The sequence below is a fragment of the Aegilops tauschii genome, chromosome 1 (genome assembly GCF_002575655.3).
Source record: "Aegilops tauschii subsp. strangulata cultivar AL8/78 chromosome 1, Aet v6.0, whole genome shotgun sequence".
In the NCBI taxonomy this organism is placed as follows: Eukaryota; Viridiplantae; Streptophyta; class Magnoliopsida; order Poales; family Poaceae; genus Aegilops; species Aegilops tauschii.
This window is the reverse complement of record NC_053035.3, coordinates 138144323-138216411: the sequence shown is the minus strand read 5'-3', so window position 1 is coordinate 138216411 and position 72089 is coordinate 138144323.

Genomic DNA, 72089 nt, shown 5'->3' with positions numbered 1-72089 from the left:
AACTCCAACGCGCCGACCCAAACTGACAGCAACATGTCCGACTTTTGTTCATTTGGATCGATCACGGACATCGAAGTTTGATTTTAACCACCGACCCGTAGATGCGCCCAACAAGGATAAACGCATTCGACATTTATAACGAATTTTAAAATTTAAATACTAAAAACCATTACATAAAAATATAACAACCAATGCTGGAGAGCGTCGCCATCCTCCTCTTTGATAGATTTAGGGTAGGGGGCCCGAACTATGCATTGGTGTCAAAACCCTAGCTCGGGCTTGGGCCGGTGGCTGTCAGTGTCAAAACCGGCCGATCTCGGGTAGGGGGCCCGAACTGTGCGTCTGAGGATCGAAGGTAACAGGAGACAAGGGGGACACGATGTTTACCCAGGTTCGGCCCCTCTTAATGGAGGTAATACCCTACTTCCTGCTTGATTGACTTTGATGAGTATAGGGGTTACAAGAGTCGATCTACCTCGAGATCGTAATGGCTAAACCCTACCTGTCTAGCCTATGTAAATTCTGATAGCCTCTATGGACCAAACCCTCCGGTTTATATAGACACCAGAGGAGCCTAGGGTTGTACAGAGTTGGTTTACAGAGGAAGGAAACTACACATCCGGACGTCAAACTTGCCATCCACGTAAAGGAGAGTCCCATCCGGACACGGGGGAAGGCCTCCTGCCTTGTATCTTCACGGCCCACCAGTCCGGCCCATGTTACATAGCCCGGATACTCGAGGACCCCTTCTCCCTCAGTAGCCCCTGAACCAGTCTTCAATGGCGATGTATTCGGCACGCATATTTGTCTTCGGCATTGCAAGGCAGGTTCCTCCTCCGAATAATTTAAAGCAGTCTTCTGAGTAAGAGATCTGTATCCGGCTCTGTATAACCGTTACAACCCTCGACCGCAAGGGCACAATACTAAATCAAAATAAGGCATGTCCACTGACAGCTTTTTCGGCGAAACGTTATGTCTGACCTTTTTATTATTTCGAACTGTTTTTTGACCTCCCGCTTTCGCGCTTCGAGGCGCAGCCTCTATTGACACGTCTTGTCAAAGCAGAGATCGTGTCCCCTTATCGCGGGATTCTCATCAATACAGGTTTGGGTAATCCAACCGTGCCGTTCGCACGACCCCTTGGGAATAGGCGAGTTTTAAGGCTAGTGGGGCGGGCGCTTGGTATTCACGGCCTATATAAGCGGATAAAGATCCATCTTTTTTACCCCACGCCTTCTTCCTTCCTCAACCTTCCCATCCTCGAGCTCCAGCACCCAAGCTTCGATCTTCCCCACCGCCACCAACCTCTCCAGCCATGTCCGAATCCGGCTCTCAGGGCAAGTGGGTGGCCTCCTCCGTGATGGAGTAGGACCTCAAGGAGGTCCAGGAGGCGGGGTACCTGAGTGCGGACGTTGTGCACAGGATCCCTGCCAAGAAGCAGGTCATCCCCACTCCGGAGCCCGGCGAAAGGGTGGTATTTATCCCCCACTTCCTCCGCGGACTAGGGTTTCCACTTCACCCTTTTGTCCGCGGCCTCATGTTCTATTACGGGCTAGATTTCCACGATCTAGCCCCAAACTTCTTCCTCCACATCTCGGCGTTTATTGTCATGTGCGAGGCGCTTCTCCGCATCCCCCCTCCCACTTTGGCCTATGGCTCAAAGTCTTCAACGTGAAGCCGAAGGTGGTTGACAGGCAGCACACAGACTGCGGAGGTGCTATGGTGAGCAAGCTCCCCAACGTCACCTGGCCCAAAGGGGCCTTCGTGGAAACTGTCAAGATATGGCAGCAGGAGTGGTTCTACATCACCGAACCCCGCGGCGCCAACTAGGCGGCCACTCCTGAGTTTAGATCCGGACCCCCGATGCGGCTCGCGTCGTGGACCAACAAGGGTCTGGACTGGGGGTCGACCGACAAGGTGTTGATGCTGCAAAAGCGCATCAAAAACATTATAGAAAAGAACACCAGCCTCACTGACGTGATCCAGGTGATGCTATTTCACCGGACCCTTCCCTGCTAGCGCCGGCCTCTCCACATGTGGGAGTTCAATCCGTAAGGGCCGTGGACCTTGCAGCGATTATTCGGCATGACGCACGAAGAGATCTAGAAGCTGCTTTTCAAGGCCCAGAAGTCGCGGACGGAGACGACCGACGACATCCGCCTCGACTGCGCTCACCCGGCCACCCCGGTAAGTTTTTTAGTTTCCAAACATAACTTAGTTCACAAATCAATGGGGTATGCTGAGACTTCCATCCTTTAATCAGGGCTAGACGAAAATGGCAGAGTGGATCAAGTGTCCGGCTCCGCTGCCCGAAAACCCAGCTGATCCTCTGCTAATGGGGATGCTGGTCCCGATGCCGTACTAGGCGCCGGAGAAGAAGGCCAAGAAGAAGGGCAAGGAGGCCAAAGGTGGCCTCCGCCGTAAAGGTACTTCGGACGCTATGTCCAGAGATACCAAAGCTCTCTCCTCCCACGAGGGAGATGAAGACGAAGAGGAGGAGGAGGAAGAGAGAAATTCTCCCCTTAAGGGGAGGAAGAAGAAAAGGGCGGCCTCCGTAGACCCAGAGGCGGAGGCGTACAAGAGGGGGAAGACATCCCTCTCGGACGGCTTGGATTCGGATGCCGAAGGCATCCCCGAGTGGCGCCCCAGGTCGAAGCCCCTGGCCGATTCGTAAGTATCCAAGGATGCCTTACATATATCCGGTATTTATGATTGTAGTTTTAACACATTATATTGTGTGCTCCAGCCCGGCCCGCAATCTCCCCCAACTATCATCATCTTTGGGGAACTCGTTGGAGCCGGGGATGGTGGAGAGCGAGACGCCTCCGCGAGCCTCTCCGCCAACCGCTATGGACGACACCGAAGTGTTGTCCCGAAGAGCCTCTCCGGGCCATGGAGAGGTGTGGGAGGCCGCCAAGATGGCGCCAGAGGGTAACGCCTCGGCTGCCGAGAACATGGGGGAACCAACCCCCATGAAGACTGATGACGGGGGCCATGACCAATCCGGCCCCCAGCCGAACACCATTCCGGAGACCCACACGGCTCCAAAATCAAGCAAGCAACCCCCTTTGAAGGAGGGGGGAGCGTCGACTCCACCGGCGACCTCCATCAATCCGGAGGCGCCGGACACTTTGGTGGAAGCACTTCGACGTGCTTCCGTCATGGAGGAGCACCGTACCCTGATGGGTACGGTGGTTGAGAAGGTTCAGTTTGCCAAAAACGGGCTGAACGAAGCCTTCACCAGCCCATTAACAGGCTTTGAGGTATGCGATGTAATACTCTTAGCCGCTTTGCATATGCAAAAAATATGCCTGTGTATAGACGTAGCCCCTGAGACTCTGTTCGGCTTTTGAAAAAAGGCCGAACAGAGGATCAAGTAATATTTGCAGGAGATAACATACTTGTCTATTTTGATAAACAGGCTTCACTGTTAACGGCGACCGCCCAGGCCGCCGAAGTATCCGAACTCAAGCGGAAGCTGGAGCTGGCCGATGAGGATCTCGTCCGTATCAACAAACGGCTTGATGAAGCGCAGGGTATGGTTTGAAAAAGTGTTTTACACACCTGAAGTAAATGCCAATGCGGAGTCTAATCTCCTATGTTGTCCTGATCATATTTGCAGGTAGTGCGGCCGCGGTCGAGACCCTAAAGAGCACCCTTGCCCAAGCCAAGGAGCAGGTGCGGGTGAGCCAAGCGGCCGCTGACAAAGCGGCTGCGGATTTAGAGGCCGAGCAGGTCACCCGCCGCAAGTATGAGGAGCAGGTGACCGAAGTGGAGCAGGAGCTCAAGGATGCCGCCAGCAAGTGCGAGGCCTTGGAGGAGAAGAATAAAACCCAAGCGGTCAATCTCTCCAAGGCTCTTCAGGAGGCCAAGGAGGCGCGGACCGAGTCCCGAGCGGCTCGCGAGGAAATCAAGCAGGCTGAACAGATAGCGGCTGGTAAGCCCTTTCTTTTACAGAGTATATTTGGCGGTCGGAGATATTCCTTGCTTAATCGACTATGGAGTTCTCCAGACGCCTTTGCGGATCTTCTGAGGAGTGCGGCCGACGCCGTGCAATTCTTCCGGGCCCAGGAGGGAAACACCATGGAGAAGCTCTTCTGGTCATAGTACCTGGCGCCAGAAAGGCCAGCGCTGCTGCACAACCAGATGATGCAGCTGGCGGAGCTGCATAGGATGTCCGGTTTGGCAATGAAGGACATCATAGTCCAGTTGTGGCCAGCCGGACCCATTCCTAGCAGCTGCTTCGGCCTAGTCAAGCGACTCGGTGATGCCCTGCCCCGAGTTGAAGCTGTGAAGCGCTCGACGTGCATAGAGGGTGCTCGGATGGCCTTTGCCCGTGTCAAGATGCACTGGGCAAAGATGAAGGCCGCCGTCGTGGTAGTAGAGGGGCCACCCGAAGGCAAGGACCACCGCAAGCCGGAGCGATATTTCGAAGACGTCCTAGAGGGTGCCCGTTTAATAGAGGGTCAATGCTCGAAAGATGTTATGTTTGAATGAATGTATCCGGGCTCCCCGGACTTTGTTTTATGAACCAAGGCTTTGTAATGTATTTATGCCTGTTATCTGAAATTATTTTCCTCCTGTGCGACCGTTTTTATTTCTGAAAGTTTACCAGTCGCCGGCTTCAGCCCCCATGTAGATACTACGGGGGTGTTCGGAATAGCACATGACCAGACTTGACCCAATGTCTTGGTCTGTAAAGGAAGTGTCTGTGCAGTGAACTAGACAATCAGACTATGCGGCTTTATCACTCTCACTTAGCCATAGGAGTTTAACAATAGGACTATAAGCTAGCCCCTGGTGCGTGTGCGGCTATCCGAGCTTGGATGCCTTAGGCGCATTACTGGGTGCAGGCCAGTCCTTCGTATAATACGGGAAAAAATCGCAAAAGATTTAGTAAGTCGCCGAAACGCTGACCAGCTCTCGCTATATCATGACAGTCAGTTTTCGGCTTTCTCTACTGAGGTGTTTGACCGGACGAACCAGAAACACAATCGCAGTAGTTCTCCCTTTACTACCTTAGCCGAACAAGCGGAACGTAAGGTGGTAACCACAAGAGCCGGGCTACCCAACTATTCACCAAAGACATGATTCGGAGCCGATGCTTATAATGCAATATTCAGGATGCCGAAGTATACTATAAAAGTGTTCGGACTTTTTGTTTCTGAAAAATATATGTGGCCGGATAGAGCCCCTAGCAATTTATGCTGAGGTGTATATGTCAATCTGACGTGAAGAGGGAATACAGATTATGAAATAAGCCAATACCGAATAGGGTTGGACAAAACTGTTTCCACTATAGTCTGGTTGATACGTCAAAACGTGCTCTTACAGAGAATGCCATAAGCATCAAGGCTATTTTACATGCCAATAATTTGTGAGCAAGGGAAAGTTGTATATAGGTCCTGAAAAAGGTGGTCTTGAAGATCCTTTGGACACCCTGCCGCACGTCTGCGCCGCTTTTCACCTTGGTGAAGGATCCTTTGAGAGGATCAACGATCGTGTATATAGAAGGGGCCTGGGAAAGGGCCCTTGTACCACCGAAAAGTGATTTAGGTTTTAAAGAACCTGAAATAAGAGAGAAAAGAGAAAACTGGAGAAGAAAAAGAAGAAGATTAAGGTCCGAATAGGGTCGAGCCGTATTGTGAACCTTGTCCTTAGTGTGCCTCCGTCCTTGCCCACGGTATTTTTAGTGCGTAGTTATGCACGCACGGTACGTGTGCCGTGATTAGGTGGGGGTTTTGACGGAGGCCAAATTGCTAGTCCAGCTAGACGAACCGAACTGTCGTTCTACAGGGTAGACCGGACTCGTTTGACAGTGTCCGGGGGTTTGATGGCCGATGAAGTATTCGGCTTGATAAGGCCACCCTGTACCTCAGCTGCGAGGGCCGCGGTATGCTACTCGGTACGGAGGGAGCGCTCCATATTTCCATTGACTGTTATAACACCGCGTGGTCCAGGCATCTTGAGCTTTAGATAAGCATAGTGCGGGACTGCATTAAAACGGGCAAAAGCGGTTCGTCCGAGCAGTGTGAGGGAGTCCTGGACTAAGGGGTCCTCGGGCGTCCGGCCTGTTATCCATGGGCTGGACTGATGTGCTGTGAAGACATGAAGGCCGAAGACTGTACCCGTGTCCGGATTGGACTCTCCTTGGCGACCGATTATGAAGATTCCTTCTTATGTAACCGACTCTATGTAAACCCTAGATCCCCCCGATGCCTATATAAACCGGAGGGGGTAGTCCGAAAAGGAGACATTCATTACCATAGTCATACAGGCTAGGCTTCTAGGGTTTAGCCATTACGATCTTGTGGTAGATCAACTCTTGTAATACTCATATTCATCAAGATCAATCAAGCAGGAAGTATGGTATTACCTCCATAGAGAGGGCCTGAACCTGGGTAAACATCATGTCCCCCGTCTCCTGTTACCATCGATCCTAGACGCACAGTTCGGGACCCCCTACCCGAGATCCGCCGGTTTTGACACCGACATTGGTGCTTTCATTAAGAGTCCCACTGTGCCGTCGACAAAAGGTTTGATGGCCCCTCCAATCGTCGATAATGACGCTGTCCAAGGAGGAACCTTCCTCCCCGGACAGATTTTTGTGTTCGGCGGCTTTGTACTTCGGGCCAACTCGCTTGGCCATCTGGAGCAGGTCGATAGCTACGCCCCTGGCCATCAGGTCATATTTGGAAGCTTGAACTACATCGTGGATATCCGTGGAGACTTGATCTTCAATGGATTTGAGACCGCAGCGATCGCTCCCCTCCGCTCCGACGAACATGACTTAAATCTGTCATCGGATCACATCCAGGAGATGGTTCCTGTTGCTGCAACGGCCTTAGAACTAGAGAAGATCGTGCCATCCAAAGCCATAGAGTCCGCGGCGTTGGATCCACACACTGACTCAACACCCTGCAATATTTGCGTCAACGGAACTTCGGACTCGTCTCCGGCTATAAGTTCCAGACCGTGTACGCCTGCGGACACCGAGCTAGATCGGTTATCGATCTTCGAATTCAGCACCGCAGACGTTTTCCATCACTCACCTTTGGGAGATGTGCTGAACTCTTTAAAGAATTTGTCCTTGGAGAAGGACTCGCAGCCGAACTATGTACGGTTCGAGTTAGAGGCTGATGATGGGGAATTTTGCTTCCCACCCGCCACCCACTTCATAGCTACCGTCGAGGACTTAACCGACGAGCTCGATTATGGCTCCGAAGACATCGACGGTATGGACAACGATGCTGACAAGGAGCAAGGCCAAGACCCGCCATTTACTGGACGTTGGACGGCCACCTCTTCGTACGACGTTTACATGGTTGATACACCTAAAGGATCTGGCAACGACAAAGAAGAGCCAGATGCGAATAAACCCTCTGAGACGCAGTCCAGGCGCTGGCGCCCTAAACGCCGCTCTAAGTCACGTCGCTCAAAAGACAGCAACACCGGAACCGGAGAAAATAGTACTCCTGACGACGCCGAAAACAATGAAGACCCTGTTGGAGCAACATCCGAACAGGAGGAACAAGACAACGAGCAAGTTAACCCTGATAAACAGGCCACGCCCAATAACCCGGATGATGATAGTTATCGTCCACCCTCCGAGGATGATGAGAGCCTTGGCAATGAGGACTTCATCGTGCCTGAGGCACCCCTCGAGCAGGAGCGCTTTAAGCGCCAGCTCATAGCTACTGCAAGAAGCCTAAAGAAAAAGTAGCAGCAGCTCCAAGCAGATCAAGACCTACTCATCGATAGATGGACCGATGTCCTGGCAGCCGAAGAATACGGCCTCAAGTGCCCAGCCAAGAGTTACCCAAAACGCAGACTGCTACCTCAGTTTGATGAGGAGGCACCAGATCCCATACCTCCCTCGCGCAATGCGGACCGACCACCCCGCGGTCGGGATAAAACGACAACTCAGGCCGAACAACAGCCCGCCCCACCGCCTCGCAAAAACAGGGACAGAACAGCTCGGGACCATACATACGACCTTCGGTAGGAATTGGACAGTAGAGCAGGACACACCAGATCAATCTACGGATCGTGAGGACGCTTCCCTACTCGGGATGACAGCTACCTATTCGGACGTGACAAACTTAATCACACCTGGGCCGATAACCGCAGACGGACTTCATCGGAGGTGCGCCGTGACGAGGCCCGCTATAGAGGCGCCACACACCCTCTCTGCTTCACAGATGAGGTGCTGGATCACGAATTCCCCGAGGGTTCAAGCCCGTCAATATTGAATCATACGACGGAACAACCGATCCCGCAGTGTGGATTGAAGATTTTATTCTCCACATCCACATGGCCCGAGGAGATGACCTCCACGCCATCAAATACCTCCCATTAAAGCTCAAAGGACCAGCTCGACACTGGCTAAATAGTCTGCCTGAGAATTCCATCGGCAGCTGGGAGCACTTGGAAGAGGCTTTCCTTGATAACTTCCAAGGAACTTATGTCCGGCCACCAGATGCCGATGACTTAAGCCACATAGTTCAACAACCCGGAGAATCAGCCAGAAAATTCTGGACCAGGTTCCTAACCAAAAAGAACCAGATCATTGACTATCCGGATGCCGAGGCCCTAGCGGCCTTCAAACACAGCATCCGTGACGAATGGCTAGCGCGCCACATCGGCCAACAAAAGCCGAAGTCTATGGCAGCCCTTACGGCACTCATGACCCGCTTTTGCGCGGGTGAGGACAGCTAGCTGGCTCGTAGCAAAAACACAGCCAGCGAGGCAGGCCCCTCCGAGGCCAAGAACAGCACCGGCAAGCTCCGGCGCAATAGATACAAACGCCGAAGCAATGGCGACAACACCGATGACACCACAGTTAACGCCGGATTCAGCGGCTCCAAGTCCAGCCAACGGAAGAAGCCCTACAAAAGAAACAATGAAGGACCTTCCAGCCTAGACCGCATACTAGACCGCCTGTGCCAGATACATGGTACCCCGGATAAACAAGCCAATCATACCAACAGGGATTGTTGGGTTTTCAAACAGGCTGGCAAGTTAAATGCCGAAAACAAGGAAAAGGGATCACAAAGTGAGGACGAGGACGAAGAGCCCCGGCAGCCGAACACCGGGGGGCAGAAGAAATTTCCCCCTCAAGTCAAAACGGTGAATATGATATATGCTACACACATCCCCAAAAGGGAGCGTAAGCGAGCACTTAGGGACGTCTACGCGGTAGAGCCAGTCGCCCCAAAATTCAATCCATGGTCGTCATTCCCGATCACCTTCGATCGTCGAGATCACCCAACTAGTATCCGACAAGGCGGTTCAGCCGCACTGGTCCTCGACCCAATCATCGACGGATTTCACCTAATACGAGTCCTAATGGACGGTGGTAGCAGCCTCAACCTGCTCTATCAGGATACAGTGCGGAAGATGGGCATCAATCCCTTACGAATCAAACCCACAAAGACTACCTTTAAAGGAGTCATACCAGGCGTAGAGGCCCGCTGTACAGGCTCAATCATGCTGGAGGTCGTCTTCGGTTCTTCGGACAACTTCCTAAGCGAAGAGTTAATCTTCGATATCGTCCCCTTCCGCAACGGCTACCATGCACTGGTCGGACGAACCGCGTTTGCTAGATTCAACGCAGTGCCACACTATGCTTATCTCAAGCTCAAGATGCCCGGTCCATGCAGCGTCATAGCAGTCAATGGCGATACTGAATGCTCCCTCCGAATAGAGGAGCACACCGCCGCCCTAGCAGCAGAGGTACAGAGCGGCCTTCTCAAGCAGCACCATAGTATGGCTGCCGAGCCCCTGGACATCATTAAGAGGTTCTGGACTACACTGCAACAGGACAGCGCGGCTCATCAAGAGCTCGATTAGCAATTCAGCCTCCGTCCCAGTCCCGATGAAGTAGTGGCATTCGTACCACACGTACATAATTACGCACTCAAAATTCCATGGACATCGACGGAGGCACAAGCTAGCCCGGGATCTACAGTTCGGCTAGACTGATCCCGGACACACATATAACTTTACTATTTCCTTTTTCCCTTTTTCGCAGGTTTCTCTTATGCGGGCCTCTTTTGACGCCCTGATTTATGATCCTGTCAAAGGACTAATACACCGGATCGACATGGAGCCCAGGCGTACAGGGCAGCCCTAGAGGCCAATCCAACGATTACTCTATCTGTTTTCAGGACCCACACGCAGCTCGCCTTTAGTTGTGGCATGTCACGTAGCCGGTTGCTTATGGCATTATTTTGTACCAATGCGCTTTGACGCATTAATCCAACTATAATGGAAACAGTTCATGGTCCAAGTTCAAGGGCCCCAAATACCATCTCTGTTCTCCTTCTGTTTTCCTTTCAATTACTTATTTCCTAGCAACCGTACACTCTGGTACGTTTCATATTTGCCAGGGGCTCCTCATCGCCCCATAACACGGCAACAGAGTCCAAACACTTCTTATAGAGAAGTTCGGCACCCCAAATTTAGCATTATATGCATTGGCTCCGAATCATGTCTTTGGTAAATAGTTGGGTTGCCCGGCTCCTGTGCTTGCTACCCTATGTTCCGCTAAATCGGCTAGGGTAGTAAAGGGAGAACTACTGCGATTGTGCCCTGGCCTCGACCAAATGAGCGCCTCAGTAGAGAAAGCCGAAAACTAACTGTCATGATACGGCGAGAGCCGATCAGCTGTTCGAGGGTTACAAATCGTTGGAGAGTTTTTTCGCATTATGCGAAAGATCGGCACTTCCCGATCAGATGCTGACAGCACTCTGGTTTGAACCAGGGACTGCGCCCACGCTTTATTATAAAACTCCTATGGCTAAGTGAGGGCGTTTAAGCCGTTTAGTCTGATTGCCTTGTTCGTTGCGCTAAACAACTCCTTCAAGGACCATACAATTGGATCAAGATTGTTTAGATTCCATCCCGAACACCTCCGTACTACCTACGTGAGGGCAGAAGCCGACGACTGGCCAACCCTCAGATTACATACAACACGGCCGCACATGAGGAAACAATTAAAAGCATAACAAAATTACATTACAAAACATGCTTTGTTTTCGTAATACAAGGCAAAGGCAACATGAATACATTTATTCAAATACAATGTCCTGCGAACATTGTGCTGCCGCAAGGCGAGACCCCTCCAGGACATCCGCAAAGTACCGTTCGGGTGTGCGGTGCTCTTTGCCCTCCGGTGGCCCTCTGGTCACCTCGACGACGTCCATCTTCGCCCACCACATCTTGCAACGGGCGAAGGCCATGCACGCACCTTCAATGCAGGCCGAGCGCTTGATGACATCCAGCCGAGGACAGGCATTCACCATCTGCCTCACGAGTCCGAAGTAGCCGCCTGGCATAGCTTCGGCTGGCCATAGCCGGATTATCAAATCCTTAATGGCTAGTTCGGCCACCCTATGCAGCTCCACCAGCTGTTTCAGCTGATCGGTGAAGGACACGGGATGCTCTCGCGCCGCATACTGAGACCAGAATAGCTTCTCCGTAGAACCCCCTCCTTCGGCTCGATAGAACTCTGCGGCGTCTGATACACTGTGTGGCAAATCCGCAAAAGCCCCTGGGGAACTCCGAACCCGGGTTAGTAAAAGGTACTGCTTCTCCGCATACTTGCTTTGCATCTTAAATGCCTTACCCGCCATGATCTTCTTGGCCTCCTGGATCTCCTGGAGGGCGGCCTGGGCCTCATTCCGTGCGGCCTCCATGCTCTGTCGAGCCTTGGCGAGTTCGGACCCTTGAGCCGACGCATCATGCTCCAAGGCCTCGCATTTTTTCACCGCATCCTGGAGCTCCTGCTGGACTTCTTTGACCCGGGCCTTAAGCTTCTTACAGGCGGCTTGCTGCTGGACAGCTTTCTCCTCGGCCTCGCCCAGGGCCTTCCTCAGGGCCTCGACCTCGGTCGCGGCTCCTGCACATATTATGACACCGCGGTCAATATACAGTGTTTATTCTTCCCGAACACATAGCAAGTCGTCATTCGCCTTGCTTCTCCTGGAGCCGAATTTTAACCTCGCCGAGCTCGTTCTTGGTCCGCTCCAGCCTCTGCTTCAGTTCAGAGACTTCGGCAGCATGCGAGGTTGTGGCCAACAATGACGCTTGCTTATTGATACATATTAAGTTAGTCTCCTATAACAAAGGATTGATCCTCTGTCCGGTTCTTCTCGCCGAACACCGGACAGTGTCTCAGGGGCTACTGGTTACACGGGGGTTTTCTCTTTCTTGCCTCGAAACCTGTCAACAGGTTGCTGCAGGCTTCATTCAGTCCACTCTTGGCGGACTGAACCTTCTCGATCACCGCACCCATAAGGACACGGTGCTCGTCCATGATGAAGGCGCCTCGTAGCGCCTCCATCAGGTTATCCGGCGCCCCTGGATAGACTGGGGCCACCGGTGGAAGCGACGCACCCCCCTCCTTCAAAGGGGGCTGCTCGCCCGACTCCGGAGCCATATGAGTCTCCGGAATCGTATTCGGCTGAGGGCCGAACTGGATGCGGCCCTCTTCGCCAGTCTCCATGGGGATCGGCTCCCCCATGTGTCCGGCAGTGGAGGTCTCGCCTTGCTGCGCCTCCCGGACAGCGTCCTGGGCTCCTCCCCGGTTCGGAGCGATCCTTCGGGACAACACTTCGATGTCGTCCCTGGCCCCGGGGGAATAAGCAGGCGGTGGCGACATGCTCGCCATCTCCGACGGAGCCAACGAACCTCCAGATGAGGATCGCTGGATCAGGTCACGGGCCGGACTGCAATAGTACAGTTAACTATGTCAATATAATGAAGAGAAAGGGCCGGATGTGCGCATGAGCAAGACATGTCACTTACGATGCGGCCTGGGGCTTAGTGCGGGGGCGTCGTTCTGGACTGTTGTCAACGTCCCACACGGTGTTGACCGTTGGGACGCCCTTCCCCTTCTTGGGCGTTTCTGCCTCTAGATGCGCTGAAGCCGCCCTCTTCTTCTTCCTCTCCTCAGGGGGAGGGTTCTCCTCCTCCTCCTCCTCCTCCTCCTCCTCCTCTTCCTCTTCGTTGTCCTCGGGGACAGAGGAATGGGCCTCGTCGTCTTCGGACGTCATGTCCGAAGTGCCCTTGCGACGGGGGCCACTTTTGGCCCCCTTGGCCTTCTTCTTGGCCTTCTTCTCCGGTGCCTTATATGGCGCCGGCACTAGCATCTTCGCTAGACGCGGGATGACCGGTTCTTCAGGCACCAGAGCCGGACACTGGATCCGCTTCGCCCTCTCCATCCAGTCCTGAAAAAGCAATAATAAAAGCTCAGACATCATCCCAAACAATTAAGTTGGGGATACATAAAAAATAACATACCTCGCTGGCGGGGTGTTTACAATCGTGACCACGGTCTGAATCCGTGGCCGGCGGTTTCTCGTTGCCCTTAAAGAGCAACTTCCAGGCATCTTCGTGGGTGGTCTCGAAGAGCCTCACCAGGGTCTGATGCTTCTTCGGATTAAAATCCCACAGAGGGCGACTTCTGCGCTGGCATGGGAGAATCCGGCAAACTAGCATCACCCGGATCACATCGACGAGCTTGACGTCCTTGGCTATCATGCTCTGGACGCGCATCTGCAACACTATCAGCTCATCGGCGAACACCAGTCCGGACTCTTCTCGATCCAGGAGGTGAGTCGCATGGGAGCACCAGAGCGGAATTCGGCAGCCGTGGCCCAGGTAGTGCCGCGGGGTTCTGTGATGTAGAACCATTGTCTCTGCCACTCCTTTACTGTCTCCACGAAAGTACCTTTCGGCCAGGAGACGTTGGGTAACTTGCTCACCATGGCTCCTCCGCACTCTGCGTGCTGGCTATCCACCACCTTCGTCTTCACGTTGAAGACTTTGAGCCACAGCCCGAAGTGGGGTTGGATGCGGAGGAAGGCCTCACACACGACGATATACGCTGAGATGTTGAGGAAGGAATTCAGGGACAGATCATGAAAATCTATCCCGTAATAATACATCAGCCCGCGGACGAAAGGGTGGAGTGGAAACCCTAGCCCGCGGAAGAAATGGGGGATGAAAACTACCCTCTCGGTGGGCTTCGGCGCAGGGACGACTTGTCCCTCGGCCGGCAGACGGTGGGCGATCTCCTTCGCCAAATATCCGGCCGCCCGAAGCTCAGTAATGTCCTCCTCCTTGACGGAGGAGACCATCCACTTGCCTTGACCTTTGAATCCAGACATGGTTGCTTGAGTGGAAAGGAGATGAGAACTTGGGTGCTGGAGCTCGAGATTGGAAAGGCGGAGACAGAGAGAAGGCGTGAGAGAGGAAGGGGGAATCCTTATCCCCTTATAAAGGCAGCAAATATTAAATGCCTCCTCACTCGCCCTAAGATTCGCCTATTCCCAAGGGCTGTATAAACGGCACGGTTGGGTTACCCATGCCCGCATTGATGAGAATCCCGCGATAAGGGGACACGATCTCTGCTTTGACAAGACGTGCCAATGGCAACCGCGTCTCGGGACGTGGGGCGTCGAACATAAAAGCGGTTTGGAATTATGGCCGGTTAGATGTAATGTCGTGCTGTAAAAAGTTGTCAGCGGATAGAACTCGTGTAAAAATATATTCTCTCTGCGGTTGTGTATGGTGTGTGTGACATGTCCGGATTCTATCACCGCATCCCAAGACTATCTTGGAGTTCGGAAGGGGGAACCCGCCTTGCAATGCCGAAGACAATCTGTGCGCCGGACTCCTCGTCATTGAAGCCAGGTTCAGGGGCTACTGAGGGAGTCCTGGACTAAGGGGTCCTTGTCGGTGTCAAAACCGACGGATCTCGGGTAGGGGGTCCCGAACTGTGCGTCTAAGGCGGATGGTAACAGGAGGCGGGGGACACAATGTTTACCCAGGTTCGGGCCCTCTCGATGGAGGTAATACCCTACTTCCTACTTGATTGATCTTGATGATATGAGTATTACAAGAGTTGATCTACCACGAGATCGTGTAGGCTAAACCCTAGAAGCTAGCCTATGATTATGATTGTTGTTGTCCTACGGACTAAACCCTCCGGTTTATATAGACATCGGAGGGGGCTAGGGTTACACAGAGTTGGTTACAAGGGAGGAGATCTACATATCCGAATTGCCAAGCTTGCCTTCCACGCCAAGGAGAGTCCCATCCGGACACGGGACGAAGTCTTCAATATTGTATCTTCATAGTCCAAAAGTCCGGCCAAAGGATATAGTCCGGCTGTCCGAGGACCCCCTAATCCAGGACTCCCTCAGTAGCCCCCGAACCAGGCTTCAATGACGATGAGTCCGGCGCGCAGATTGTCTTCGGCATTGCAAGGCGGATTCTTCTCCAAATTCCGCGTACCTGTCGAGTAGTGTCCGACTTCCCATGAATGTTGCACTCCTTGGCTTCTGCGCCTAATAATGGCTATCCTCCATGTGTCGAGCGAATGCGAGAAGTCGGGGCATTTTTACACTTGCCACCCTAACCATGTAAGTAAATCGTCTATTTAAAGAGGCGGGGATCCTCAGATCCAGATCACACCATCCTCCCACAGCGAGTATCCATCAGAGCGCGCCCGGAAAAGTCCATCCCATCATGGCCGGCCATCGCAGCTCCTCCTCTCACTCCCGTAGCCCTAAGCCAGGTAATTGGAAGAAGTGTTTCGTCCCTCACAGCCAATTAGTAGAGTTACAGACCCAGGGATTCCTCCCTCCAGCGTATATGGTCCCCGTTCGAGCCGGACTCGCCACCTACAATGGCGGGGAGCAAGCGGAGAGCTTTCCCAACCCATCCATGGGGGAGTGGGTATGCCTTGTCCCTTCCTTACCAAGGGGGCTTGGATTTCCAATCCATCCGTTCCTCCGCGGGCTCCTGGAGTTCTACGGCCTCCAGCTGCATAATTTTACTCCCGCCTCCATATTACACATCGCTGGCTATGTCGCCCTTTGCGAACTGTTTTTGGGCTGCGAAGCTCATTTCGAGCTATGGAAGAGGCTATTCTGCCTTGTACCCCGTACACATGAGGGGTCAATATATCAAGTGGGTGGAGCCGAAATATGGCACATCGCCGGGACCGGATACCTGTCCGGTACTCCGAAGAAGACATCCGAGGACTGGCCTTCGGAGTGGTTTTATATGGAGGACGTCCCCCTTCCGGGCCCTATTCGGATGGGCCTTCCTGAGTTCGACAACGCTCCCTTGAAGAAACGCCGCAGCTGGCGTCCTCGGAGCCCCCAGGAGGAAGATAACAGAGAAGTCCTTTACCTGATGGGCCGGATAAAGACGCTGGCCAGATCAGGATTGACAATAATCGAGGTTATGTCAATATGTATAATGCGGGGGGTGCAGCCACTTCAATATCGGGGACAACCCATGTGGCACTTTAATGGAGAAGACGATGCCACCCGCTGCGGTCGTAAAGGTCCGGACTCCGTCGCTGCTCTAGCGAAAATGCTACCCAATTTGTATAAAGGAGAGGAAGAGGAGTTCATCCGCATCAAGCCACGGGATGGATTTTCCATGTACAACCCCCCAAACTGGGTGAGCTTCTACCTTCTACTCCAGACCTTTCCCGCGTTCTTTGTCATAAATATTTACTTGGCTATTTCATAGCAGGAACTGCGAAAAGCTGTGAGGGAGGTCCACAGCCCGCCTCCACAACCAGAGGACCCTGACCGGGCCCTCGATCCCGGACTCGAAGAAGATCCGGACACATTTGTGGAGCTTATTGACAGGACATTCTATCAATTGAGCTGTGACGATGCCATGGTGGCCATCATAGCCGATTATCCTGGACTACTCCCTGCATCGCATGTAAGTAAAACCGGAGTCCCAACTTCCGAGAAGGATCCCTTTTTCTGCACTTCACCTACCGCACACATATGGTGTCTTACAGGGAAGGCCCTCGGGATGCCATGCCGAACCCGCAATGACTCACTAACAAGGGGCACCGAAGCCGGGTAGGCTTAAAAGGAAGGCGGTCAGGACTGAGATACCATCGTAGAGGTATGAAAAGGAACCCCGCTCCGTGGTTGTCGTCTTTTTAAAATATAATAACACCCATGTTTCCTAGTAGGAAAAACGCTCGCCGGACAATATCCGGAGAGGTTGCCGGCCGCGCCTCCACCAGTCGGGCTCCAGAGCCGGACTTGACGCTAACATGGGGCCAACACCAGATGTTCCTCCTACAGAGGATGCGGATAGGCTGTCCGCTACGAATTCCGAAGTGGAGAGCGCCATGAATCACAGGCGTCGTCGGGCCGTACTCTGCGATGCTTGTTTCTCCCAAGAGGCGTTCGATGCCTTCAACTCAGGAGATGCGTACATCCGAGCTGCTCAAAATGGTCTTGCCAGAGCCACGGACCAGTATGTAAAGGATATACGGGTAAGAAAATCTAATAATTATATATATCAGTAGCCCCTGAGACTTGAAACAGTTGGCACAACTGATTTAAGGATCATTCTTTTGCATAGGTTCTTATGGAGAAGAATACCCAGTTGTCTCAAGAGCTGGAGCAGTGCAAAGCCCAGCTTCAGGCCGCAGTTGCCGCAGTGAAGGAGTCCGAGAAGGCCCCATCTGGTAAAACTTGTTTCTATGACATGTACCAGGTAGTATCCGGCATGCCTGCAAATATAACAATAGATTCTGCAGATGATCCCGAAATGAATCCGGAGGTCGTGCGAGGGGATGAGCAACATGCTCAACGACAGTTAAAGGCTGGCAAGCGCGTGCTTAAGAAGGTTAGGCAGGAGAAAAACGATCTCCAAGATGCCAATATCCGGCTGAGTGTTGAACTGAAAGATGTTCGGGCCCAGCTCGCTGACTCCGTAAAGGAGAATAAGAGGCTTCGACGCGGCATTTTTAGTAAGTGCTTAAGCGAACTTTTATAGAGTTCGGCGAAGAAACCGGCTAACAGAGTTATATCTGTAGGTATGCTGACGGGTCGTCCCGCGGAGGAAATGCCCGGGTCTGCAGGTGATCTTCTACCAGAGCTCTCACAACTGCACGAACAAGTTCGGCAGGTGATGCAGGGCATTGCCCAAGCCTTGTGGCCATCCGCCTCCCTGCCAGGAGGCATGGGAGAGCTTGTAGAAAAGCTTAAGGGAGCGCGGCGATGCTTCCGAGTATGGAAGATATCAGCCTGCCGACAAGGTGCAAGGGAAGCCTGGGCCATGTTGAAGACGCGATATACCAAGGCTGACCCGAACCACATGGCCGAGGTCGGACCTGTGGGGTCTGATGGGAAAGAGATCCCCGTTAGTTTGGTGTATGACTAGGTAGAATTAGATGCAAAGTATTCCCAACTGGATTGTAGGCTAGACAGCCTGTTGGATGGTATAGAAGAAGAATTTAGTCAGTCTAAGTGACTGTGTACTTCAAGTGACATATATTGTCCCTAGCCGGATTGTAAATCATTTGTCATGGCGGACCTTTTTGCTTCGACCTCTGGACCCGACAGTCCGGAGTGTATCTGAATACCCGCTCAGTTATGTAAAAACCGGGGTACGCATGGAAACCAGGCGTAGGGGTCATTAGTGCTTGAACAGACAAGTACCCAACTAGCTATGTTATATTACATGGATAGTAAGAAACATCTTCCAGGGAGAATAGTTCCGTTAAGGGTTCCTTTCCCTGGGTACGCATGCATTAATGTGCATGTCCAAACTGCGAAAAGAGACGCAGGATATAAACATCTGGGGGCATGTATTACAATAAATAAAGGTCATCTTTTTTTTCACCGACCGAATATTCCCTTAAGAACGCTAGCTTTCGGCTTCACCCAGTCTGAGGTACACATCTGGCTGACCCGGCAGTAACAATCGTAGAGGTGCTCCCCTTATGCCCTAGCCGAATTAACGGGAACGTAGGGCATAAACACAAGAGCCAGGCAACCCAGCTTGGCCAAAACTTAAGTCATATCGATGCATATAATGGCGAAAAAAGGTACATGTGGAAAAGTAACACATGTGTGGGGCATAGAGCTCGGAAAATAGTTATATTAAGCTTCTGTATAAGAAGCCCCCAGGTATAATGAGCACAGCTAGCGCGTCAAGATTGTGTAGTCATGACACGTTTTAACCCTTTAAGGTTGTGAAGAAAAAAGGGGAAGAAAGAAAGAGAGAAAAGGACAGATAACGGATATATAAAAAATTGACGGAGGTAAGGAGAAGAACACGTAGTCCGGCACTAGGCGTAGAACCTTCGGAGTCTGGCTGCGTTCCATGGGTTTGGCTCGAGTCGATTGTCCGATGCATCCCGCAGACGGTACGCTCCACCGGTCAGAACTTGGTCAATAACAAAGGGACCTTCCCATTTGGGCTTGAGCTTGTTCTTTTTCTTCTCGGTAGGCGTAGAACGAGTTCGCCAACGTTATAAGTTTTGGCCCATACTTCTCTTCTTTGATACCTTCGAGCCTGTTGCTGATAGAATGCGGAACGGGCTTTTGCCACGTCACGCTCCTCCTCCAGGGCGTCCAAACTGTCCTCCCGATCAAGCTCGGCCTCTTTCTCTTCGTACATACGCACTCAAGGTGAGCCATGAATTATGTCGCAGGGCAGTACCGCCTCTGCGCCGTACACCATAAATAACGGTGTGTATCCGGTAGTGTGATTCGGCGTGGTCCGCAGCCCCCATAGTACGGAGTCGAGCTGCTCTACCCAGTGCGTATCAGATTCCTTCAAGGATCGCACTAATCTGGGTTTAATGCCGCTCATGATAAGACCATTTGCTCGCTCGACTTGACCATTAGTTTGTGGGTGATAAACAGAAGCATAATCGAGCTTAATGCCCATATTGCTGCACCAAAGTTTTACCTCGTCGGCTATAAAGTTTGAGCCGTTATCGGTGATGATGCTGTGGGGAACGCCATAACGGTGTACAACCCCGGATACGAAGTCTATCACTGGTCTGGATTCGGCCGTTTTAACTGGTTTGGCTTCTATCCATTTGGTGAATTTATCCACCATGACCAATAGGTATTTTTTCTTATGGCTTCCCCCTTTAAGGGGTCCGACCATATCAAGCCCCCAGACCGCAAAGGGCCAAGTGATGGGGATTGTTTGGAGAGCGGTAGGTGGCATATGGCTTTGGTTTGCGAAAAGCTGGCAACTGACGCAACGTTGAACGAGGTCCTGTGCGTCTGCTCGGGCCGTCGGCCAGTAAAAACCTGTATGGAAGGCCTTGCTTACAAGGGCCCGAGCTGCGGCGTGGTGGCCGCCAAGTCCAGCATGAATTTCTACCAAAAGTTGCCGTCCTTCCTCTTCGGAGACGCACCTTTGAAGGACTCTGGTAGCGCTTTTCTTATAAAGCTCTCCCTCGTGGACCTTGTAGGCTTTAGACCACCGCACAATGCAACGTGCCTCGTTTGGGTCCTCAGGTAGTTCCTGCCTAGTTAAGTAGGCCAAAAAGGGTTCTGTCCACGGGGCAATGACAACCATGATCTCGTGGGCGGAAGGTGTTATTTCGGTGGCAAATCCTCCGATTACGTCAGAGTGTTCGGTATCTGATGTTGTGGCCAAGTCCAGACTGTTGTTGCCGGTCTCTCCTTCCCATACCACGGATGGCTTAAACAACCTTTCCAAGAAGATATTGGGTGGGACAGGGTCGCGCTTAGCGCCGATGCGAGCGAGGATATCCGCCGCTTGATTGTTTTCCCGGACCACATGGTGGAATTCGAGCCACTCGAACCGAGCTGACATTTTGAGGACGGCGTTGCGATAAGCCGCCATTTTTGGGTCCTTGGCATCAAAGTCTCCATTTATTTGAGATATTGCAAGGTTAGAATCGCCCCGCACCTCTAGGCGTTGAATGCCCATGGAGACCGCCATCCGGAGACCATGCAACAAGGCCTCATATTCTGCTGCATTGTTGGAGTCTGTGTATAATATTTGGAGTACGTATTGGACCATATCTCCTATGGGGGATGTCAAGACGACGCCTGCCCCCAGACCAGCCAGCATCTTAGAGCCGTCAAAGTGCATGATCCAATTGGAGTACGCGCTGTACTCTTTAGGGAGTTCGGCTTCTGTCCATTCGGCGACGAAATCCGCCAGTACTTGTGACTTAATGGCTCACCGTGGTATGTATATTATGTCGAACGGGAGGAGCTCGATGGCCCATTTAGCAATCCGGCCCGTGGCATCGCGGTTGTTTATTATGTCGTTGAGTGGTATTTCAGAGGCCACCGTGATTGAACACTCTTGAAAGTAGTGTCGTAGTTTCCGGGATGCCATGAAGACCGCGTATGCTATCTTTTAATAATGTGGGTACCGTGTTTTGCATGGAGTGAGGACAGTGGATACGTAGTATACCGGCTTTTGAAGTGGGAACTTATGTCCGTCCGTCTCTCGTTCGACAACGAGCACTGCGCTTACAACTTGGTGTGTTGCCGCTATATATAACAGCATTGGTTCGTCGACATTTGGTGTGGCCAAGATTGGGTTGGTGGCCAACACAGTTTTTATTTCTTCCAATCAGGCCGTGGCCGCATCCGTCCACTCGAAGTGTTCGGTGCGTCGAAGAAGGCGATAAAGAGGTAGTGCCTTTTCAACTAATCGGGAGATAAAGCGGCTTAAGGCAGCCACACAACCAGTTAGTTTCTGGATTTGCTTGAGGTCTGTTGGGATAGCTAACTGTGATAGAGCTCTAATTTTAGCCGGATTTGCTTCAATTCCTCTATTGGAGACGATGAAGCCTAAGAGCATTCCGGCGGGCACGCCGAAGACGCATTTTTCCGGATTGAGCTTGATGTCGTATGTTCGGAGATTGTCGAACGTGAGCCTCATGTCGTCTATTAAGGATTCGATGTGTCTGGTTTTAATGACCACATCATCTATGTATGCCTCCACTATTTTGCCGATCTGTGTTTCCAAGCATGTCTGAATCATGCGTTGATAGGTTGCACCAGCGTTTTTGAGCCCGAAAGGCATGGTATTAAAACAGAAGGGGCCGTATGGGGTGATAAAAGCTGTTGCGGCCTGATCGGACTCCGCCATCTTAATTTGATGGTATCCGGAGTATGCGTCGAGGAAACACAATGAGTTGTGTCCTGCGGTAGCGTCGATAATTTGATCGATGCGAGGGAGGGGGAAGGGATCCTTGGGGCAAGCCTTGTTAAGGTCCTTGAAATCGACACATAGGCGCCATGATTTGTCCTTCTTTGGTACCATCACCAGGTTTGCTAGCCAGTCCGGATGTTTTATTTCTCGAATGAATCCGACCTCTAGTAACTTGGCTAGCTCCTCTCCCATGGCTTGTCGCTTAGGCTCAGAGAAGCGCCGAAGAGTTTGCTTGACCGGCTTGAATCCCTTTAGAATGATAAGGCTATGCTCGGCCAGCCTGCGTGGGATTCCTGGCATGTCTAAAGGATGCCAGGCGAAGATGTCCCAATTCTCGCGCAAGAACTCCCGTAGTGCGGCGTCTACTGTGGGGTTTAACTGTGCCCCGATGGATGCTATTTTTGTAGGGTCCGTTGGGTGGACTTGGAATTTGACTATTTCATCCGCTGGTTTAAAACAGGTGGATTTGGATCTTTTGTCGAGTATCACGTCGTCCCTGTCCACTGTGGAGCGCAGCACCGTCAGTTCTTCGGCCGCGAGGGCTTCGGATAACGCCTCGAGGGCTAGTGCGGTGGTTTTATTTTCGGCGCGGAGTGCTATGTCCGGATCACTAGCTAGAGTGATGATTCCATTGGGCCTGGGCATTTTGAGCTTCATGTACCCGTAATGGGGTATAGCTTGGAAGATCGTGAATGCCTCCCGCCCTAAAAGGGCGTGGTATCCGCTACTGAACAGGGCCACTTGGAATGTGATTTCTTCGGACCTATAATTCTCTGGCGTGCCGAATACCACGTCTAGTGTGATTTTTCTTGCGCAGCGTGCCTCCCGACTAGGGATGATTCCTCTGAAGGTCGTGCTGCTTTGCTCAATGCGGCTCCTGTCTATTTCCATTTTTCTAAGAGTTTCTTCGTAGATGAGGTTTAATCCGCTGCCGCCGTCCATGAGCACTTTAGTAAGCCGGAAGCCGTCCACAATTGGACTAAGGACCAAGGCGGCTGGTGCTCGGGCTGTTCGGAATTTAGGTTCGTCACTGGCATTGAAGGTTATAGCCATGTCGCTCCATGGATTTACTGCTGCCACATGGCAGACTTCGGCAAGGCTGCGGAGTGCTCGCTTACGCCTATTATTTGAGGCGAAGGTCTCAAAGACTGTCAATACTGTATTGTTATTTTCCATCGGACGGTGCTCTGTTGCATTATTGATGAGGATATCCTCGCCGCTCTTGGCCACCTGCTGGAGTACCCAACATGCTCTAAGGCTATGTGTTGGCATGGTATCAGCTGTACTGTGAATTTTGCATGGCCCATTGAGCCATCCCTCCAATACGGTTCCACGCCCTGTAGTGGGCTTTTGTTTCTTTGTAATTGGATCGGGTGACTTACGAGAGTACACCCATTTAGTTCGGACGGGGGGTTTACTAAGAGCCGGAGGATCCCAGAATTTTGTTTGGGTTTTCCAAGTGCTTTCCATCGCACAGTACTTCTGTACTATGGCCGCCAAGTCTACGAAGTGTGCTATGTCACGGCGACTTATGGCGTTGAGGATTCCCTTGTCCGTGCAATTATTGCAAAAGAATGAAATTGCGTCTTCCTCGCGACAGTCCTTGACCTTGTTCATTACAAGGAGGAATCTGGCCCAATAGTGATGTACTGTCTCTTGGGGCTCTTGTCTAATATGGGAAAAATCGCTTATATCTGGGTGGGTTGGTGGATTTAAGTCCGAACCCTGACCCGATCTGAGACCCAGGGGCGGAGGAGTTTCCGATCTTGGAAGTTCGGGCTCTGGGATGTTGCCCAATAGGTTTGGCCCACTGTCTGATTCTAGGTTCAAAGCTTGGGCCATGTCCTCCCGCAGACGGGTATCCGGCTCGGAGAGCTTGGGAATCCAGACATAGTTTGCCCTCAAGATAGAGGAAGAATTGCTGCATTGCTCCTCCACCACCGCTATCTGATGGGTGACCGGCGGAGAATTAATCTCCCTTTGGTCGGGTTTAAGCCCGATCCGATCATAGTCCGTGGCGACTCCCAAGGCGGCGATGCGATCCAAGAGCTCGTTCAAGGAAGAGAGCTCCATTGGATCCATCTGCTCAGCGAATTCTGAGCCGACGCGGAGGCTGTTTTCGATGACCCGAGAAGTCATCGTCGACGCAACGGCCGAGCGGGCGGTCATGATGAAGCCACCTAGTCGGAGAGTTTGGCCTACAGCCAGGGCTCCCCCAGAGGTGATGTTGTCCTTGACAACGAGACGAGCCATCAAGCCTTATGATGACGACAAAGTGGAACTCTCAATGAAAGCACCAATGTCGGTGTCAAAACCGGCGGATCTCGGGTAGGGGGTCCCGAACTGTGCGTCTAAGGCGGATCGTAACAGGAGGCGGGCGACACAATATTTGCCCAGGTTCGGGCCCTCTCGATGGAGGTAATACCCTACTTCCTGCTTGATTGATCTTGATGATATGAGTATTACAAGAGTTGATCTACCACGAGATCGTGTAGGCTAAACCCTAGAAGCTAGCCTATGATTATGATTGTTGTTGTCCTACGGACTAAACCCTCCAGTTTATATAGACACCGGAGGGGGCTAGGGTTACACAGAGTCGGTTACGAGGGAGGAGATCTACATATCCGAATTGCCAAGCTTGCCTTCCACGCCAAGGAGAGTCCCATACGGACACGGGACAAAGTATTCAATCTTGTATCTTCATAGTCCAAAAGTCCGGCCAAAGGATATAGTCCGGCTGTCCGAGGACCCCCTAATCCAGGACTCCCTCAGTCCTCGGGCGTCCGGCCTGTTATCCATGGGTCGGACTGATAGGCTGTGAAGACATGAAGGCCGAAGACTGTACCCGTGTCCGGATTGGACTCTCCTTGGCGTGGAAGGCAAGCTTGGCGACCGATTATGAAGCTTCCTTCTTATGTAACCGACTCTATGTAAACCCTAGATCCCCCCGGTGCCTATATAAACCAGAGGGGGTAGTCCGGAAAGGAGACATTCATTACCATAGTCATACAGGCTAGGCTTCTAGGGTTTAGCCATTACGATCTCGTGGTAGATCAACTCTTGTAATACTCATATTCATCAAGATCAATCAAGCAGGAAGTAGGGTATTACCTCCATAGAGAGGGCCCGAACCTGGGTAAACATCTTGTCCCCCATCTCCTGTTACCATCGATCCTAGACGCACAGTTCGGGACCCCCTACTCGAGATCCGCCGGTTTTGACACCGACATAGTGCGTGATAACCGCTGCAAAAGGGGACGATGTTGAAGATCAAATCTTCGCTTCGGAAATTATCCGGTGAGCCGAAGGCTACTTCCAGCGTTAATGACCCTGTGCAGCAGGCCTCCACGCCAAGTATTACTCCTTTAAAGGTGGTTTTATAGGCTTGATCCTTGACTGATCGATACCCATTTTACGGACAGTGTCATGATAAAGCAGGTTAAGACTGCCGCCGCCGTCCATGAGGACTCGCGTGAGATGGAATCCGTCGATGATTGGACCGAGGGCCAATACTACCGAACCTCCATGACGGATACTGGTCGGATGGTCCCTGCGACCAAAAGTGATCGGACAAGCCGACCATGGGTTGAATTTTGGGGCGACTGGCTCTATGGCGTAGACGTCCCTTAGTGCGCGCTTGCGCTCCCGCTTAGGGATATGAGTGACGTAGATAATATTCATTGTTTTTACCTCGGGTGGAAATTTCTTTTGCCCCCCTGTGTTTGGTGGGTGAGTCTCATCGTCAGCCTCGCTAGGCGGCTCCTTCCCCTTATGTTCGATATTTAACTTACCGGCCTGTTTGAAGACCCAGCAGTTTCTGTTGGAATGATTGGCAGGCTTGTCAGGGGTGCCATGAATCTGGCAAGGCCGATCGAGTATTTTGTCCAAACTGGATGGACCATCTTTGTTTCCTTTAAATGGATTCTTCCGCTGACCGGGTTTAGAGCCGTTGAATCCGGCGTTGACCGCCGTGTCTTCGGTATACTCATTGTTGCTTCGACGCTTGTGTTTGTTGCATCGTGGCCTACCATTGCCATCTCTGGCTTCGGAGGTACCAGGGTCGCTGGTACTGTTGCTTCTATGAGCTAACCAGTTGTCTTCTCCCACGCAAAAGCAGGTCATGAGTGTGGTGAGAGCTGCCATCGACTTCGGTTTTTCTTGGCCAAGGTGTCGGGCGAGCCATTCGTCATGGACGTTGTGTTTAAAGGCCGTGAGGGCTTCGGCGTCCGGAAAATTGACAATTTGGTTCTTTTTAATTAAGAACCTAGTCCAGAGTTTTCTGGCTGACTCTCCGGGTTGCTGGACTATCTAACTAAGGCCATCGGCGTCCGGAGGCCGGACATAGGTACCTTGGAAGTTTTCTCTAAAGGCATCTTCCAAATCTTCCCAGCTACCAATGGAGTTCTCTGGGAGGCTGTTTAACCAGTGCCGCGCTGGTCCTTTCAGTTTTATCGGGAGATATTTGACGGCATGGAGATTGTCACCGCGAGCCATGTGGATATGGAGAAGGAAATCTTCAATCCATACTGCGGGATCCGTCGTGTCATCGTATGATTCGATATTTATGGGTTTAAACCCCTCTGGGAACTGGTGCTGCATTACCTCATCGGTGAAGCATAAGGGGTGTGCGGCGCCTCTGTATCGGGCAACGTCACGACGGAGTTTGGATGGCGTCCGTATGCGGTTTTCGGCCCGGGTGAGGTTGTGCCTATCATGCCAGGACTGATGGCCATCTTCTCGTGTTGGGGCACGCCCCCTTGATCCATAAATTGATCTGGCTTGGCCTGCTCTATTGTCCAGGTCCTGCCATAGGTCGTAGGTGTATCCTGGCGCCGCTGTCTCTCTACCTCTACTGCGAGGTGGTGCAGGTTGGTGTTCGGCGTAGGTGGCCACTTTATCTCGCCCATATGGTGGCCGGTCTAGTTCATCAGCGCGGTCATGTCTTGACGGTATTGGCTCGAGGGCCTCATCATCAAATTGTGGTAGTAGCCGACGCTTCGGATAACTCTTTGTTGGGCGTTGGAGGCCATATTCTTCGGCAGCTAGGACCTGGGTCCATCTGTCGTTGAGTGTATCCTGTTTGGCTTGGAGCTGTTGCTGCTTCTTTTTTAGGATTCTCGCAGTGGTGATTAGCTGGCGCTTAAAGCGCTCGTGCTCGAGGGGTTCCTCTGGCACGATGAAGTCTTCGTCGCCGAGGCTCACATCATCCTCGGAGATCGGTAGATAGTTACTATCCTCCGAGTCCTCGTTCCTGACCGGATCATCGGGGTTAACTTGCCCCTCCTCCCAATCATCATGTTCGGGTGTGGGCTCGACGGGGGCTTCGGGGTCTTCGGCGTCCTCTGGAGTATTATTGTCTCCGGTGCCGGTATTGCTGTCCTTTTCGCGACGCGATTTTGAGCGGCGTCACTGGTGTCGATGTTTCGGTGGTGCCTCAGCAAGCTTGTCCTCAACCGGATCCTTCCTGCCTTCATTGTCATTCTCTTTAGGTGTATCCACCATGTACACATCGTATGTGGATGTGGCCATCCAACGTCTGGTAAACGACGGGTCTTGGCTTTGTTTGTCTCTGGCATAGTCGTCCATGCCGTCGATGTCTTCGAAGGCGTAATCCAGCACGTTGGTTAGGTCTTCGACAGTGGCTATGAAGTGGGTGGTGGGTGGGGCTTAAAATTCCCCGCTCTCAGCCCCTAATCCGGGCTGGGCGTAGTTCAGAGGTGATTCCTCTGTAATGGTGAGGGATCGCATTAAGTCCAGAGCCTCTTTTAAGAGCAAGGTTTGGATGGGGAAACGAGAGTCCGCGAAGCTAGGCAGGGTAAAAGCCTCCTGGCCATGCTCACTTGACATGGACTTCGAGAGTTCAGAGCTACGGTCCGAGGCGAGTCCGGCCTTCCAATGATAGGGGGAACCTAGTCTGACTCCGTGCTTGCCGATGACACAATCGCCTCCGGATCTCGGGTAGTGAGCTTCATAATAGCAGAGAGTCCGGTGGGCTCCAAACTCCCCTCTTCGGACCCGGTAGTTTGTTCCGGATCTAAGGTCAGAGTGGTGGTCGAGGCCGCGGATCCTTCGAAGATCAAGTCTCCTTGGATATCGGCGACATAATTCAGGTTCCCAAAACTGATCTGATGACCAGGGGCGTAGCTGTCGATCTGTTCGAGGTGGCTAATTGAATTGGCATGCAGAGCGAAGCCACCAAACACAAAAAATTTACCGGGGAGAAAAGTTTCCTCGGAAACAACATCGTTGTTGGTGATCGAACGAGCCATCGAGCCTTCCGTTGACGGCACAATGGAACTATCAATGAAAGCACCAATGTCGGTGTCAAAACTGGCCGATCTCGGGTAGGGGGTCCCGAACTGTGTGTCTGAGGATCGAAGGTAACCGGAGACAAGGGGGACACGATGTTTACCAAGGTTCGGGCCCTCTTAATGGAGGTAATACCCTTCTTCCTGCTTGATTGACTTTAATGACTATAGGGGTTACAAGAGTCGATCTACCTCGAGATCGTAATGGCTAAACCCTAGTTGTCTAGCCTATGTAAATTCTGATAGCCTCTACAGACCAAACCCTCCGGTTTATATAGACACCGGAGGAGCCTAGGGTTGTACAGAGTCGGTTTACAAAGGAAGGAAACTACACATCCGGACGTCAAACTTGCCATCCACGCAAATGAGAGTCCCATCTGGACATGGGGGAAGGTCTCCTGCCTTGTATCTTCACGGCCCACCAGTACGGCCCATGTTACATGGCCCGGACACTCGAGGACCCCTTAATCCAGGACTCCCTCACACGACACCTGCATCAACGAGTAGGGCACCATAGCCGTCCACGACACCATTGCCCTAGCAGCGGCAACGGGTCCAGCTCGGGCTCGGGCCAGTGGCTGGTGTGTGGGCCCCCCACACGAGTCAAATTCCATAGGACCAGCGGGCACTGGTTGGGTGCCGATGCGCGGTCCTGGGGCGGACACCAAGCGGACATGCGACTCGTCCGTCTCATATCCGTGTGGACGCAAATCCATTGCAAATTTGGGCCAGATTTGCATCCTCACGGGCATGAAGCGGACAGAAAATGGGTTTGTGTCCGCGCGTTGGTCCATGGTTTTTGCCCTCGCGGATGGAAATGGACACAACCGGACAAAGTGGGTCGGCACGTTGGAGTCCAACCGGCCGACCCATTTCGTCCAGTTGTGTGTGTTTGGGTCCGCGAGGGCACAAACGACGGCCTAACACGGCGACCCGGTTCTCAAAACAGTCGAAACGACGCGCCGCGCATCTGCTCGTCGGCTCAAGCCTGCATGTCCACCCCCCAACTGACCCCACTGGTCCTCTTTAATGCCACGCGTATGTGGGGGGGGGGGGCACACGGCAGCCATCCAACCACCTCCCCGCTGGTCCTTTTTAATGTCACTCGTGCGGGGGCACCTAGTACTCTTCCTCCCTGATAGAGGCAAAGGTGTCCTGTCTTTCAGTGAGATGGTGGCTATCGTTTTTGGTGGAGTGGAATTTGACGATCTGACTACAAGCATGCGAGGACGTCGCGCCTTAGCAATCGCTAAACCAACTCTGAGAGGTTATTGACCACGCCAGAGCATGATCAACCTGACCACGAAGGTCTATTTCCTGCAAGCAAATGAAGAACAAGCAAGAAACTGAAATTGCAATCTAGATATTGCGAATAAAAGAGGAAATCTTTATTGATCAAGTGGGGTTCTGTGACGTCTTGGTCTGGTCGTTGAACACAAACGAAGTACACGAAGTTGCAGCTATGATGAACTTTTAATCTAAACAAACCCCAAAGTCTAACGACGCCCTAAGGCCGTATATATGGAGGAAGAGGGGGGGGGGGATTTCGTGGCCCCTTTTAGGAGGGGTCCGAAACCAACCCTAACTCTCTTTTCCCCACACATAAAGGACTCCAAAAACAGTCTATACTTTTGCATATCGAAATTACATGGGCCTGGCCCAATAATAAGGTGACGCATCACCTATAATAGCCTCTGGACAAAATTTATGAAGTGGCATCTTGTATATTTCATCCAAGGCTTCATGCACTCATTAGGGTGGCTTCAAAGTCCTGAAATCATCACTTGTAACTTCGTTCTTGTTCCCCTTACGCATGCCATAATCTCCATGCTTGATCTTGCTCCAATGTTCATCCTTCTTGTCCAAGCTAGGTTCATTTGTAAGCAAGATAAATGTGCCCAATTTAGGCAGCATCACATTCTCATGAACATTAGAATCATTACCAAGTAACGAAAGTACCTGGTAATTTAATTGGTGTGCGCGAGCTCTAGTAATTGGTCCAGTATGTCTAGAAGTAGGGGTTGTGGGTGTAACAATGGTATTGATGTCCTCATCATCCTTCGGTTCTTGAAGTGAAGTCGTCCTCGATGGAAGCTCATCTTCCTCACCCAAATAAGGTTTCAAATCTGCAATGTTAAAAGTGGGACTAACCCCAAAATCTGTAGGCAACTCAAGTTTATATGCATTATCATTTATTTTCTCTAACACATTAAAAGGACCATTAGCATGCGACATTAGCTTTGATTTGCGCAAATCAGGAAACATATCCTTACACAAATCTAACCAAACGAGATCTCTAGGTGCAAAGACAACATGTTTTCTACCTTTATCTCCAGCAAGTTTATATTTAGCATTCATACACTCAATGTTTTCCTTAGTTAACTCATGCATTTTTAAGATCAATTCAGCATGTTGTTTAGCATCAAAATTAACCTTCTCCAAAGATGGAAGAGGCAACAAATCAATAGGTGCACGAGGTAGGAAACCATATACAATTTCAAAAGGGCACATCTTAGTAGTAGAATGGAGCGAGCGATTATAAGCAAACTCAATATGAGGCAAGCATTCTTCCCACATTTCCTTGTTATTCTGCAAAACAGCCCTAAGCATAGTAGACAATGTTCTATTGACTACTTCAGTTTGTCCATCAATTTGGGAATGGCAAGTAGTACTAAAAATCAGTTTAGTCCCCAACTTAGCCCATAAACATCTCCAAAAGTGGCTGAGAAATTTAGTATCACGATCTCAAACAATAGTATTTGGCACACCATGCAAGCGAATAATTTCACGAAAGAACAAACCAGCAACATTAACAGCATCATCGCTTTTATGACATGGTATAAAGTGTGCCATTTTTGAAAATCTATCGATGAAAACAAATATGCTATCCCTCCCCTTCTTTGTTCGAGGTAATCCTGAAGCAAAATCCACATATATATCCTCCCATGGAACACTAGGTATAGGCAAAGGCATATATAAACCATTAGGACTGAGTCGTGACTTAGCTTTTTGACATGTAGTGCAACGAGCAACAAACGCTCAACATCCCGTCTCATCTTTGGCCAAAAGAAATGTGTAGCAAGTACGTCCTCCGTCTTCTTCACGCCAAAGTGTCCCATTAATCTGAAGGAAATATGCCCTAGAGGCATTAATAAAGTTGTTATTTTATACTTCCTTCGTCCCATAATCACTAGTGTAAAAACGCTCTTAAATTATGGGATGGAGGGAGTATTTCCTTATTCATGATAAATGTTTATTATTCATGCTAGGGTTGTATTGATCGGAAACCCAAATGCATGTGTGAATACATAGACAAACACTGTGTCCCTAGTGAGCCTCTACTTGACTAGCTCGTTGATCAAAGATGGTTAAGTTTTCCTAACCATGGACATGAGTTGTCATTTGATAACGGGATCACATCATTAGGAGAATGATGTGACGCACAAGACACATCCGTTAGCTTAGCATATTGATCGTTCAGTTTTATTGCTATTGCTTTCTTCATGTCAAATACATATTCCTTCGACTATGGGATTATGCAACTCCCGGATACCGGAGGAATGCCTTGTGTGCTATCAAACGTCACTACATAACTGGGTGATCATAAAGATTCTCTACAGGTATCTCCGACGGTGTTTGTTGGGTTGGCATAGAACGAGATTAGGATTTGTAACTCCGAGTACCGGAGAGGTATCTCTGGGCCCTCTCGGTAATACACATCATAAAGCTTGCCAGCAAACGACTAAGGAGTTGGTCACGAGGTGATGTATTACAGAACGAGTAAAGAGACTTGCCGGTAACGAGACTGAACTAGGTATGAAGATACCGACGATCGAATCTCGGGCAAGTAACATACCGTTGAATAACGTATGTTGTCATAACGGTTCGACCGATAAAGATCATCATAGAATATGCAGGAGCCAATATGAGCATCCAGTTTCCACCATTGGTTATTGACCGGAGAGGTGTCTCGGTCATGTCTACATAGTTCTCGAACCCGTAGGGTCTACACGCTTAACGTTCGATGACGATATTGTATTATATGAGTTATGTGATTTAGTGACCGAATGTTGTTCGGAGTCCCGGATGGGATCACGGACATGACGAGGAGTCTCGAAATGGTCGATAAGTAAAGATTGATATATAGGATGATAGTATTCGGACATCGGAAGTGTTCCAGAATGTATCGAGTATTTACCGGAGTACCGGGGGGTTACCGGAACCCCCGGGGGGAATATATGGGCCATATGGGCCATGAGAGGGGAGCACACCGGCCCACAAGGGGTGGCGCCCCCCCCTATGGCAGGTGGCCGAATAGGAGAATGAGAAGAGGGGGTTCGGCCCCTCTTCCTTCTCTTCTTCCCCTTCCTTTCTTCTCCGGTGGAAATAGGAAAGGGGGGCGCCATTTGGTGTCGGGTGGTAGGTGCGACATATGCCAACGGGTGGCTTATCATTGTGGGAGCCAGTAAGACATCGTCGGTGCCTGGAAACGGGATGAGGCGAAGACATGCACGCCGGCGGATCTTACCCAGGTTCGGGGCTCTCCGTGGAAATAACACCCCTAGTCCTGCTCTGCGGGGTCTCCGCATGATCACTAGATCAGTACAAGTAGCTACAAGTGCTCCTTGAGCTGTTTGGCTAGAGGAAGAAGAAGGGCAAGGCTAGCTCTCCTTTTTTCTCTATGTGGTGTGTGAAACTCTATGAGATCAATCCTTTGCATGGGTGTCCCGGGGGGTTTATATAGGCCTACCCCCAGGGGTACAATGGTAATCCGGCTGGGCGCGGGTCCCAGCCATCAGTGTCTATGCTCGCCGGCTTCTCCGCCGGCCATTGGGGCCCGCCGACTGGTGGGTCCCGCCGGCTGCCGGCCTCTTGGCCGACAGGCCGGCTGTAACGCCCACGATGCGGCTATATCTCCCACGTGTCGAGGCACGACTTAGAGGCATAACCGCATGGTGGGCGTTACAAGTTGGTAATCAGAGCCATCCCCGACTTAGGAGCCCCCTGCTTGATCGAATCGCTGGCGTTGTTGAGTCTAGAACAAAAATGTTTTGAGTCTTAGGATTATATATATCGGAGAGTAGGATTCTTTTTACTCCTCAGTCCCTTCGTCGCTCTGGTGAGGTCTCCTGACGTAGAAGTTTTGACTATTCTCTCCTCAAATTTCACTAAAAAAATTTCTAGGATCATGCGGGTATCTTGGAATCATTCCGATGGTTTTGTGATGAGAACATTGTTCTTGGTGCCTCCTGACATTTAGGGGTTGTGGCAGTGTCCCGGGGAGTTGAGCTCCGATGTGTTGTCGTCACAATTTTACCGTTGCAGTTCTGGAATACCTGAGTTTCCCCGACATCGAAATCTCTTTTATGCAGTTGTTGGTGAGATCACCTCGACGCCACCCAGTATTGGGGCGGGAGTTCGGGAGTATTGCCATAACTTGTATAACGGATGTTTTTCGAAGGTTGAGGTAAACGATTTCCGAAGATTTCTTGGTTATGTGTTGACGGATGGATACAGCTGGATCTAGGGATTGCTAGTTTGGGTGATATATTTTGTGTCCCCTGTATCCCCAACACCAGATTGCATAACCAGAAAGTTTCGGGAGTTTATAAGTGGGAATTCAAGTAGCCTTAGGATATCTTTCCGACAGACGCATGATATGAGATTGGGGTTCGACGTCTAGTGGTCCGCCTGTACACGGTTGGTTTTACAGTGGTCTCGTAGTGTCTTAAAGAGTCCATGGCTATGCCGACTCGGGGACGCTTCGTATGTCATGTGCACAGCCTTGTACATGATGGTGCTGTACGATTGAGCCCGTGTGGGCCCCACCATGAAAACTTCGGACCAAATCTCTATCATATGTTTGTTCCGGCTTATTCTGCAAGCCAATACTTTGTTTTATTTTGTATTGTGGTATTCGAGTTGCTTCGAATTCATATGTTCATTCCATATCTTTTTCAAGTGGCTTCTCAACTTATGGAAGTGTGACGATTTACTACGGAATTCATTCGTTCATCTTCGTTCGAATGTTTATTGTGAACACTATATGTTGCAATTTCTATCCGTTGATTCTACTTATCTATTTGTCTATCAAGATGCTCCGCCAACGCGTCAGAATCCGGATCACAATGAAGGGAGTCAAGCGAACCCTCCGCCACCACCTCCACCTCCGGAGGCATGGCAAGCTATCATGGCAGCCACCAACGCTAATGCTCAGATGTCTGCAACTCTTGCAAGAACGTACTCAAGGGCAAGGCAATCAAGGCAATCAAGGTCAAGGCAACAATCAGTTTCACTTTGCTACTCTCAACCAGTTTCTCGCAAATCAGCCCAAGTCTTTCAGCTACTGTGCCGAGGCCACGGATGCCGATGATTGGCTCGTGGACATCAACAAGCATTTTGAATGTAGCAATGTCAGGCCTGAGGATTATGTCAAGTTCGCTTCTTTCTAGCTCAAGGACCAAGCTGCTGATTGGTATCAACAATACAAAGATTCCAGAGGAGGTCGTGTGATCACTTGGACTGACTTCTGTCGGGACTTCAAAGCGCACCACATTCCACAAAGTGTTGTTGAGAGCAAGCGTGAGGAGTTCCGCAATCTCAAGCAAGGCAACATGTCTATGTATCAATACAACATCCAGTTTCAGAAACTTGCTCGCTTCGCTAAACAAGACGTTCCTGATGAGAGAAACATGATCTATCACTTCAGAGGTGGCCTTAAGGAGGATCTGCAGTTAGCTCTCGTTCTTGTTGAGCCAACTCAGTTTGATCAATTCTATAATATGGCACTGAAGCAAGAGGCTGCTCAGCTCAAGTGTGAGGCTTCTAAGAAGAGAGTCAGAGACGCAGTTCAGTCTTCTTCTTCCTCACTTGTGACAGCTAAGCAACAGAAGTTCTGGTTACCTCCTCCTCCTCCGTTTCGTCAGCCTTACCAGCAGAAGAACAAAGGTGGCCATGGTTCTTCCAACTCTTCCAACTCTGGCTATCAGAACAAGTCTCAGAATCAAGCTCCAAAGTCCAATGCTCCTTATCACCGTCCACTCTCAGAGGTGACTTGCAACAAATGTCAGCAGAAAGGTCACTATGCTAACAAGTGCTTCAACCAAAGGCGTCTTCCTCCTCCTCCTCCTGTCAGATCTTCCAGCAATGCAGTGGTCAAGCATAATCCAAAGTTTGCAAAGGTGAACATGATGAATGCAGCTCAAGCGGAGGAATCTACTGATGTGATAATGGGTAATCTTCCTGTTAATGATATTCCTGCAAAAGTTCTTTTTGATACTGGTGCATCGCTTTCTTTCATATCAAGACCTTTTGCATCCAAGCATGAATTGCATTTCCAAGGATTGCCTAGACCGTTAGCAGTTGTCTCTCCGGGCAAATGCATGAATGCAAGTTCCATGGTTCCGAATGTTACCATCAAGATGGGCGACTATAAATTTCTGTCTTCTCCAGTTGTTCTTGGTGACTCGGATATTGATCTTATTCTCGGGATGGACTGGCTTTCTAAGCACAAGGCTCAACTTGATTGTGCTGCCAGGGAAATTCAATTGACACACTCTTCTGAGGATGTGATTATTTATGCCGCTCGTGATGAAACCATTCGGTTTTTCTCTCTCAATGAGAAGGGCGAATTGAATGCCATCTCTCAAATTCCAGTCGTTTGTGAGTATCAAGATGTCTTTCCAGAAGAGCTTCCGGGTATGCCTCCTCATCGGCCAGTTGAGTTCATTATCGAACTAGAGCCTGGTACTGAACCCGTTTGCAAGCGTCCATACAAGCTTGGACCTAACGAGCTGAAGGAATTGAAGAAACAGCTCGATGAACAAGAGCGTCTGGGTTTGATCAGACCGAGTTCTTCTCCATGGGGTTGTGGTGTTCTTTTTGTCAAGAAGAAGGATGGCACGGACCGACTTTGTGTCGACTACCGTCCATTGAACAAGAAGACAATCAAGAACAAGTACCCACTTCCCAACATCAATGAGCTATTCGAGCAACTCAAAGGCGCTAAAGTATTCTCGAAGCTTGACCTTCGTATGGGTTATCATCAGATTCGCATTCGTGAAGAAGATATTCCCAAGACAGCATTCAAAACAAGCTTTGGTTCTTATGAATATACTGTCGTGTCTTTCGGCCTTGTCAACGCTCCTCCAGTGTTCTCTCGGATGATGAATTTCATCTTCAACCCCTATACCAATGAATTCGTTCTGGTATATCTCGATGATATCTTGGTCTTCTCCAAGAATAAGCAGGATCATGCCAAACATTTGTGATTGGTGCTCGACAAGCTCAGAGAGTATCAATTCTATGCGAAGTTCTCCAAATGTGAGTTTTGGCTCGATGAAGTTCTTTTCCTTGGTCACATCATCTCTGCCAAGGGCATCGCTGTTAACCCCGAGAAGGTGTCCGCAATTGTGAATTGGGAACCTCCTCAGAATGTCAAGCAGCTCCGCAGTTTTCTTGGTCTTGCAAGCTATTGCTGAAGATTCGTTGAGAATTTCTCCAAGATTGTAAAGCCTCTTTCCAACCTCCTCCAGAAGCATGTGAAGTATGTCTGGTCTCCTGAGTGTGACGTTGCTTTCAACACTCTCAAAGAGAAACTTGTCACAGCTCCTGTCTTGACTCCTCCTGATGAATCCAAGCCGTTTGAAGTTTTCTGTGATGCTTCTCTCCAAGGTCTCGGTGCTGTGTTAATGCAAGAGAAGAAAGTTGTGGCCTATACCTCTCGTCAGTTGAAGCCCAACGAGAAGAACTACCCCACTCATGATCTTGAGTTGGCGGCAGTTGTCCATGCATTAATAACGTGGAGACATCTCTTTTTGGGAAGACAAGTGGACATTTTCACCGATCACAAGAGTCTCAAGTACATCTTCACTCAGCCCAACCTCAACCTCAGGCAGACTCGATGGGTCGAAATGATTCAAGAGTACAATCCGAGTATTGAATATACTCCAGGCAAAGCAAATGTCATTGCAGATGCTTTAAGCAGGAAGGCTTATTGCAACAGCTTAATTCTCAAGCCTTTCCAACCGGATCTTTGTGAAGCTTTCCGCAAGCTGAATCTCCAAGTTGTTCCTCAAGGCTTTCTTGCCAACCTCATAGTATCTCCTACTTTGGAAGATCAAATTCGTGAGGCACAACTCCTTGATGCCATGGTGAAGAAGGTGAAACGTGGTATCGACAAGGGTCTTTCCAAATACAAGTGCTATCGCATTGATGACAGAGACACTTTATTCTTCGAGGACCGGATTGTGGTTCCTAAAGGTGATCTAAGGAAAGTCATAATGAACGAGGCGCACAATTCTCTCCTTTCCATTCATCCTGGAAGTACGAAGATGTATCATGACCTCAAGCAGTCGTATTGGTGGACTCGAATGAAGCGAGAGATCGCTCAATTCGTGAATGAATGTGATGTCTGTCGAAGAGTGAAAGCAGAACACCAACGACCAGCTGGTCTCCTCCAACCTCTTACTATCCCAGAATGGAAGTTTGATCATATCGAAATGGACTTCGTGACTGGATTTCCAAAGTCCAAGCACGGAAATGATGCTATCTTCGTTGTCATTGACAAGCTTTCTAAAGTGGCTCATTTCCTTCCGATCAAAGAATCCATCACAGCAGCTCAGCTGGCAGAGCTTTACACCTCCAGAACTGTCTCCTTGCACGGCATTCCACAATTGATTTCTTCTGATCGTGGAAGCATCTTCACCTCCAAGTTCTGGGACTCCTTCCAGAAGGCCATGGGCACAAACATTCGCTTCAGCACAGCTTTCCACCCTCAAACTAGTGGCCAAGTCGAGCGAGTCAATCAAATTCTTGAAGATATGCTCAGGGCTTGTGTAATTTCCTTTGGAATGAAATGGGAAGATTGTCTTCCATATGCCGAATTCTCCTACAACAACAACTTTCAAGCGAGTTCGGGCAAGGCCCCATTCGAGATTCTCTATGGCAGAAAGTGCCGTACTCCTCTCAATTGGTCAGAGACTGGTGAATGCCAACTTCTTGGCAATGACTTAATCACTGAAGCTGAAGAAATGTGTAAAGTCATCCGTGATAATCTCAAAGCTGCGCAATCGCGCCAGAAGAGTTACTATGATAGTAAGCATCGTGATTTGGCTTTTGAGATCGGAGACCATGTCTACCTCCGCGTCTCTCCAATGAAAGGCACTCGTCGCTTCGGTATCAAAGGGAAGCTTGCCCCTAGATACGTGGGTCCTTTCAAGATCGTTGGCAAAAGAGGCGACCTCGCCTATCAACTTGATCTTCCTTCCAACTTCGCGAACGTGCACGATGTGTTCCACGTGTCACAGCTCCGCAAGTGCTTCAAGGTGCCTGAGCGCACTATCAACTTCGAAGAGATTGACCTCCAAGAAGATTTGTCTTATCATGAGCACCCCGTTGCTATTCTTGAAGAAACTGAGCGCAAGACTCGCAACAAGTCAATCAAATTTCTGAAAGTGAAGTGGTCGCACCATTCCGACCGGGAAGCCACCTGGGAACGCGAGGACCATCTCCGTTCCGAATATCCGGAGTTCCTTCAGTCCTAGATCTCGGGACGAGATCCTCTCGTAGTGGTGGAGTGTTCTAACACCCCGCATGTAACTTGCCATATTTGTAACTCCGACTCTTGCCATTTTCGGCTATGTGTTATGATATTCCCTCCGTGGTCGGGTTTTGTCTTTTGTTTTGCATTTTGTCATGTCATGCATTTTCATATCATGTCATCATGTGCATTGCATTTGCATACGTGTCCGTCTCATGCATTCGAGCATTTTCCCCGTTGTCCGTTTTGCAATCCGGTGCTCCTATCTCCTCCGGTGCACCCCTCTTGTTTTCTTTCGTGAGCGGGTGTCAAACTTTCTCGGAATGGACCGAGGCTTGTCAAGTGGCCTTAATATACCACCCGGAGACCACCGGTCAAGTTTCGTTCCATTTGGAGGTCGTTTGGTACTCCAACGGTTAACCGGGCATCCGCCATGTCCATTTGAGTGTCCAACAAAAACCCCCTCTAAAACCAGCCCAAAACCCACCAAACTCTCTTCCATACTCTAGGTCGGTCGATCACGATCGTGTGGGCGAAAACCGCACCTCATTTGAAGCCTCCTAGCTCCCTCTACCTATAAATATGTGAGCATCCCGAGATAACATTCACAGTCTCCCGTAACCCTAAAATCCCCTCTCCGCGGGCGGACGCGTCCAGCGCCCGCCGGACATCCGCGCCGCCGCCCCGAGCCAGTGGCGAGGCGCCACGTGTCGCCGCCGCCTCTCTCCCGCCGCCGGCCCGGAGAGCCCGTACGGGCCCCTCCCGGCCCAGATCCGCCGCCGCCCGAGCCCGCAGGTCAGCCCGCCGGCGTCGCCCCGCCCGGCAACCGCCGCCCGCCGGCGACCTCGGCCCCGCCGCCCGGCGGCCGCCGCCTCCGCCGGCGCGCCTACGCCTCCCGCCGCCGGCGCCGCCCCTCTGCCCCACCGGTGCCGCCGCCCTCCTCCCTCCGGCCTACCTCGCCGCCGCCACCTCTCCCTCCCGTCGCCGGCGTCGAGCGCCACCGGAGCCGAAGCCCCGTCGAGCTCCCCGAGGAAGGCCCCGATCTGGATCTCTCTGTGAGCGTTGACCCGAGCCCCCCTCTATTTTTTCCAAGTGTTGGATTTTTTTACAGCAAGTGCCTCTGTTCACAGCTCCATAACTCCTTGCATGTAGCTTCGATTTGCGCGTGTAATATCTAAAATTGTTCGTCTCGTGATTCTCTTAATTTGGTTCAATTGCACCATGTTCATTACAGGTCATCTTGATGCCCAAATCTCTGTTGGAAGAGGGCTAGTTGCTGTTATCTTCTGGTTCTTATCAGAACTTGGAGATTTGTCATTTTTGTATCTTTTAATCTGTGCATCTTATGGGCATGAGCTCTACATATGTTTTGAAGTATGCCATGCCATCTTTCCAGTGGTGTAGTCCATGTATTTTTGTGATCTTTGTGGTGACTAGCACAAGCATGCAAAGTAGGCTCCGTAATGTTTCTGATTTCAGGGACTTAGTTATTTCTCCAAGTCTTTGTCTGCTGTTATTTTGTTGCCACGTAAACTTGATGCTACAGAGAGATCCATGCATATTTTGGAGATATTCAGTAAGGATGTTTTGTAGCTATAGTTGTAATTGATCCATTCCTGCCCTTGTTTGCAATTATGGTGTGCCATAGCATGACTCAATCTTGCTCTACTTTTGCTATAAAATATTTCTGGCGGATTCTTAACATGATATGCAATTTTGCCAAGCTTATTGTAGTTGATCCATTCATGCTATGCTTTTGTTCTTGCCATGGATAGCTTCATATACACGCCATCTTGCTGTAGGTATGCTTGGTTTGTCATGCGTTGCTCTGTGGTGAGTGCATCAAGCTCACCAACATGCCTACATATTATCGTTTTCTGCCATGCTCTGTTTTCTGCTAAGTCTGAAACCTGATAACGAAACTTGCTATGTTCACATGCTTGCCATCATATCTTCTGGTCCTTTTTAGCTTATGGTCAGTAAGGGACTTTTGTCATGTGCATTTAGTAGAACACTTACATGCCTTGTTTTGCTATGTTAAGTTCCTGTAGCATGTTGATTTCATGCTCTGAACATTGCTACCTGATGCTGTTTTCTGCCATGTCCAGTTTTTCACAAGTCTGTGAACCTGTTATCTTTTGCACTTTTGCCATGCTTGTTTGAGCTTGATATGTTGTGATCTAGCCGTAGCTCAGTGTTCATCTTTTGTCAAGCATCTCCTGTAGATTACTGCCATGTACTTTGTTGCTATGTTGGAGTGTCGTAGCATTGTTGCTTGTTGCATTTTAAGTGCTATCATGCTGTTAATCACAGATTTGTGTCATTCTTGTTTTGCTTGCCATTTGCAAACTGTGCATCCGTTTCCGGTGATCTTTATATCGATTTCGACCGAAATCTCATCTTTCCAGTGGCATGCTTGGTTTGCCAAGTTACTGCCATGTTCATCATTTTCCTTCCGGAGCACGCATATGCATCACATATCATATCTTGCATATCATACATGTTTTGCATCATGTTGCTTGCGCATTTCTCGTGGTTGATTGTGATTCCGTTTGTTTGTGTTCTTGTCTTGGGTAGAGCCGGGAGACGATTTCGTGAACGAGGAACCTGTTGAGTACGCTTACGAGGATCAAGCTCTCGACAACTCTGAGAACCTTGCAGGCAAGATGACCACCCCTCGAAATCACTTCTATCTTTGCTTTGCTAGTTGTTCGCTCTATTGCCATGCTCCGCTACCTATCACTTGCAATACCATGTCTCCCATTTTGCCATGTCAGCCTCTAACCATCCTTTCCTAGCAAACCGTTGATTGGCTAAGTTACCGCTTTTGCTCAGCCCTTCTTATAGCGTTGCTAGTTGCAGGTGAAGTTGAAGTTTGTTCCATGTCGGAACATGGTTATGTTGGGATATCACAATATCTCTTATTTAATTAATGCATCTATATATTTTGGTAAAGGGTGGAAGGCTCGGCCTTATGCCTGGTGTTTTTGTTCCACTCTTGCCGCCCTAGTTACTGATATACCGGGATTATGTTCCTTGAGTTTGCGTTCCTTACGCGGTCGTGTAATTTATGGGACCCCCTTGACAGTTCGCCTTGAATAAAACTCCTCCAGCAAGGCCCAACCTTGGTTTTACCATTTGCTACCTAAGCCTTTTCCCCCGGGTTTTCGCGAGCCCGAGGGTCATCTTTATTTTAACCCCCCCGGGCCAGTGCTCCTTCGAGTGTTGGTCCGAACTGAGTAGACTGCGGGGCCCCCTCTTGGAAACTCGAGGTCTGGTTTTACTCATAGGATGTCTCATCCGGTGTGCCCTGAGAACGAGTTATGTGCAGCTCCTATCGGGATTTGTCGGCACATTCGGGTGGCTTTGCTGGTCTTGTTTTACCATTGTCGAAATGTCTTGTAAACCGGGATTCCGAGACTGATCGGGTCTTTCCGGGAGAAGGTTTATCCTTCGTTGACCATGAGAGCTTATGATGGGCTAAGTTGGGACACCCCTGCAGGGTATTATCTTTCGAAAGCCGTGCCCGCGGTTATGAGGCAGATGGGAATTTGTTAATGTCCGGTTGTAGAGAACTTGTCACTTGACCCAATTAAAATACATCAACTGCGTGTGTAGCCGTGATGGTCTCTTCTCGGCAGAGTCCGGGAAGTGAACACAGTCTGTGTTATGTATGCCGTAAGTAGGAGTTCAGGATCACTTCTTGGTCATTGCTAGTTGACGACCGCTCCGTTGCTTCTCTTCTCGCTCTCTTTTGTGTATGTTAGCCACCATATATGCTTATTGCTGCTGCAGCTCCACCTCATTTCACCATCCTTCCCTATAAGCTTAAATAGTCTTGATCTCGCGGGTGTGAGATTGCTGAGTCCTCGTGACTCACAGATTCTACCAAAACAGTTGCAGGTGCCGACGATGCCAGTGCAGATGACGGGGTCGATCTCAAGTGGGAGTTCGACGAGGAACGTGGTCGTTACTATGTGTCTTTTCCTGATGATCAGTAGTGGAGCCCAGTTGGGACGATCGGGGATCTAGCATTTGGGGTTATCTTATTTTAATTTGGTTTTGACCGTATTCGGTCTATGTGTGGATTTTGGATGATGTATGGATTAATTTATGTATTGTGTGAAGTGGCGATTGTAAGCCAACTCTCGTTATCTCATTCTTGTTCTTTACATGGGATTGTGTGAAGATGACCCTTCTTGCGACAAAACCACAATGCGGTTATGCCTCTAAGTCGTGCCTCGACACGTGGGAGATATAGCCGCATCGTGGGCATTACACCGGCCCCACCGCTTGGGGGCTTTGTTGGCAGCTGGTTACTATTGCCTCGCCTCTGATGACGAGGGCTTTGTCGAGGTAAGCGTGGTTACAGTGCCGCCGCCTTGCGGGCTCTCACTGTAGCCTTACCTTGTCTTGTCTCCTTAATGAGGCACATGTTTCAAGGGAGGGAGGTAGCCGACTATTGGGAGCCGGCCACGCCCCTGGCCGACTAGGGGAGGCCGGGCCGCCTTCGAGTGTCTCTCTGGCTAAAGGGGCCCGCCGCCCGCGGGCCGTACTGGCGCCTGTCGTGGGTGACATCGAGGCCAACATGGCTACAGTGCCGCGCCGGACGGGGGATGGCTGGCCCGTACGGCGCCCTGTGGCCATGCCTGCTTCGGGATTCGGGGGTAGTGGGCTGTATTGCGGCCACGCCCTGTCTTATCACCGTTATGTGGATACAGTCTTAGTGGGTGCAGTCTTGGCCGGCTTCTGGGAGTCGGCTTTCTTCATGGCCGGCTTCTGGGAGTCGGTCCTCTTGGGGCCGGCTCCCTGGAGTCGGCCATCTCGTATCTTTCTTGGGGAAGGTTTCTGAGGCCGGGTCGCCTTCTGGTAGTCGGCCCTGGGGATAGCCGGCCGAGGGAAGGCGACCCTATGCTTCGTATGCTTGAAGGATCGAATGGCCTAATAATTTTTCGAAGAGCCAGGGGGAGTCGGATAGACTACCCATGGCCATTTACTCCGACAGTAGTCCCCAAAGCTGGTTGGGCTTCGAGGCTGAGAGGAGGTCGAGAAGCTCGGTCAGCTTCTTATCTTGACGAGCCAGCAGCTAGGAGCCGGCTTCGGTTGGGTGCGCCGTCTTGGCGAAATTTTTAAAGTCAGAAGGTGGAGTCTGTTGGCGCGTGCGCCGGGCCGCGGGCCTGCCGCTTACTGCCTGCAAACCACGTGGCATCCTCCGGCTGAAAAGAGCCTGCCAACCCACGCGCGCGACAGGACGTCGCCACAAGCCGAGGGCCCACCACTCCTACGCCTAGGCCCAGGCGCGAATCCTCTGTGGCCTAGAGCTGTCCGCACGTCTTCTGGCGGTGGTTTCCGCACGCCGTTAGGGCGTAATAATCGCGGGACGTGGGGGAGTGGGCGCAGTTAATCCCACGTTCCTCCCCACGCCTCGCCTCCTCGGCTTCACCGCATGAGGCTATAAGTAGGGGGAGGAGGGGAAGCGTCAAACGCTCGCACGCTCCTCCTTTCTCCGCCATCTTCTTCCTTCTGCTTTCCCTCGCAGCAGCGCCTTGCCGCCGCGCCGTCCCATCAATCTTCACTCCACCCTGCAGCTTTGCCGCCGCAGGGCCGTGCTTTCTCCGCCGCCGCACTCTTCCTGGCTAGCCTCTCGCCACCATGCAGTACGGTGGGGACTGGGACGGCTCCCTCGTCCATATGGACCACATCGAGTTCCTCCGCAAGACGCCGCGGTTGCCCGGCACGGACCAGGTGCGGGTCCGTCTCGTGCCGGAGAAGGAGATCACGCCGGCGCCAGAGGAAGGCGAGCGGGTAGTCTTCCGCTCGCACTTCCTGCGCGGCCTTGTCTTGCCGGCGAGCGCTTTCTTCCGCTCCTTCCTCGACTTCTATCAACTCCAGCCGCACCACCTCACTCCGAACACGGTGGTGCTGCTGTCCGCCTTCGTCACCCTGTGCGAAGGCTTTCTCGGCGTTCTCCCCACCCTCGAGCTCTGGGGGGAGTTCTTCCAATCTAAGCTCGGCACCCGCATGTAGGGCGTGCCGGCTCAGAGCGGCGCCTTCATCGCGATGCGGAGGCCGGCGGCCGACAACCCCTTCCCCGTCATCACGCTGATCCAGTCGGTGAAGCTTTGGCAGAAGTCGTATTTCTACGTGAGGAACGTCGCCCCGCAAGGCGACTACGTCAACCTGCCGGCTTACGTAGCCGGCCCGCCGGCTGGGAGGCAGCCCTAGTGGTCCTATCGGGCCATGACGCTGCAGCAGGCTGGAGCAGCGGCCATCGCCTGACTCCGGGTGATGATCTAGTCGGAGGGCCTGACTGGGTCCGACTTGCTGGCCGCCTTCGTCGCGCGCTGGGTGCTTCCGCTTCAAAGCCGCCCTCACCTGATCTGTCAGATGAGCGGCCAACTCGATCCGAGTCGGATGTGCACCAAGGATATGCTGCACGACGAGGTGGCTCATATGGTAAATTATCTTGCGAACTGCAAACTCTCCGCCGAGTGGCGGTTTGGCAAGGATCCATACTCTCGTGCGCATCCTCCGCCTACGGTATGCTCTCTTTATCCTTTCTTCTCTTTGTTTTGTCGCCGAGTTTTTCTTGGCCGACTCTGACCAGTCGGCATGTCTTGGAAGAGCCCTCTCCTTCGACCTGCAGCCGAGTCAGGGGCGGAGCGCCGATTTCTTCCCGACTGGGCGGAGCATGACCTGGAGGACCACGACTTGAGGGCGGCCGCCATGGACGAAAACATCAAGGCGGGTGGCGGCGAAGCCGGCGGCGAAGCAGGCGGCTCTGGGCTTGGAATCAGCTTCGACGACTGGCTGGATGACGATGAGGCGGAGATCGTCCCGCGCCGCCAGCCGACGTCCGGCCATGGCGCGGGTTCCTCCGCCGCGCCGTCTGCTCGGGGCGGCGGGCAGAAGCGCCGGGCCGCGTCGGGCTTGTTCGGCAGTCGGCCGAAGAAGCCCAAGGGCGGGGCGGCGGCGACCAGGCGGGATGAGGCGGCCGCGAAGGCGGCCCGCTTCCGCAAGGCAGTGAAGCAGCCGCAGACGGTGTCGGCGTAAGTGTATATTCCTTTGCATATTCTTTCTTCTTTTCTTGATGATTTCTAAATCCTTGCCCTTTTTTTTAAAAAAATCAGGGCTCCGCTTTCTCTTGAACGGGCTGCTGCCGCCTCCGTGGTTGGATTGCCGGGAGGATCCGGGAGCACCCGCCGGGAGGATCCGGGAGCACCCGCCGTGTGGACCCCCGCGCGGAGCTTCAGGTGGCGACGGAGCGAAATGCGCGGGAGGAGCGGGAGGCGGAGGAGCTGAGGGCGGCTGCCGCCAAGGCGGCACAAGAGGAGGAGGAGTCGGCGAAGGCGCGTGCCGACGCGGCCGCCAAGGACCAAGCGGAGGCTGCGGCCGCGGCGACAGCGGAGGGGGCCTTGCTTGTCACCCTTCTGCGTGTCGCGGCGCCTGAGGTCCTGGAGCCCCCGCCAGAGGAAGCCGGCGGCGACCTGCCGGGGTTGGTGGCACCGGCCTCGCCAATTGGGGCGGCCCAAGGCAGCCGGCCTAATGTGCCGCCGGTGCAACCGGCTGGGGGCGAGCCGGCCGCGAGGACGAACCTGGTGGTCCAGTCGCCATCGCGCCAGCGCGCGGGAAAGGCCACTTCGGACCCGCAGAAGGCCGCGGGCTCCGGCTCGTCGGCCCGGGACGTGGAGGCGGCCAGCGCCAGCTCAGGGTGGACGCCGGGTGGAGGGACGGCCGTGGTGAACCTGGCGGCGCAGGAAGTCCGGAACCGGCTTCAGTCCCAGGCCGCGGTGCTGAGGAAATACAATAACGAGTTCCTCGCGATGCGAGCGGCCATTCGGGTAAGTCTTCCCGTTTTTGCTTTTTGACCTTGGTTTCTTCCGTGGGGGCGCGTCAGCACACCCACTGGGTGTAGTCCCCGAGTTCCAAGTCGGGTGCTGAGCAGGCGGCTTGGAACTTCTTAGCGGGCTTTGTTTGCTTATCTTGTTCTCATTCACTTCTCTGCCTGTCTTGCAGGACTACCACAACCTCCGCGCGGCTGCCTTGAACTCCCAGGCTCGGGAGCTGACCCAGAAGAATGCTGATCTATCTGAGAGTTGGGGTAAGTGCTTCATCTTTTATCTCACGTGGGGGCGCGTTAGTGCACCCACTGGGTGTAGTCCCCGAGATTCGGGCCGACTGTAGAGCAGTCGGGTCGGATCTTCCTTGACGACTTCTTCCTCATTGCTTCTTTCTTTTCTGCCATGCCTGCAGCGGCCAACGCCAAACTGAGGGAGCAGCTGGGTGGGACTCAGGCTGCCCTCCACGCTAAGGAGGCCGAGTTTGACGCCTTGGCCCAGGAGCGTGACCGCCTGGCCAAGAGGCTGGCCGACCAGGAGGAGAGCCACAAGGCGGCCCTGAAGGCGGTGCAGGACAGCGAGGCCGCCCTTCAAGCTAAATATGAGACGGAGGCGGCGAGCTGGGCTGAGGCGAGGCAGTCGTTGATCAACGGCTTCGGCCAGATCGAAGACTTGGTTGACGGTAGGCCGCCCTCTTCTTCGTCCCTTGCTTGCCGCTTGCCGTTTGGTTCTTTTTCTGACTTGGTATTTTTTCTCTTCTTTTTCTTTCTTTCTTGCGCAGAGTACTTCCCTGGCTACTCTACTACCGCCAACCAGGTCGTCGAGGCCCACCGCGAGGCACAAAGGCAGGCTGGCGCCGAGATCGCGCCGAACGCTCGCCGGTCGCTGGAGGAACAGCTCTTGGCGATTCAAGCCCGCCTCTAGCCGGCTCACCGCATGCTCCGCCGGCTTTAGCGTGTTGGGGCGCAAGTGCTGGCCGCTCTCTGGCCTGGTGAGGTGATTCCCCGCACCCCCAGTCGGACTGCCGACTGGCTGGAGGTGGAGGCCGGCCGCTTCGAGGCCTGGAAGGCTTCTGCGGCTCGGTCCGGCGCCAGGCGGGCGCTGGAGTTCGTCAAGGCCTGGTATCCCGAGCTGAGTTTGGACCAGCTGGCCACCTGGCGGTAGGAGGCTGACACGGAGCTGGAGCCGGTGCGGCCGGCTATCATCTAGCGAGCCTCGGCAATCGCCGACTACACCGACACCAGCGCCTTCGCTCCTGAGGTGGACGACAACGGCGTTGCCCAGCCGGAGGAGTGGTTCGGGCTGAACCCGGCAGACGGCAAGGACTCGGCGGAGGAGATCGACTCCAGCGACGAGGGCGAGGAGGAGGAGGAGGAGGGTGAAGACGCCGCGCCAGATGGTGGAGCGGCCGGTCAGCCTCAGCTTGACCGTGCCTCCAGCAACAAGGCACGCGCGGGCGCACCGCCTGCAGCCGGCGATGATCAAGTCGAGACTCGCCAGCCGGCCACTCCTCCAGCCGGCGCCGCCATCTCCACCGACCAGCCCGGCTCCCCTGCTGCGCCCTTAGTCTAATCTGCTATCTCTACTTTTCTGTTTTATTACTCTTGGAACAGTATTTTGTTAAGTTTGCACAATTCCACCCACTGGGGGTGTATTCGAATTATATCGACTCCCGCCTGTTGAAGGCCTTATGTGTAAATATAATTATGCATGCGTTTGGCTTTCCCTTGTTCTTTGCTTTTCATCCTTCGGCTGTTTCCTTTGCCGCCCTCCCTTGGTTGCCGCCTTCCCAGCCGGACAGCTGCTCTGCAGTCTGTGGCTGGAGAAGTGCTTGGCCAGTTGGGAGGGCAAGTACTCTAGCTTTGGTGGACTGTAGCAAAGTGGCTGGGAGGCCGGCCAGCCGGCTGTTTTGACAGCCGGTAGGCGTGGTTGGAGGCCGGCTTGTGTTATATAAGTTCGTTAGTCCTTAGCCGTTTTTCGTGTGGGCATCCTTTCTGCCTTTGACTCTTGCCAGTCGGACAGTCGGTTCTTCGAGCTGCGACTTTCAACAAGAGAGGGCTCGAGTGCTGGCACACTACTTGTCTGACTTCAGGTAGAACTTTTAATATAACTTAAGGCGGCCAGTCCCCGGGCCGACTAGTCGAACCTGGTGCCAGACAGAAAATCAAATGTAATAATACATTCATGAATATGACACTCGTCATTCATAGATAAAGGAGGGCAGTCCCCGAGTGCGCCTCGGGGGGCCCGTTTGTCTCGTACTTAATACAAAAAAGGTAGCATGATACATACTGCTTTCAACTGTAAAATCTTCTCAAGAGGTTGGCGTTCCATGGTCGTTTCGACTCCTTGCCGGAATCATCCCTCTTGCGTGCTCTTGGCTACTGTGCGCCGATCAGGTAGTAGGAGTCGTTGCCTAGCGCCTTGCTGACGACGAAAGGGCCTTCCCAAGGGGCCGAGAGCTTGTGCTGGCCGGCTGTTCGTTGGATCAGCCGGAGCACAAGGTCGCCCTCTTGGAAGGATCTTGGCTTGACCTTCCGGTTGTGGTAACGGCGCAAACCCTGCTGGTAGATGGCGGGCCGGCTGAGTGCTAACAGCCGACCTTCTTCCAGCAGGTCGACGCCGTCTTCTCGTGCTTCCTCGGCCTCCGCCTCCGTGTACATGGTGACCCGAGGCGAGTCGAACTCGATGTCAGTTGGGATGACAGCCTCGGCACCATATACAAGGAAGAACGGAGTGAAGCCGGTTGACTTGTTTGGGGTAGTACGCAGACTCCAGAGGACAGCCGGCAGCTCATCGAGCCAGCAGCCGGCCGAACGCTCCAGTGGTACGACCAGTCGGGGCTTGATGCCGGAGAGGATGAGGTCGTTTGCTTGCTCGACCTGGCCGTTTGACTGCGGGTGGGCAACGGACGCTAAGTCCAGTCGGATGCCCTGTGTCGGGCAGAAACGTGCCAGTGCTCCCTTGGCAAAATTTGTGCCGTTGTCGGTGATGATGTTGTGTGGCACACCATACCGAGTAGTGATGTCGGCGATGAATGTCACGGCAGTCGGCCCGTTCAGCTTCTTGATCGGCTTCGCTTCGATCCACTTGGTAAATTTGTCCACGGCAACAAGCAGATGTGTCATGCCACCGCGGGCTGTCTTGAATGGGCCCACCATGTCCAGCCCCCAAACGGCAAAGGGCCAGGTGAGGGGGATGGTCTTGAGTGCAGAAGCCGCCAGGTGTTGCTTGGAACTGAAGACTTGGCATCCTTTGCAGCTTTTGACTAATTCTTTGGCATCTTCCAAAGCAGTCGGCCAGAAGAAACCATGGCGGAAAGCTTTGGCCACAAGTGATCTTGAGGCTGCGTGGTGGCCGCATTCGCCTTGGTGGATATCCTTGAGGATTGCTACACCCTTCTCTGGCTCGACGCAGCGCTGGAAGACTCCAGTGACGCTACGCTTGACAAGTTCTCTATTTATGATTGCGTATGCTTCGGCTTGGCGTTGCACTAGTCTTGCCGAGATCTCATCAGTCGGCAACACTCTGTTGACTAGGAAGTTGAGGATGGGCTGGGCCCATGATGGAGCTACGACTTCTTCTACTGTCAGTACGGCCACTGTGAACCGGGTGGGTGGGTTGGGTGGTGGAGAGTTGGAGTTGGCCACCGCTTCTTGTGTCGCTGCAGTCCCCGGGCCGACTGCTGTAGTCCCCGGGCCGGGTTCTGAAGTCCCCGAGCCGGGTGCGACTACGGCAGTCCCCGGGCCGCTTGTCGAAGTCCCCGAGCCGCCTGCTGGGTTCCTCCAGTCGGATCCGGCTGCATTAGGGGCGGGTGGTACGAAGATAGAGTCCGATTCTGGAGACGGCTTGATAGACGGCTTGAGGAGGCGCTGGAGAGAGACACCGGTTGGTATAGCCTGTCGGGTGGAGCCGATCCGTGCCAGGGCATCTGCTTGGTCGTTGTCGGCCCGTGGCACGTGAAGGAACTCGCACCCTTCAAAGTATCCACTGATCTGCTGGACGAGGAATCGATAGCTCGCCATGTTTGCATCCTTGGCGTCCGAGTTGCCAGATGACTGCTGGACCACAAAGTCTGAGTCGCCATAACACAGGATCCGGCGTATGCCGAGCTCTTTGGCTAGCCGGAGCCCGTGTATGAGCGCCTCGTACTCAGCCACATTGTTGGAGGCGGCAAAATGGATTTGCAGCGTGTATTTGAGCTTGTCGCCTTTGGGAGAGGTGAGGACGATGCCGACTCCCAAGCCGGTGCGCATCTTGGACCCATCGAAGCGCATCCGCCAATGAGTGGAGTCGGGAGCCGGCGGTAGGTACTGGGTCTCGACCCAGTCGACGAGGAAGTCGGCCAATGCTTGGGACTTGATGGCGGTGCGGGGCTGATAGAAGATTGTGTAAGGAGCCAGCGCAATGGCCCACTTGGCCACCCGGCCGGATGCATCCCGGCTACCTATGATCTCGGCAAGCGGGGCAGTGCATACGACCGTGATGGGATGCTCTTGAAAGTAGGGCTTCAGCTTCTTGGCGGCGAAGTACACTCCATAGCACATCGTTTGGTAGTGCGGGTAGTTTTGCTTTGAGGTGGACAGTACTTCGCTTAAATAATAGACCGGCCTCTGGACTAGCTGGGCTCGGCCTTCTTCTGGGCGCTGGACCACGATGACTGTACTGACCACTCGGCTAGTCGCGGCTATGTAGAGGAGCATGGGCTCCTTCTCAGTCGGCGCCGCCAGGACGGGTGGAGTGGTCAGCATCTTCTTCAACTCGTGGAAGGCTTGGTCTGCTTGGTCGTTCCACTCGAAGTGAGTGGATTTCTTCATGAGTCGGTACAGGGGAGAGCCTTCTCTCTTAGCCGGCTGATGAAACGGTTTAGGGAGGCCAGGCACCCGGTGAACTTCAGAACATCTCGCAACTTGGTGGGAATCTCCATTCTCTCAATGGCTTTGATCTTCACAGGGTTGCACTCAATGCCGCGTTCGGAAACCAAAAAGCCTAGAAGCTGGCCGGCTGGTACTCCGAACACACATTTCTCGGGGTTGAGCTTGATCTGGAATCGGCGCAAGTTGGCAAATGTTTCTTTGAGGTCTTCCAGCAGGGTACCGCGCTTCTCTGTCTTCACCACAATATCGTCTACGTAGACGTGGGCATTTCTGCCGAGTTTCTTGAGGAGGCATTTCTGCATGCAACGCTGGAAAGTGGCACTGGCATTCCTTAGGCCGAATGTCATAGTCAGGTAACAGAAAGCTCCGAAGGGTGTGATGAAGGCGGTCTTCAGGCGGTCAGCTGGGTCCAATTTGATCTGGTGGTATCCTGAGTAGGCATCCAAGAAACTCAACAGCTCGCATCCGGCTGTGGAGTCTATCACTTGATCAATCTGTGGTAGGGCAAACGGATCTTTGGGGCAGGCTTTGTTGAGGCTAGTGTAGTCTATACACATACGCCATATGTTGTTCTTCTTCAACACCAAGACTGGGTTGGCAAGCCACTCTGGGAAAAACACTTCCATAATAAAGCCGGCGGCAAGGAGCCGGGCTATCTCTTCTCCTACGATTCTTCTCTTCTCCTCCGACAGTCGGCGGAGAGGCTGCTTGACTGGCTTCACGTCCGCTCGGACGTGTAACTTGTGCTCGGCGAAATCCTTCGGAACACCCGGCATGTCCTTTGGGGACCATGCAAAGATGTCTCGATTCTCACGGAGGAAGTCGACAAGCTCGCCTTCCTATTTACTGTCCAGGTTTGCTCCAATGACAGCAAACCTCTCCGGGTTCTCCAGGTCCAGAGGTATCTTCTTCGTCTCCTTGGCAGGCTGGAAGGAGCCCTGCGCATCACATTCCTTGGGGTTGGGGGACAGGGCCGGCTCCTTGCCGGCCATGGCCACAACTCGCTCCAGCATCTTCTTCTCTTCTGCAACCACGAGGGACTCGGCCAGCCGGCTGCTGGCTGCAGCACACTCGATGGACTTCTTGTAGTCGCCGGCTACAGTAATGATCCTCTTCGAGCTCGGCATCTTCATCTTGAGGTAGGCATAGTGGGCACAGCCATGAACTTGGCCAGGGCAGGTCGGCCGAGCAAGGCGTGGTAAGGGCTCTCTAGGTCCACTACTTCAAACCAGATGGCTTCTCGGCGAAAGTGATCCTTGTCTCTGAAGAGAACATACATCTTAATCTTGCCGATTGGGGAACAGGACAGGCCGGGTACGATGCCATGGAACACAGTCCGGCTTGGCTTGAGCTGCTTTGCCCTGAGGTTCAACTTCTCCATGGTGTCGCGGTACAGTATGTTGATACTGCTTCCGCCATCAATCAGCAAGCGGGAGAATCGGGCAGCTCGCCTCTTCGTCGCGAGGGTGACGTCCAACACAAATGCATAGGAGCCAGGAGACGGCATCACCTCTGGGTGATCGTCCCGGCTCTAGCTGATAGGCCTTTCGGACCAATGCATGAACTTGGGGTTGCTGGAGGCGACTGCGTTGACCTCTTGGTGCTGTCGGCACCGGCTGCGCTTGTCTTCAACCTGGCTCGTGAAGACGACATAGGCGGCATTCTCTTCTGGGAACTCATCTTGAATGGCTCCGACTGTTGGTCGAGCAGCCGGCTGCTGGGGGGCTGGAGGTGGCGGGCCGGGAGGCAGAGGCGACACCAGCCCCTCGCCCTTGGGGATCCGTGTGAGCCAGTGGCACTTCCGGGTCGTGTGGTTGGACGGCGCCGCGCCGCTGTGAAACTTGCAGGGGGCATCGAGAGTCTGCTCGTAGGAGAAGGCCGGCTGCCAAGCCGGCCTGCCGCCCTTCTTCTTGGGAGCTGGCCGTTCTTCGGGCTGCTCGTCTTCGACAGTGGCCACCTGCCGACTGGTGGAAGGCGGCATAGGGGCCTTGCGCTTGTGGTCGTTCTGGTAGGGGCGCCAGTTGGAGTCGCCAGCCGGCGTCTTGGGAGCCGGGGCGAGCACCTTCCTAGAGGCGTCCACTCGGAGCTCGGTCTTCATCGAGGAGTCGGCCGTGGCGTACTTGCCGGCTATGACCAGCAGCTTGTTGAGGGTAGCCGGCTCGTCGCAGAGGAGTCGGTGCTTGAGGAGGGTGCCCTCTCGGCACCCGGCGGTGAAGTATTCGATGGCTTGAACCTCGTGCACCCCCTCGCAGGAGTTGCGGAGCTCGGCCCACCGCGTGAGGTAATCGCGAGTCGATTCGCTAGGCCCTTGGACGCACAAGGAGAGCTGGCGGGGCTTTGGAGGCCGCTTGTACGTGCTGGTGAAGTTGTGGACGAAGACTTCCATGAAGTCCAGCCAACTGTTGACGCTGTAGGGCTTGAGGCTGTTCAGCCAGGTGCGCGCCGTGCCTTGAAGCATAAGAGGGACGTACTTCACGGCTACGCACCTGTTGCCGTTCGCAATGCTGACAGCGGTAGAGTAGTCGATGAGCCAATCTTCTGGCTTCACTGAGCCGTTGTACTTGGGCGTGTCTCTGGGGAGCGAGAACCCTTTGGGGAAGGGCTCGTCGCGGATGCGAGGGCCGAAGCAAGGTGGGCCAACATCGTCTTCTTCTTCTAGCGCCAGGGACCGTGCTAGGCGGTCGATCTGGTGGCGGGCGTCGTTCTCGCCGACTCCTTGACGGTGGCCTAGTCGGCCACCGAGAGTCGGATGCGTGACAGGCGGCGGGGTGGGATATCTCTCCCCACGAGGCGGGGGAGGGGGCGGATTGCCTTGGCGCTCCACCGCCCGGGGGCGGCCTTCTGCGTCGCGCTCGATGGTGATTCAAGTCCGGCTGCGGCTAGCAGCCGGCTCCTTGTCTTTCCTTGCACGGGCGCCGCTCGCAGTCGGCGACTGGGATATCGCGGCGTGTTCTCGGCGTGGGGGAGGACTCTCAGCGCAGGCGCCGGCTTCATGCCGTTCTGCGGCCGCGTCGATCAGCTGCTGGATGCGCCTTGTCATGTAGGGGAGCTCATCAGCCCCCAGCCCGTTCAGCTCTTCTGCGGCCGCCTGAGTGGCTCGCAGATTCTCGAGCGGTGTGGCGTAGACGGGGCAGTCTGCCCCCAGCATGCTGGCGATGGCTGCGCCGCGCTTCTTGACGAGGCCGGCTCGGCTCGGCGCGCCATGAGGCGGCGTACCAAAGGCGGCGCGGTCGACTTCGCGCTAGTGAGCCTCGGTGAGGCGTCTCATGGAGGCTATCTTCTGGCCCTCCGCGATGAGGGCGAGGCGGCGTGCCTCAAGAGTCTCGGCGTCGGCGTCGGCCGGGATGGGGACGGACAAGTCATGCGTCGCCGCTTGTAGGGTGTCATGGGCGTTCTCGCCCGAGTCGGCGGCGTGGCTAATGACCAGCACCTCAGTGACAGCGCTGCTGCCACTGTCAGCTCGAGGGAGAGGGTCATCGAAGACTACCTCGTCGGAGGGGTAGGCGTCGAGCGATGCCGTGTCGGAGTCGACAAGCATCGGGTCGGTGGAGCCGACCGACTCCAAGTCCACAGCAAGCTCGCTGGAGACGTGAAGCTGGTCGAGGAGGCTGACGAGGCGGCTCTCGGGGTAGTCCGTGCCCGCATCGAACGCAGGCTCGTCAGAGATGCGAGTCTCGCCAAGAAGGTCGGCGAGGCAGCTCGCCGCGCAGGCGTCGTCGACGCCGTGCAGCGCGTCGGGGCAAGCGCCATCGGGCGTAGCAGGCTAGCTATGCTCGCGGGGGAGAAAAAGGGTTCCCGTCCAGAACAGGTCTTCGGACGACGGTGCACCTGGCCCCACGGTGGGCGCCAAATGTCGGGTGGTAGGTGCGACATATGCCAACGGGTGACTTATCATTGTGGGAGCCAGTAAGACATCGCTGGTGCCTGGAAATGGGATGAGGCGAAGACATGCACGCCGGCGGATCTTACCCAGGTTTGGGGCTCTCCGTGGAGATAACACCCCTAGTCCTGCTCTGCGGGGTCTCCGCATGATCACTAGATCAGTACAAGTAGCTACAAGTGCTCCTTGAGCTGTTTGGCTAGAGGAAGAAGAAGGGCAAGGCTAGCTCTCCTTTTTTCTCTATGTGGTGTGTGAAACTCTATGAGATCAATCCTTTGCATGGGTGTCCCGGGGGGTTTATATAGGCCTACCCCCAGGGGTACAATGGTAATCCGGCTGGGCGCGGGTCCCAGCCGTCAGTGTCTATGCTCGCCGGCTTCTCCGCCGGCCATTGGGGCCTGCCGACTGGTGGGTCCCGCCGGCTGCCGGGCTCTTGGCCGACAGGCCGGCCCCACCACTTGGGGGCTTTGTTGGCGGCTGGTTACTATTGCCTCGCCTCTGATGACGAGGGCTTTGTCGAGGTAAGCGTGGTTACAGTGTCGCCGCCTTGCGGGCTCTCACTGTAGCCTTACCTCGTCTTGTCTCCTTAATGAGGCACATGTTTCGAGGGAGGGAGGTAGCCGGCTATTGGGAGCCGGCCACGCCCCTGGCCGACTAGGGGAGGCCGGGCCGCCTTCGAGTGTCTCTCTAGCTAAAGGGGCCCGCCGCCCACGGGCTGTACTGGCGCCTGTCGTGGGTGACATCGAGGCCAACATGGCTACAGTGCCGCGCCGGACGGGGGATGGCTGGCCCGTACGGCGCCCTGTGGCCATGCCTGCTTCGGGATTTGGGGGTAGTGGGATGTATTGCGGCGACGCCCCGTCTTATCACCGTTATGTGGATACAGTCTTAGTGGGTGCAGTCTTAGCCGGCTTCTAGGAGTCGGCTTTCTTCATGGCCGGCTTCTGGGAGTCGGTCCTCTTGGGGCCGGCTCCCTAGAGTCGGCCATCTCGTATCTTTCTTGGGGAAGGTTTCTGACGCCGGGTCGCCTTCTGGTAGTCGGCCATGGGGATAGCCGGCCGGGGGAAGGCGGCCCTATGCTTCGTATGCTTGAAGGCTCGAATGGCCTAATAATTTTTCGAAGAGCCAGGGGGAGTCGGATAGACTACCCGTGGCCATTTACTCCGACATTTGGGGAAACCCCAAGTAGGATTCGGATCCTACTTGGGGCGCCCCCTGGCAGCATCTCCTCCCCATCCACCTATATATATATGTGGGGAGGGGGCGCCTAGAACACACAACATCAATTGTTAGCCATGTGCGACGCCCCCTCCACAGTTTACACCCCTAGTAATATGTTCGCGGTGCTTAGGCGAAACCCTGTGAGAATCACTAAACCATCACTGTCACCACGCCGTCGTGCTAATGGAACTCATCTACTACCTCGACACCTTGTTGTATCAAGAAGACGAGGGACGTCACCGAGCTGAACGTGTGCAGAACTCGAAGGTGCCTTACGTTTGGTATTCGATCGGTGGAGCACGAAGAAAGTTCGACTACATCAACCGCGTTGTGAAAAGCTTCCGCTTATGGTCTACGAGGGTATGTAAACACACTGTCCCCTTCGTTGCTATGCATCTCCATGGATAGATCATTGTCTGTGCGTAGAAAAGTTTCGTTTTCCATGCAATGATTCCGAACAGTGGCATCATGAGCCAGTTCTATGCGTAGATGATATGCACAAGTAGAACACAAAGAGTTGTGGGCGGTGATAGTCATACTGCTTACCACCAACGTCTTCTTTTGATTTGGCGGTACTGTGGGATGAAGCGGCCTGGACCTACCTTACATGTCCACGCACTTGAGATTGGTTCCACTGATAGACATGCAACTAGTTTTGCATAAAGGTGGCTGGCGGGTGTCTGTTTCTCCTACTTTAGTTGAATCAAATTTGACTATGGCCGGTCCTTGAAGAAGGTTAAAATAGCAAACTTGAGGAACACCATTGTGGTTTGATGCATAGGTAAGAATGGTTCTTGCTAGAAGCCCGTAGCAGCCACGTAAAACTTGCAACAACAAAGTAGAGGGCGTCTAACTTGTTTTTGCAGGGCATGTTGTCATGTGATATGGTCAAGACATGATGTGATATACGTTATTGTATGAGATGATCATGTTTTGTAAAAGTTATCGGCAACTGGCAGGAGCCTTATGGTTGTCTTTTTATTGTATGAAATGCAAACGCCATGTAATTGCTTATCACTATGCGTTAGCGATAGTTGTAGAAGCAATAGTTGGCGAGACGACCACGACGCAACGATGGAGATCAAGGTGTCGAGCCGGTGATGATGGAGATCATGACGATGCTTTGGAGATGGAGATCAAAAGCAGTAGATGATGATGGCCATATCATGTCACATATTTTGATTGCATGTGATGTTTATCTTTTATGCATCTTATTTTGCTTAGTACGGCGGTAACATTATAAGATGACCCCTTAACTAAATTTCAAGGTAAAAGTGTTCTCCCTGAGTATGCACCGTTGCTACAGTTCATCATGTTGAGACACCACGTGATGATCGGGTGTGATAGACTCTACGTTCACATACAACGAGTGCAAGACAGTTTTGCACATGCGGAATACTCGGGTTAAACTTGACGAGCCTGGCATGTACAGACATGGCCTCGGAACACTAGAGACCAAGAGGTTGAATGTGCATCATATAGTAGATATGATCAACATAGAGATGTTCACCATTGATGACTACTCCATCTCACGTGATGATCGGACATGGTTTAGTTGATGCGGATCACATATCATTTAGATGACTTGAGGGATGTCTATCTAAGTGGGAGTTCTTAAGTAATTTGATTAATTGAACTTAATTTATCATGAACTTAGTCCTGATAATTTTTGCATATCTATGTTGTAGATTAATGGCCCGTGCTACCATTCCCTTGAATTTTAATGCATTCCTAGAGAAAGCTAAGTCGAAAGATGATGATAGCAACTACACGGACTAGGTCCGTAAATTGAGGATTATCCTCATTGCTGCATAGAAGAATTATGTCCTTGATGCACCGCTAGGTGAAAGGCCTGTTGCAGGAGCATATGCTGATGTTATGAACGTCTGGCAAGCTCGATCTGATGGCTACTCGATAGTTCAGTGTGCCATGCTTTACGGCCTAGAATCAGGACTTCAAAGACGTTTTGAACGTCATGGACCATATGAGATGTTCCAGGAGTTGAAGTTAATATTTCAAGCAAATGCCCGAGTTGAGAGATATGAAGTCTCCAACAAGTTCTATAGCTGCAAGATGGAGGAGAACAATTCTGTTAGTGAACACATACTTAGAATGTCTGGGTATCATAATCACTTGACTCAGCTGGGAGTTAATCTTCCAGATGATAGTGTTATTGACAGAGTTCCTCAATCACTGCCACCAAGCTACAAAGGCTTCGTGATGAACTATAATATGCAAGGGATCGATAAGACAATTCCCGAGCTCTTCGCAATGCTCAAAGCTGCGGAGGTAGAAATCAAGAAGGAGCATCAAGTGTTGATGGTTAACAAGACCACTAGTTTCAAGAAAAAGGGCAAAGGAAAGAAGGGGGACTTCAAGAATAATGGCAAGCAAGTTGCCACTCCCGGGAAGAAGCCCAAATCTGGACCTAAGCCTGAAACTGAGTGCTTCTACTGCAAAGGGACTGGTCACTGGAAGCGGAACTGCCCCAAGTATTTGGCGGATAAGATGGATGGCAAAGTGAACAAAGGTATATTTGATATACATGTTATTGATGTGTACCTTACTAATGCTCGTAGTAGCGCCTGGGTATTTGATGCTGGTTCGGTTTCTCATATTTGTAACTCAAAACTGGGGCTACAGATTAAATGAAGATTGCCTAAGGACGAGGTGACGATGCGCGTCGGGAATGGTTCCAAGGTTGATGTGATCGTCGTCGGCACGCTACCTCTACATCTACCTCTTGGATTAGTTTTAGACCTGAATAATTGTTATTTGGTGCCAGCGTTGAGCATGAACATTATATCTGGATCTTTTTTAGTGCGAGACGGTTATTCATTTAAATCAGAGAATAATGGTTGTTCTATTTATATGAGTAATATATTTTATGGTCATGCACCCTTGAAGAGTGGTCCATTTTTATTGAATCTCGATTGTGGTTATACACATATTCATGATATTGGTGCCAAAAGATGCAAAGTTGATAATGATAGTGCAACATATTTGTGGCACTACCGTTTAGGTCATATTGGTGTAAAACGCATGAAGAAACTCCATGCAGATGGGCTTTTGGAATCACTTGATTATGAATTATTTGATACTTGCGAACCATGCCTCATGGGCAAGATGACTAAAACTCCATTTTCCGGAACAATGGAGCGAGCCAATGACTTATTTGAAATAATACATACCGATGTATGCGGTCTGATGAGTGTTGAGGCACGCGGCGGGTATCGTTATTTTCTGACCTTCACAGATGATTTAAGCAGATATGAGTACATCTACTTAATGAAACACAAGTCTGAAACATTTGGAAAGTTCAAAGAATTTCAGAGTGAAGTGGAGAATCACCGTAACAAGAAAATAAAGTTTCTACGATCTGATCGCGGAGGCGAATATTTGAGTTACGAGTTTGGCCTTCATTTAAAACAATGTGGAATAGTTTCACAACTCACGCCACCTGGAACACCACAGCGTAATGGTGTGTCCGAACGTCTTAACCGTACTTTATTAGATATGGTGCGATCTATGATGTCTCTTACCGATTTACCACTATCGTTTTGGGGTTATGCATTAGAGACAGTTGCATTCACGTTAAATAGGGCGCCGTCTAAATCCATTGAGACGACACCGTATGAATTGTGGTTTGGCAAGACACCTAAGCTATCGTTTCTTAAAGTTTGGGGTTGTGATGCTTATGTGAAAAAAGCTTCAGCCTAATAAGCTCGAACCCAAATCGGAGAAGTGCATCTTCATAGGATACCCAAAAGAAACTGTTGGGTTAACCTTCTATTACAAATCCGAAGGCAAGATCTTTGTTGCTAAGAATGGATCCTTTCTAGAGAAGGAGTTTCTCTCGAAAGAAGTGAGTGGGAGGAAAGTAGAACTTGATGAGTTAACTATACCTTCTCTCGAATTGGAAAGTAGCTCATCAGAGAAATCCATTCCCATGATGCCTACACCAACTAGAAGCTAATGATGATGATCATGAAACTTCAGATCAAGTTACTGCTGGACCTCGTAGGTCGAACAGAGCGTGTTCAACACCAGAGGGGTACGGTAATCCTGTTCTGGAAGTCATGTTACTAGACCATGACGAACCTACGAACTATGAAGAAGCTATGATGAGCCCAGATTCCGATAAATGGCTTGAAGCCATGAAAACTGAGATAGGATCCATGTATGAGAACAAAGTTTGGACTTTGGTGGACTTGCTCGATGATCGGCGAGCCATAGAGAATAAATGTATCTTCAAGAAGAAGACTGACGCTGATGGTAAAGTTACTGTCTACAAAGCTCAAATTGTCGCAAAAGGTTTTCGACAAGTTCAAGGAGTTGACTACGATGAGACTTTCTCACTCGGACCGATGCTTAAGTCTCTCCGAATCATGTTAGCAATTTCCGCATTTTATGATTATGAAATCTGGCAAATGAACGTCAAAACTGCATTCCTTAATGGATTTCTTAAAGAAGAGTTGTATATGATGCAACCAGAAGGTTTTGTCGATCCTAAAGGTGCTAACAAAGTGTGCAAGCTCCAGCGATCCATCTATGGACTGGTGCAAGCATCTCGGAGTTGGAATATACGCTTTGATGAGGTGATGAAAGCATATGGTTTTATACAGACTTTCGGAGAAGCCTGTATTTACAAGAAAGTGAGTGGGAGCTCTATAGCATTTCTAATATTATATGTGGATGACATACTGTTGATTGGAAATGATGTAGAATTTCTGGATAGCATAAAAGGATACTTGAATAAGAGTTTTTCAATGAAAGACCTCGGTGAAGCTGCTTATATATTGGGCATCAAGATCTATAGAGATCGATCAAGACGCTTAATAGGACTTTCACAAAGAACATACCTTGACAAAGTTTTGAAAAGGTTCAAAATGGATGAGTCAAAGAAAGGGTTCTTTCCTGTGTTACAAGGTGTGAAATTGAGTCAGACTCAATGCCCGACCACTGCAGAAGATAGAGGGAAAATGAAAATCATTCCCTATGCCTCGGCCATAGAATCTATAATGTATGATATGCTGTGTACCAGACCTGATGTGTGCCTTGCCATAAGTCTAGCAGGGAGGTACCAATGTAATCCAGGACTGGATCACTGGACAGTGGTCAAGAATATCCCGAAGTACCTGAAAAGGACCAAGGATATGTTTCTCATTTATGGAGGTGACAAAGAGCTTGTCGTAAATGGTTACGTCGATGCTAGTTTTGACACTGATCCAGAACTCTAAGTCACAAACTGGATACATATTTATTTTGAATGGTGGAGCTGTCAGTTGGTGCAGTTCCAAGCAGAGCGTCGTGGCAGGATCTACGTGTGAAGCGGAGTACATAGCTGCTTCGGAAGCAACAAATGAAGGAGTGTGGATGAAGGAGTTCATATCCGATCTAGGTGTAATACCTAGTGCATCGGGTCCAATGAATATATTTTGTGTCAATACTGGAGCAATTGCCTTAGCGAAGGAATCCAGATTTCACAAAAGAATCAAACACATCAAGAGACACTTCAACTCCATCCGTGATCAAGTTAAGGAGGGAGACATAGAGATTTGCAAAATACATACAGATCTGAATGTAGAAGACCCGTTGACTAAGCCTCTTCCACGAGCAAAACATGATCAGCACCAAGACTCCATGGGTGTTAGAATCATTACAATGTAATCTAGATTATTGACTCTAGTGCAAGTGGGAGACTGAAGGAAATATGCCCTAGAGGCAATAATAAAGTTGTTATTTTATATTTCCTTATTCATGATAAATGTTTATTATTCATGCTAGAATTGTATTGATCGGAAACCCAAATACATGTGTGAATACATAGACAAACACTGTGTCCCTAGTGAGCCTCTACTTGACTAGCTTGTTGATCAAAGATGGTTAAGGTTTCCTAACCACGGACATGAGTTGTCATTTGATAACGGGATCACATCATTAGGAGAATGATGTGATGGACAAGACCCATCCTTTAGCTTAGCATATTGATCGTTCGGTTTTATTGCTAATGCTTTATTCATGTCAAATACATATTCCTTTGACTACGCGACTATGCAACTCCCCCATGCTGGAGGAATGCCTTGTGTGCTATCAAACATCACAACATAACTGGGTGATCATAAAGATGCTCTACAGGTATCTCCGAAGGTGTTTGTTGGGTTGGCATAGATCGAGATTAGGATTTGTCACTCCGAGTATCGGAGAGGTATGTGTGGGCCCTCTCGGTAATACACATCATAAAGCTTGCAAGCAAACGACTAAGGAGTTGGTCACAAGGTGATGTATTATGGAACGTGTAAAGAGACCTGCCAGTAACGAGATTGACCTAGGTATGAAGATACCGACGATCAAATCTCGGGCAAGTAACATACCGATGGACAAAGGGAATAACGTATGTTGTCATAAAGGTTCGACCAATAAAGATCTTCGTAGAATATGTAGGAGCCAATATGAGCATCTAGGTTCCACTATTGCTTATTGACCGGAGAGGTGCCTCGGTCATGTCTACATAGTTCTCGAACCCGTAGGGTCCGCACGCTTAACATTCACTGACGATATTGTATTATATGAGTTATGTGATTTGGTGAATGAATGTTGTTCGGAGTCCCGGATGAGATCACGGATATGACGAGGAGTCTCGAAATGGTTGAGAAGTAAATATTGATATATAGGACGATAGTTTCGGACACCGGAAGTGTTCCAGAATGTATCGGGTATTTATCGGAGTACCGGGGGGTTACCAGAACCCCCGGGGGGAATATATGGGCCATATGGGCCATGAGAGGGGAGCACAGCAGCCCACAATGGGTGGTGCACCCCCATGGGAGATGGACGAATAGGAGAAGGAGAAGAGGGGGTTTGCCCCCTTCCTTCTCTTCTTCCCCATTCCTTTCTTCTCCGGTGGAAATAGGAAAGGGGGGCGCCACTTGGGGAAACCCCAAGTAGGATTCGGATCCTACTTGGGTTGCCCCCTGGCAGCCTCTCTGAGGGAGTCCTGGACTAAGGGGTCCTCGGGCGTCCAGCCTGTTATCCATGGGCCAGACTGATGGGCTGTGAAGACATGAAGACCGAAGATTGTACCCGTGTCCGGATTGGACTCTACTTGGCTTGGAAGGCAAGCTAGGCGACCAGCTGTGAAGATTTATTCTTATGTAACCGACTCCATGTAACCCTAGATCTCTCCAGTGTCTATATAAACCGGAGAGCATAGTCCGGATAGGAGACATTCATTACCATATACACATAGGCTAAGCTCCTAGGGTTTAGCCATTACGATCTCGTGGTAGATCAACTCTTGTAACATTCATATTCATTAAGATCAATCAAGTAGGAAGTAGGGTATTACCTCCGTAGAGAGGGCCCGAACCTGGGTAAACATCGTGTCCCCCGTCTCGTGTTACCATTGATCCTAGACGCACAGTTCGGGACCCCCTACCCGAGATCCGCCGGTTTTGACACCGACATTGGTGCTTTCATTGAGAGTTCCACTGTGCCGTCGACAAAGGACTCGATGGCCCCTTCGATCATCAGTAATGACGTTGTCCAGGAAGAAACCTTTCTCCCCGGATAGATCTTCGTATTCGGCGGCTTCGTACTGCAGGCCAACTCGCTTGGCCATCTGGAGTAGATCGACAGCTACGCCCCTGGCCATCAAGTCAGATTCGGAAGCTTGAACTACGTTGCGGACGTCCGTGGAGACTTGATCTTCGACGGATTCAAGACCGCGGCGATCGCTCCCCGTCGCCCCGATGAACATGGCTTAAACCTGTCATCGGGGCGCATCCAGGAGAGAGCTGCTGTAGCAACTCTGGCCTTAGATCCGGAGCAGATCAAGTCGTCCGAAGATGGGAAGCTCAACCCCATCGCGGGGGCTACCGATTCTACGGCGTTGGAGCCGCTCGCAGATTCCACTTCGTACAGTATCCGCATCAACGGAACCCCGGACTCCTCTCCGGTGTCGAGTTCCGAACCCTGCGAGCCCGCGGATACCGAACTCAATCGGTTAACGATCTTCAAGTTCAGCGCTGCAGATGTCTTCCAACACTCGCCCATGGGCGACCTGCTAAACTCATTGAAAAACCTATCCCTGGCAGATGACTCGTCGCCGAACTATGTTTGGTTTGAACTTACGATGGATAATGGAGAATTTTGCTCCCCACCCGCCACCCACTTCATAGCCACCGTCGAAGACCCAACCAACACGCCTGACCCCCGCTCCAAAGATATCGACGGTATGGACGACGATGAGGGGCAAGGCCAGAGCTTTCTACTCGCTAGACACGGGATGGCCACTCCCTGGTATGACGTATGTATGATAGACACACCCGACGACACTCCGGACAATGAAGACCCTGTTAAGGCAGAATCCGAACAGGAGGAACAGGAAAGCGGGCAAGACAGCCCTGATGAATAGGCCACATATGGAGACTCGGAGGACAGTAATTATCTCCCACTCTCCGAGGAAGAGGAGATCCTCGGCAATGAGGATTTTATCGTGCCTAAGGAACCTCTTGAGCAGGAGCGCTTTCAACGCCGACTTATAGCCACTGCAAGGAGCCTAAGGAAGAAGCAGCTGCAGCTTCAAGCAAGCCAAGACTCGCTCAATGATAGATGGACTGAAGTCCTGGCCGCTGAAGAATATGACCTTAGCGGCCCAGACGAAAGCCACCCCAAGGGCAGGTGGCTCCCTCAATATGATGGCAGGGCGTTGGGGCCCACATCACCATCGAACAACGCGGTGGGCCGGCCACAGTTTGGTCCGGACAAAGCAGCAGCCCAAGCAGAGCACCATACCAACCCATTCGGCCGTCCAAGCAAGAATAAAGCAGCTCGGGGGAACACTCGCGACATCCAATAGGACCTGAAGGGTAGAACAGGACACACAAAATTGGCACCCAAATCGCAGGGACATGCCCCGACCAGTAACGACGACTATCTGTTCGAACACAACAGACCCGGCCACGCTCGGTCCGAAAACCATAAGCGGAGTCCGCCGGAGGTGCTTCACAGTGTGGCCCAACATAGAGGAGCCGCACACCTTCTCTGCTTCACTGACGAGGTAATGGAGCACGAATTCCCAGACGGGCATTAACATCGAATCATACGATGGGACAACAAATCACGCGGTATGGATTGAGGATTACCTCCTCCATATTCACATGGCTCATGGGGTTGACCTTCATGCCGTTAAATACCTACCTCTCAAGCTTAAAGGGCCAGCTCGGTACTGGCTAAAAAAGTTTGCCAGAAAATTCTATTGGCAACTGGGAAGATTTGGAAGACGCCTTTCGGGACAACTTCCAAGGAACATATGTCCGGCCACCAGATGCCGATGACTTGAGTCACATTGTCCAGAAGCTCGGCGAGTCAGCAAGGCAGCTCTGGACTAGGTTCTTAGTCAAAAAGAACCAAATCGTCGACTATCCGGATGCGAAAGCCCTTGCGGCCTTCAAACATAGCGTCTGGGATGAATGGCTAGCGCATCACCTCGGCCAGGAAGGACCCAAATCCATGACAACCCTTACCGCTCTAATGACTCGTTTTTGTGCGGGAGAAGACAACTGGCTCGCTCGTAAACGCGACAATGCCAGTGAGCCGGGCACTTCCGAAATCCGAGATGGCAACGGCAAGCCACGACGAACCGAACACAATAGTCGCAACAGTAATGAAAGATTATGCGACACAGCGGTCAACGCCGGATTTCACCATCCGAAACCCGGTCAACGGAAGAAGCCATTTAAGGCAAACCAGGATGGACCATCCACCCTCGACAGGATATTGGACCGACCTTGTCAGATTCACGGTCACCCTGATAAGCCAGCTAATCACACCAACAGAAACTGTTGGGTCTTTAAGCAGGCAGGCAAGCTTAACACCGAGCACAAGGGGAGGAGGCCACCAGGCGATAAGGACGACGGAGCGGCTCGCCAGCCGAACACCAGGGGCCAGAAACAGTTTCCCTCCGAAGTTCGACCACTCCCGGAACGGAAATAGCAGTTCGGCTTCAGCCACCCACCCACTATACTGGCAAGATTTAGACCACGCGTACATCACTACGCGCTCAAGATACCATGGGCATCGGCGGAACCACAATATAGACAACCCTGCAAGCCTTCCCGTAACGTTTTTTATATGTTTTCCCTACTTTTCTTTATCATCTTTTAAAAACAGGTGACCATCAGGACATCATCTACATCGGACTCTATCGGAGTTCGGATCCGTACACTCACCTAAGGGGCCACTTACGTTAAGGATTCCCCTCTCTGAGGACGGGCGGCGCAAACGTGCGACAGAAGGTCCAAAATAAGCTTTTGTAGACCGCACTCTTTATTTTGAGCCTGTACTACGCCCTTTTCCTCTGTTCCCAACCCCGAGCATGTCAAATAGCTGGGTTGTGGTTTTTACTCTTTATATATATTTATCATTGGCATATTGCTCCGCTCCCAGTAAACTTTATCCGAACTAATCTTCCATGCTCTTTCTATAATGAGTCCGGCCGTAACGGCTGCATACAAGACGCGCCTCGTCATAACTTGCCAGGGGCCCGGTATGGGAAGAAACGAGTCGCCAGTAAAAGTCCGAACAGCTCTATAGCGTACTTCGGCGTCGCAAGTTTGGCCTTATATGCATCAGCTCCGAATCATTGTCTTTGGTCAATAGTTGGGTTGCCCGGCTCCTGTGCTTGCTACCCTACGTTTCGCTCTATCGGCTAGGGTAGTAAAGGGAGAACTACTACGATCGTGCCCTGGCCTAGACCGGATGAGCACCTCAGTAGAGAAAGCCGAAAACTGACTGTCATGATGCGGCAAGAGCTGGTCAATCACTTGACGACTTATTCGAATCTTTAGTGATTCTCCGTGTCACACAAGGGATCTTTTTTAGATCAACATATGTAAGGCACTATGCGCCGTATACATACCAGGGGCTATATCGTAGCCCCACCGTAAAACTCCAATGGCTAAGTGAAAGTGTTAACACCCTATAGTCCGATTGCCTCGTTCGCCGCATTATCACCTCCTTTATGGACCAAGACGTTGGATAAAGAGTGATTAAATGCTTTGCCGAACACCCCCGTACTTCCTACGAGGGGGCTGAAGCCGACGATGGGAAAACTTTCAGATTATACTAAAACGGCCGCACAGGAGGAATTCAAGCTTTTGAGCAAAATATAAATAGATTAACTATAAAGTTGTCTGTTACAACCATTATACAAATCACTCGAACATTATGTCTTTCGAGCACTGACCCTCTATCAAGCGGGCGGCCTCTAGGACGTCTTCAAAATAATGCTTCGGCTCATAACGGTCCTTGCCCTTGGGTGGACTCCTCGCTGCAACAACGATGGCCTTCATCTTTCCCCAGAACATTTTGACTCGGGCAAAGGCCATCCGTGCACCCTCAATGCACGCCGACCGCTTCACAGCGTCGATATGTGGCACCGCGTCAACAAGCCGCTGAACCAGGCCGAAATAACTACTTGGAACAGGCTCAGTCGGACACAACCGGACTATGACGTTCTTCATGGCAGCGCCGGATATCCTATGCAGCTCGGCCCACTGGGACATCTGTTCATTCAGCAGCAGAGGGCGCTTTTACGCGCCGAATTGTGACCAGAAAAGCTTCTCCGTTGCACACCCCTCTTGCGCGTGGTAAAACCGCGCCGCATCGGAAGAACTCTTCGGCAAGTCTAAAAATTCGTCCGGAGAACTCCATACGTGGTTAAGCTGAACATAGTTCGGATCGCCGAACTTAGTCTGCAGCAAAAAGGGCTTGCCAGCAGCAATATCCGCGGCTTGCCGGATCTCCTCATGGGCCGCTCTGGATTCAGACCGAGCTTCTCTCGCCTCTCGTAAGGCCTTGTAAAGTTCAGCCATCTTGGCTTCATTTTCTTTCTCAAGAAATTTACAGCGGCTAGCCGCATTCTCTAATTCATGCGCCATGGTGGATATCTTCTCCTGGTCCTGGCGCCGTGCAGCTTGTTCGGCTTTCAACTTAGCCGATGCCTTTTCGGCAGCCGCATTACTAAACTGGGCCTGCTTCTTGGCCCGGGCCAGCTCCGCACGAAGGGCCTCTACGGCGGCAGCACCATCTACATTCATGCATATGTCATATAAAACTCTTTTTAGAGTCAGGCTTAAAATACAAGCACATTGGTGTAAAGAATGCTCGAAATATATACCTTGTGAGTCGTCAAGACGCCTGTTGATCAATGCAATGTCATCCTCCGCAATATCCAGCTTCCACTGCAGTTCGGCCACTTTCGTATTTCGGGTAGCAGCAGGAGCGGAGGCAGCCTGTATTCATTGTTAAATCAAGGTTAGTACCTGAGCGTATTTTCGATCCTCCGATCGCTTCCTTTGGAAGGCAATCCGAGTCTCAGGGGCTACTGCATATACAACAGGTGCATTCTGTCAATAAAACTCCATTGGCAAAACTACATCACAAACCTCAAAACCCCTCAGAAGGCTCGTAAAAGCCTCGTTCAACCCGCTCTTCGCGGATAAAACCTTTTCGACCACCATGGCCATCAAAGCATGATGCTCTTCCGAAACGGACGCTTGTCGTAGCATGTCCGTCAGCGCTTTTGGCGCTCCAGGGTCTCCGGAAACCGCCGCCGGAGTACGACATTCCTTTGAAGGGATCCGCCCACTCGCCTCCCGAATTGTCTCCGGCTGTAAATCGGATAGTTCGGGGCCGCCGTACTTGATTCCCGAATCCCCAGTGACAGAGGTACCACCTTCGGGTAACGCCTTCTTTGTTTCCTGCACTACCTGTCGATTGGGAGGAGCCCCTCGGGACGATACCTCAAAATCATCCGCCCTGTTGGGCGAGGAGGCTGGAGAAGGCGTGTCACTCTCCATCATCTCTGGAAGAAGGTCTCCCGAGGAGGAAGACAACTGAGAAACACCAGGAGTTAACCTGCGAGGACATACATATGTCAGAGGATTACTTTGGTAATAAGAAAGGAATGAGGTATGATTAATCCGCTACACTTACGGTTTGGCCAGAGTTTGTCCTCATCATAAAGCTCTACATCGACATCGCTTGTACGGCTCGAGCCGCCCGACGTTGGCGTTTTCCCTTTCTTGGAAGGTTTCCCCTCCTGATCTCCGGAAGCAGCCCTCTTCTTGCCATGGGGGGCCCCCTCTGCACCTTTGCCCTTGGGCAAAAGGGTTTCGGTTTCCCCGAACACAGCGCCTAATTCATCCTCAGGGCGGGCATCACTTCTGGGCTCCCCGCTCTCGCCCCACTCTGCAGACACCTGGTACGGTGTTGGAGACAGCATCCTCGTCAGCAGGGCGGTCGCAGAGTCTTCGGGAAGGGGCGCCGGACACCAGATTAACACCGCTTTCTTTATCTAGTCCTGTATGGGGACGGATTGTTCAGTATCTTATCAAGAGATGCTTGAATGGAAGGTGTTCGGAGATTGAATACTTACCGAAGTGTCTGGATGATTGCAGTCAAGGCCAACGTCTTCGGTGGTGTCCGGCCATTGCTCCCGCTCCCCGAAATATAATTTCCACATTCCTTAGTGCGTAGCGCTGAAGAAGTGCTGAAGAGTCCGCCGCCCTTCTGGATTAAACTCCCACATACGGAGAGGCCGCCGCTGACATGGCAGGGTCTGGCGGACTAGCATTACTTGAACGACGTTCACAAGATCGATGCCCTTTTTGGAGAGGCTCCGGATGCGACTTTGCAGAGTCTGCACTTCATTGACGAATTCCCAGTCCAATCCCTTATTGATCCATGAGGCAAGCTGAATCGGAGGGCCGGGTCAGAACGCAGGCGTAGCCGCCCACTTGGAGCCCCGCGGCTCATTGATATAAAACCAACCCTGCTACCATAGGTCGGAAGACTTGGCGAAAGAACTTTCAAACCAAACCGCGCTGGCAAGCTTGCTTATTATAACGCTGCCGCACTCTGCCTGCTCCTCCTCTGCCACTTGCGGCCTCACGCCAAAAGTCTTGAGCCACAAACCAAAGTGCGGAGGTGTCCGGAGGAAGGCCTCACACGTGACGATGAATGTCGAGATGAGAAGAACAGAGTCCGGGGCTAGATCGTGAGAATCTAGCCCATAGTAGAACATGAGCCCCCGGACGAAGGGGTTAAGTGCGAACCCTAACCCATGGAGGAAGTGGGACACAAATACTACCCTCTCGCCAGATTTGGGGGTGGGAATAACCTGCCCCTCGGCGGGAAGTCGATGAAGGATTTCTGGGGTCAGATACCTCGCCATGCGGAGCTTCGCAATATCCTCCTCCATGACAGAAGAGGCCACCCATCGGCCTGAACGGCTGGACCTGGACATGATTGGGGTTGGTGATGATTGGAACCCGAAGGCTAGAACTCGAGGTGGCTGGGGTTAGGGAAGAAGCAAGCACAGAAGAGAAAGGCAAGTCTGGGTCCCTATATAAAGGCTCAGAATATTGAGCGTCCCCTCTTGGGTCTCAAAACTTACCTATCCTCGAAGAGTTGTACCCAGGGGACAGTTGGGTTACCCACGCCTACATTATTGAAAATCCCGTGAATAAGGGACACGATCCCTGCTCTGACAAGACATGCCGATAAAACCGCGTCCCGAGACGTGGGGCGTGGGGCTAGCCAACGGTTGGGAATAATAACCGGGCAGGCGTAATGCAATGTCATAAACAGTTGTCAGCAGGTCGGACTTGTGAAATATTCTGTTCTCTGCAATTAAATACACGGGTCTGGATATACTTACTACATCTGAAGACTATTCTAGAGTTCGGAAGGAGAGAACCCGCCTTGCAATGCCGAAGACAAATCAGCGCGCCGGACTCCTTGTCATTGAAGCCAGGTTCAGGGGCTACTGAGGGAGTCCTGGACTAAGGGGTCCTCGGGCGTCCGGCCTGTTATCCATGGGCCGGACTGATGGGCTGTGAAGACATGAAGACCGAAGATTGTACCCGTGTCCGGATTGGACTCTACTTGGCATGCAAGGCAAGCTAGGCTACCAGCTGTGAAGATTCCTTCGTATGTAACCGACTCCATGTAACCCTAGATCTCTTCGGTGTCTATATAAACTGGAGAGCATAGTCCGGATAGGAGACATTCATTACCATATACACATAGGCTAGGCTCCTAGGGTTTAGCCATTATGATCTCGTGGTAGATCAACTCTTGTAACATTCATATTCATCAAGATCAATCAAGCAGGAAGTAGGGTATTACCTCCGTATAGAGGGCCCGAACTTGGGTAAACATCGTGTCCCCCGTCTCCTGTTACCATCGATCCTAGACGCACAGTTCGGGACCCCCTACCCGAGATCCGCCGGTTTTGAGACCGACACTCTCCTCCCCTCCCACCTATATATATGTGGGGAGGGGGGCGCCTAGAACACACAACATCAATTGTTAGCCGTGTGCGGCGCCCCCCTCCACAGTTTACACCCCCGGTCATAT